This window comes from Mesocricetus auratus, unplaced genomic scaffold (genome assembly GCF_017639785.1).
Source record: "Mesocricetus auratus isolate SY011 unplaced genomic scaffold, BCM_Maur_2.0 Super-Scaffold_100041, whole genome shotgun sequence".
NCBI classification, from domain to species: Eukaryota; Metazoa; Chordata; class Mammalia; order Rodentia; family Cricetidae; genus Mesocricetus; species Mesocricetus auratus.
The window spans coordinates 10,194,491-10,266,579 of NW_024429218.1; the positions used below are offsets into that span (position 1 = coordinate 10,194,491).

The 72,089-nt window shown below is 39.7% G+C and overlaps 1 protein-coding gene across 5 annotated transcripts; it reads left to right on the forward strand.

Moving 5' to 3' along the window:
- The first annotated feature begins 12,338 nt into the window (after nt 1-12,338).
- On the forward strand, nt 12,339-51,054 carry LOC101835002 (THO complex subunit 4-like). 5 transcript variants are annotated; one of them, XR_005872804.1, is made up of 5 exons: nt 12,339-12,829; nt 39,164-39,280; nt 46,184-47,019; nt 48,192-48,284; nt 50,209-50,334. XR_005872804.1 is itself a non-coding variant. In XM_040734848.1 (3 exons), the coding sequence occupies exon 3, from the start codon at nt 46,240-46,242 to the stop codon at nt 46,840-46,842; it is 603 nt and encodes a 200-aa protein (XP_040590782.1). In that variant the 5' UTR covers nt 12,339-12,829; nt 39,164-39,280; nt 46,184-46,239; the 3' UTR covers nt 46,843-51,054. The 5 variants fall into 5 exon arrangements, 2 of the variants coding, with proteins under 2 accessions (XP_040590782.1, XP_040590783.1); XR_005872803.1 differs by having other exon boundaries at nt 46,184-48,284; XR_005872802.1 differs by having other exon boundaries at nt 48,192-50,334.
- Nucleotides 51,055-72,089: the final 21,035 nt, after the last annotated feature.

Here is a 72,089-nt window from a genome sequence, read left to right on the forward strand (position 1 = left end):
TGTAACTCCAGTTCCAGGATATCTGGTGCCCTCTTCTGACTCCTGTGGGCACCAGACCCCCACATAGAGCACGTACATACAGGTAAACATGCACATGCACAAAATAAAAACAAATAAATCTAAAAATTGGGCCAATATCTTCTAACTCAAAATACAGCCTTTGTGTGTGTTTGTTTAGGAAGAAGCTGTCATAGGAGTAGTTGTGGTTGTCTACTGGTTTGGGTATACCCCTTAAAGTTAGCAGGCTCAGGCCTAGGCATATTGATGAAGGTACAACACCAGCCCTCTAATGATGTTGACAGGGGCATTGGGGCTCAGAGAAGGTCCATTTGTCTCACAAAAGAGCAACCCAAGGAAATTTTCTGAAGGAAGACTGCCTGATGATAACATTGCAGTGTGGAGATGGGACTGCCCAGGCATGGCAGTCCTGAAGTGCAGGGTGTTCCTAGGAGTAACTAGCCTAAGAAAGCTCTGTGTGAGGCTAGTTGGGGCCCAGAGTTTTTGTTGTTGTTTTTGCTTCCCAACAAGATTGACTGTATCTCCTAACTTGATACCCTGTATTTGAACTCATTTCTTCTCTAATGCTTTTTGTATTTTTGATGACTTTCTTTATCTCCACGTATCAAAGTCAATGTCATTCTTCTTTCCAATCCTGTTTTTTGGACCATAGATAGTACTTTGTGAATCACACATGTGACATAACATAACATATATGGTTGGTCACATATGTTTATATTCATGTGAAGTGAGAAAAACATAGCTCTGTATGATCAGCTGCTTGAAAATTATTGCCTCCAAGCATTAAGGAATCAGAATCTGGGAGTATGTTTTTCTTCTCAGTGATAAGTATAAGAGTTCCTAAACTTCCTGAAGGATTTCCTATTTTTCCAGACTGCATACACACCTCGTTCTCCCTCATTGACCACCTGTATTCACTGGTTTTTCCAATCTCCATTCCTCATCTCTCTCTTTCACTTCCTCACATTTCTCAAGTATAAGACTGATTTTGAATGTGATTCATGGTCCAGATTTCCAGTGATTGTCTCTGTTACCTGTTCCTTAGCTGGGATAATATGTGGAGCTTATCACCTCTTTACTTGTCCTTTCTACCTTACTGTCTAGTTAATAGGCAAACTAAATGACTTTCTGTTTTACACCAACATTCTGTATGTATGAAACCTAGTTCTTGCCTTCCTCTGGTCCATTTTCAGGGTTTCCTCCCTTCTTTGTTGTCCCCCATTGAGGAAGAGCTTCATTGAGTACTTCCTTCACTGCAGTATGCCCAGATGTGTTCTGTTAAAACAAGCCACAGTAAAGCATTTCATCAGAGCTGGGGAGCTGGTAAGTGTACTTGCTCTACAGGCATGAGCACTCACAATTAGATGGCTGTCACCCATGCAGAAATTAGGGCATGTCTTCACATGTGTCTGGAACACTTCATTGGAGACTGTGAGGATCACTGGAGCCTGGCAGCTGTGAACCTCACTCTGTTCAGTGAGTGACCTTGTGATAGATTAGGACACCCACTGTCCTCCAGTCTTTGCATGTGCACAAGGGCATGCACACTCACAATAAACACAACACACAGTGTTTTATAATTTCTACTTTGCTGTTTACAGATATTTAAGAATGTTTTGTTTTATAAGTGAGGATTGGAAGGGGTGCTGTAAAATGCCACTTCCTGAATATCACATGGCTGCAATCATGGAGTCACAGCAACTATGTTTTACCTGCAGGAGAGCTATGAAAGATGAAGTCAGCCAATATTCCAGCATAGATAGGGTAGATGATCTCTGGGCTCTACCACACACCAAGGAGCTACTAACAATGGATGATTTTCCAGGGTATGGGGCAGTAGTTGTTCCTTGAGAATATGGCCACTATTAGGTTTTCCATGCTCCTCCAATGCATCTTCCCTAACTAATGCATGCATGAATGCACTAGACTCAGCAGGTTATAACCTCCTAAAAGAAGACATTGTGTTGGTATGGGTATGATGGGGTGTATAAAGAAACAGGGCAAACAAAAATTGATATTTTTACAAACCAAAATGAAGTATAAAACACTTTGTGTGTATTTGTTGTAATATGTGCACATGTACCTGTGTGTGGGTGTTTGCCCATGTATACATATAGACAACAGGATTAGGACAAAAAGTAGGTGCTTGGTACTGAACTTGGGTACTCTTATTATATTGGCTGGTATGGTGCTTTATATGAGAATGGTTCCTATAGGCTCATTGATTTGAGTGCTTGGTCCTCAGTTAGTGGAACTGTTTGGGAAGGATTAGGAGGCGTGGTCTTGTTGGAGCAAGGATGAGCTTATTGGAGGAGGTGTGGACTTTGAGGTTTCAAAAGCCCAACCCAGGTTCAGTCTCTCTCTTTCTCTGCCTGCTGCCCGAGCATCAGGATATAAAGCTCTCGGTTACTGCTCCAGCACCATGTCTGCTTCTCAGCAATAGAATAACTAAGACAGTTGCTTTGTTGTCAACTTGACACAAACCAGAGTCATTTGATAATAGGGAACCTCAACTGAGAAAATAATGTCCTAGAGGCATGTCCGTTTGTTATTTGCTTGATTAATTATTGATTTGGAATGGTCCAATTATGATGGGAGTGTCAACCCTGGGCAGGTGGTCTTGGATGCATAAGGAAGCAGGCTGAGCAAGCTGTGAGTTGCAAGCTATTAAGCAGTGTTCCTTCATAGCTTTTGCTTCAGTTCTGGCCCCTAGGTTCTTTCCCTGTTTAAACTTCTGCCCTGACTTCCTCAATGGTCACTTTGTATCTGGAAATGCAACAAACTCTTTCTTTTCCAAGTTACTCTTTGTCATGGTGTTTGATCAAAGCATCAGGAACCCCATATAAGACATTTATTTATGTATGACTAAAAGGTGATTGAAAGCTATATTACTTTAGTAATATGGCATTAATAGTCACTTAGAGCTTGTGACTTTTCCACCCATGGGTTCTTTGCTAGTTTTATCTATGAATCTTGAATACCTTTTGGCTGAGCAGGTTTTGGTCCCAATTAGATAGCTATTGATTGTCTCCAAGATATCAGTGCCACCAGTCCCACATTTGTGTTTCTGACTCTTCCAGCTGGGTGGGACCGTTGATAACTTTTCTTCTTTGGCATTTTGCATAGCACCTTCCAATACTGTGAAAGTTGTGCCCCAAGGAGGCGGGTTCCAAGTGAGTACGGGCTTGAGTGCTCATAATTCTGAAACTTAAATGTTTGGTATCCTTGGCAAGAGGGTCTTACCTTGATGTTCTAGCAGGCAACTATTCTGGGTGCCATGTAGTTGCATACCAGGGACCTGGATTTCCCCCTTAGCTGCTATCCTTCTTTTGGACTCAGAAGATCCCAGGACCCTCCCCACTAGAAAAACCTTAGCCAGCCTGATTATCATAGGGATACAGATGTGATCCTTGTGCTATTTTTAACATTCTTATAAATTCTTGCTGTCATGAGGCTGCTATAGTTTAGGGACCATGACCTCCTGAACCCTTTCCCTCCTTTTGTGGCTATCAAGATACCAGATCTCTTCTGGCTCGGGGACACTGATAAGCTACAAATACCTACCTACCTCTCACTCCTTATCCATTCTTGTCACTTGCAAGCTTCCTGCCAAAGACCACGACCTGCTCCCTACCCCTCTCACTACCTTTGGGACTCACTAGTTTCAAGCATCAAGGGACTCACCACAAGGGACTCTCTAGCCAGAATAACTGTCTTGGAGAACCAGAACACTACATTCCTTCAAGACTCACCAAGATCACTTTAGCTGTCTGTCTGGAACTGCCCCATTGCCCCATTTGGTCTTGATATACAGGGACAGTTCACACTTGCAGCAGAAACTTGTTCCAGTGTCATTGACCAAGCAATTGAAAAGCACCAGACTGCTGCTGACGAGTGACCCTGGGAAAGAAGCTGTAACCCATACATCAGATAGAGAAAACTGACCCCCACCTTTGCTGTGCATTAGCCAGCCCCTGCCCCACATACTATAAACACCTTTGGTGAAAGAGAGCAGCCAACTTGAAAAAAAAGAATGCAGCAACTAACTCCTAATGTGAAAATCCTAGTGCAGAAATAATAAGATGACAAAGAGAAAATTAACTTCTCTCCCCCAAACTACAAATCCCATAGCAATGGTCCCTTCTGAAAATTACCTGGAAGAACTCTCAAAGAATTCAGATGAATGAGCATAATCATGGTCAAATAAGTCAAAGAAGACAAACACAAGGAGATGAACAAAATAAGGAAGTCAATCCAGGATATGAAACTAGAGTTTGATTTTTATAGAACACCCAAACTAAAACAATGGTGGAAATAAAAACTCTACAAGCTAAGATAAAACCTCACTGGTAGACTCGCCAACAGTATTAATCATGTTGAAAACAGAGTCAAGGGAGAAATACAAAGTCGAAGAATCAGATCATCAGTAAAAGTCAATGAGAAAGAATGTTAAATATGAACAGAACATGAGAGAATTTTGAACACCACGAAAAGGCCTAATTTCCAAATTATAGACATAGGCATGAAGGCAACTGCAAGTTTTTTTGCTCTTCCTCCCCAGCCATGGTGGTCTGAATGAGAATGGCCCCCATAAGTAACTATGAAATATAATGAAACAAAATATAATAAGATAAACCAAAAGCTAATACATCAGAATGTTTCTGTTGTGTCCAGAGGACTCCATTTCCTCCTATTCATCTACTGCCTCTGGTTCCTATAGTCTTTACACCCCACACCAATAATAAGTTCATGTTTGGATGCAGTTGGTTTAGCTGTTTGGGAAGGGTTAGGAGATACAGCCTTGTGGGAGGAGGTGTGTCCCTGGGGAGGCTTGAGGTTTCCAAAAACTTGTGCCATTCCCAGTTAGCACTCTCTCTGCTTCATGCCTGTGGATCAAGATGTAAACTCTCAAGCCGGGCATGGTGGCACACGCCTTTAATACCAGCACTCAGGAGGCAGAGGCAGGTGGAACTCTGTGAGTTTGAAGCCAGCCTGGTCTACAAGATCGAGTTCCAGGATAGCCTCCAAAGCCACAGAGAAACCCTGTCTGGAAAAACAAACAAACAAACAAACAAACAAAAAGATGTAAACTCTCAGCTACTGCTCCATGTTAAGCTTCCTTGCCTCCTGTTGACATGCTCCCTTCTGTGGTGATCATGGACTCATGGACTCTAAGCATCTAGAAGCATGAAGCCCAGATTAAATGCTTTTATTTATGAGTTGCCTTGGCCATGATGTCTCTTCACAGCAATAGAAAAGTTCCTAGTATACTAGCTCTCTCTTTCAAGTAAGTTTTCATATAGTTGTTTTTGTGAAATAGTATCTTATATCTAGGCATCAAACTTACTATGGTAGCTTAGAATGACCTTGAACTTCTGATACCCCCGCCTCTCCCTGAGTATTGGGATTACAAGCATGCACTACTGTATCAGTTTATATGGTGGAGGGGACCAGTCAAGCCCGTAACAAATGGAGCTAAAGGACTAAAGGACATCCCTGGGTCTAAAGGACTGGGCATGTAGCTCTGTAGTGCAGCACTTGTTGGTAGAGAGACAGAGAGGGACATAGAGACAGACAGGGAGAGCTCTGTAATCAATATCATAAACAAAAATTAAATAGCCTTAATGTGAACACCTGCAATTAGAACAAATCACTTCCAGAGCAGTATTCTTTTTTTTTTTTTTTTTGGTTTTTCGAGACAGGGTTTCTCTGTATTGTTTTCGAGGCTGTCGGTCCAGCCTGGCCTCGAACTCACAGAGATCCGCCTGCCTCTGCCTCCCGAGTGCTGGGATTAAAGGCGTGTGCCACCATCGCCTGGCTCTGAGCAGTATTCTTAACACAGTAGTCAGACCAACCTAACCACTTGTGCTGTGTTGGGATGAAGTCTGTGCAAAGGGAGATGGTTACTGTTGTAGGGACATGGAGAAAACTAAGTAGTAGCTGAGTCTGTACACAGGGCCTAGATCTGCTGTGGAGTAAGTAGATCCCTCAGAGTGTGGAGGCACCAGCAATGCCAGAGCTTCTTAACCTGTTGGGTTGCAAACCCTTTGGGGGTCATAGGTGTTGCTTAAGACCATCAGAAATATCAGGAATTTACATTATGATTCCTAACAGTAGCAAACTTACAGTTATGAACCAGCAATGAAGATCATTTTATGGTTGGGGTCACCTCAACATGAGGAATTGTATTAAAAGGTCATAGCATTAGGAAAGTTGAGAACCACTGAACCATGCAGACAGATCAAGTATTTGCTTTTCTTAAATTTCATGAAAAGTTGCTTAATTTCAGCCTGTCGGTGGTGGCACACACCTTTAATCCCAGCACTTGGGAGGCAGAGGCAGGTGGATCTTGGTGAGTTAAGGCCAGCTTGTTCCACAGAGTGAATGCCAGGACAGCCAGGGCTGCACAAAGAAACCCTGTCTCCCTGTCTCAGAAAATAAAACAAAACAAACAGACAAACAAACAAAAAGCTTAATTTCTGGTTGTTGACTTCTCAAACACACAAATTATTTAACTCCTTAGTTTAAGTGTAGAGAAGGCACACTGTGTGTGTGAGACATCATCCTCTTCTGAGAGGCCCACTGTGTGTGTGACATGGTCTTTTGGAGATGGCAGTGAGGTCATTATTTCAAGGAGCACCTCCTGTTTTCGTGGTGGGGAATGGAGCTACTCCAGGGAGGTATTGCTGAAAACAGTCTCATGAGAGAAGACAAGCTAGGAGTCAGAGCCAGAAAGCACCAGTTTCCAAGATGAACATTACCTGCTCCACACACATACCAGGCTCTTTCTTTTTGTTGTAAACATTTAATCCCAAATAAACACACAGAGGTTTATATTAATTTTAAACTCTTTGGCCAATGGCTAAGGCTTCTTATTGGCTCTTTCTTAATTATTAACCCATTTCTATCAATCTGTGTATCTGCATGTTGTCTTGGCTTACTGGTGATGCAGGCCCTCTTGCTCCCTTGCAACTCACTCTCTGCGTTCCTCTTCCCAGAATTCTCCTAGTCTGGTAGCCCTGCCAATACTTCCCGCCTGGCTACATACTGCCTGGCCAAAACAGCCTTATTCATAAACCAATAAGAGAAACATATATTCACAGCATACAAAAGGACATCCACCATAATTTTGTTGTCTATCTATCTATCTATCTATCTATCTATCTATCTACCTACCTATCTATCTATTATCTATCTATTTGAGACTAGGCTCTCTACATAGCCCTGCTCATCCTGCAACTCACTCTGTAGACCAGGCTGGCCTTGGACTCAGAAATCTACCTGCCTCTTCCAATGCTGGGACTAAAGGTGTGCACCACCGTGCCCAGCCCATTTCTCATAACTTAGGTTCACACTGAAGGCAATCGATGACACCACACAGAGATAGGGACATATTTGTTTTATTTACAGTAAAGTTGCAAAATCATTCACCTGTGAAGGACTTGCCATTCCTCCTCTCCTTCCTGCTTCCAGTGACAAGGTCAGGTCCTAACAGATGCAAGGCAGGAGCTGGTGACTACTGTGTTGGCACCTGATGAATTATCTATGGACCTGTCAGGCCCTGGCCATATGCATTTTTGGGAGCTAGTCAGGCAGATTTGGTAGAGCTTTAAAAAAACTTAGGGACACATGGAGAGGACATGTAACCAGGAGAGGGGGCTTTCAAAAAATTACTACAGATGGAGGTCAAAGCAATTATTTTCTAAAACTGGAAACAAAGAAGGTAAGTATGCTCTCTTTCTGTCTTTTCCCTCCCTCCCTCTTTTCCCTCCCTACTTCCCCCTTCCTTTCTTCGTTTCCCTTCCTTCCTTCCTTCCTTCCTTCCTTCCTTCCTTCCTTCCTTCCTTTCTTTCTTTCTTTCTCTCTCTGGTTTTTCAAGACAGGGTTTCTCTATGTAGCTCTGGCTGTCTTGGAACTCGCTCTATAGACTAGGCTGGCCTTGAACTCACAGAGATCTGCCTGCCTCTCCCTCCTGAGTACTGGGACTAATGACATGTGCCACCACCACCCAGCTGAATATGCTTTTTCATGTTCACTTGGGCCCAAGGAACCCAACTGGTCTTTACATCCCATTGAACCAATGTCTTAAGATACAGCAATCTTAGCCAGACAGCATTCCCTACCACATGCCAGATTAGGTGGTTATACTTTTAAGATCTAATTCTTAGATGGCCAGTGGTGGTGCACACCTTTAATCCTAGTACTCAGGAGGCAGAGACAGATGGATCTCTGTGAGTTCAAGGCCAGACTGGTCTACAGAGCTAATTTTAGGACAGAGAGAACCTGTCTTAAACAATAACAATAACAAAAACCCACCAATAAAAATCTGATGTATTAACAGAGAAGATAGAGGCCCAATGAGGATAAGATAGGAGAATAAAAGGAGAAATATGGGGTCACGCTTCAGAAAGGATCTTACAGGTGTGTGGGGGGCATGGGGCTAGGGGTATGTGTGCATTAGGAGGGCACTTAGAGTGGGGGAAAAACCAAGTGCTATCATGACTGTTTTATGGCTTCTGTTATCAATAAGGCCCTAACTCCTTCCAAGTTTAAATTTATTTAAATTAATTACTTCCTGGCCCCCATTTTAAAGAAGCCAAGCGGTCTGTGTGTCCATGCCTATGGAGAACAATCTGGGACCGGCAAGAAAGCTGGGAATAATCCTTAGGCCGAGGGCTGGAGAGATGGCTCAGTGGTTAAGAGCACTTGGTGTTCCCAGCACCCACATGGAGGCTCCCAAACATCCTGAGTCTAGTTCCAGGGTATTCAAAGACATCATCTGACATCCTTGGGCACCAGGCATGAGGAGCACAGACATACATGCAGGCAAAACACTCACACACATCAAAAAACATTTCTTTAAAGACATATCCTGAAAGATTTTTTCCATCCAGGCTGGTCCCTGCTTTTCAGTCAGCACCTTCAGAGAGACCGAGAGACCACCTGGCTGACCTTCACCAACATACTTTTCTTAAGGAATCCTGGGCAAGAGACAGGGTTCTTTTCTAGAGGAGTGACTTAGAAGGGAACAGAGAACTTGGTTGTACATCTGAGTGTGAGCTACAAGGAGTCATCTGAGAGATATGACAGTCCAGATGGTAAATGACTTATCTTCTTTGATCAGAAATTGGAGACGAATACCAGCCATGATGCCCAAATGTAATGAATGGAACATTAAAAACAAAAACAGCTATGGGAAGAAGTAGTGGGCGGTAGGGAATGTCTGTAGGAAAAGCAGTTACTATAATGGGGACTAACTTTGTCGAAAGGCATTTTAAGAAAAGGAGGATGGAAGGTCAGAAGGAGGAGGGGACAGGGAGCGGGGGAGGTGTCCTCATGCTTATCCTTCCCAGGGCCCCAGCTTTCCAGGACCTGGATCGCAAGCTCTACCCAGCTCCAGCTGTGGAGTGTACAGAAAAACTAGTTCTTCAAGGCATGAGGCTGGTCCCCAGGGCCCTGACGGAAGTATGTCACAGGAAGGGACAAGCTTGGGTGCTGTGTTTGCTCCTTAACTCCCACAGGTCCAGGGGTGAGACCCTAAAGTGGAGACACATGGAAGACAGAACATTACAAGTGGGCACGGGTTTTTATTCTCAGTGCATGGCATTGGTTTCTGCCCATCAGCAAAAAGCTTTATTGGTACCAAAAAATTACCCCTTTTAAAATGTCTCTTCCCGTGCCAGTGAGATTATACATTTGAATTACTGATTTGTCAGTTTATAGCACACCCCTCCAGAACCATATAAATACAGGCAAAACATTATGCATAGAACTTAAATAATATTAAATGCAAATACAGATTTGGTGCACTGTTAAGATGAACTGCAAACTATGGCAACACACGCTAGGATATACATTGCTTTGCTATCATGTCTGCCATGCAGACTACAACAGTCAATTTTTTTAACCTTTTGTACAAAAATACCAGTGCTCATTCAAAATTCCTATCTGCATGCCAATTAGAAAAGATGGCATAGATCCATTTGTTGGCACACATATATGGCATATTTATATATGGCATATATATATATAGGGGAGAAAACATGAACCAAAGGCCGATTCAGTTGTAGGGAGCTCACTTCCCTTTGCCTCTCCCAAAAAGAAGAAGAAAGGGGATAGCAGACCTAACTGCAGAGCCGAGAAGGTAAAAGTTCTGGCTCTGAGCTGAATGGAGGGGAGGGAGGGTGTCTGGTCTACTGAGGAGGAGGCTGGGATGGCTTCAGAACAGCTGGCATTGTAAGTGCCCACCCCCACTGCTGCCAAAAATCATAAACAATGTATCACCACAGTCACACTAACTATATCTCCTTTCCACATTCTGACATCCCCCACCTAATAACAAGCCCCGTTCAGGAAACTCCTGATTTTCCAGAGTCCCCAAGGAACTTTCCACATCCTCTGTGAACATCCTCCTACCTATGTTCAGACCTAGAAACTCACTGAACTGAGAGGTCTCTTAAAAGGTTCAAGTGGACAGAGGACAGGCAGCCTATATACTTAGGGAAAATAAGCAACTCTTGATTGGCACACCGGGGTGACTACAGCACATACCCAGCCAGCCCCATCCTCCTTGGAGACATCCCACCAAATTCCAGGTGTCCTCACAGGATACCATCAATGTGCCTTCATGCTTTCCCTCCAGGGGCCCAGAACCATGGAACAGAAACAAGTGTCCGTAGACAGAAAGGTTTGGCCCAACATTCTGAATACAAAAACTTCATCCCACAAAAAAACACTTAAAATCTCACACACAGGTTCTCACCCCCTTCCGTTCCCCCATCTCATTCGCTCCATCCATGTATCTGTCTGTCCACCTTCACATCTGTCACTTTCTCTATCTGTGATTCCCACTGTCACTGGCTCTTATGTACAGTCCAAAGCTTGGCATCCAGTGCAGCTACGCCTGTCTGGATCCTGATGATATACCATATTCAGTTGGAAAATGCTTTTCTGTACCCAACAAAAAGCTGATCTGCTAAGAGCACTGAGAGACTTCAGAGGCCCACCTCCATACTGATGAGAACCTCCAATATGGAACCTAGAAGAAGACCACTTCTCCTGCCTTCTGGATACAACCTTGTATAATCTCTTCCAATTCTCATTCTTGACAAAGCCTCCTGGAGGTATCTTTATTGAGGCTACAAAGGGAGGTCTCTGAGGGTATTGGGTAGAGATATGTGGGAAGCTCTGAGTATGAAGACATGCCAAGGAGGCCACAGACACAGCGACAGACAGACAGACAGACAGACAGACAGACAGACAGGACCCCCTGATAGTTTCAGGAAATTCTGTCTGTATTCTTGCAGGTTAGATTCCTAGGGCAGTACAGAGTCTGAGAACTGCTTAGAGAGTCTGTGCAGTATGTGTCATTTCTGGAAGTGAATTCTGGTGGATGCTGGGAGCCCCAAACAAAATTTTGAGGACCTTGTGTTGATTTACACATGAGGTTTGAATGAACAAATCCCCCATATCAACCCTGATACACCCTAGAGTTACAGCAATGCTTATGTGCGAATGGGTTAGTTTACATTCATGTGATATTCTAAAAGCATATATTTAGCATATACATATATATATTCCATGATTATATTAGTTTATCCTGTCCCAAATCATTCATACCAAGGTTCTTTTGAAATTTGAAACCCATAAATTACTCTTTCATTGTTATCAAGTGATAAAGTGATATAAATTAGGAGGAATTTCCAAGATATTAGAAAATATTGAAAATGTGTGTGTGTGTGTGTGTGTGTGTGTGTGTGTGTGTTTGTAATGCAAAGGCATTGGAAAAGCTATTTAGAATGAGATATGTGTCTCTGGCAAAAGCACTTCCTTCTGTGAGCCCAGGTATTTGAGTTCAAGTCCCATTCAAACCATACAAATAGGCAGTTACAGTAGCACAAATATGTATCTATTCCAAGAAGAGTCCAGTCTGACTCCAGTATGTGTGAGTTCAGTATGCGGCATCATCCCATCATTTGATTATTTAATTTAATTATTTAAATTGATGATGATGTTTGCTTCATGACTGGAGTCTGGCCAGTCCTCCCTGGGAGTTAACAATGTGACATCACATAATAACATAAATATCAAAGTATTTATTTAAATGATCATTACCTCATCAATGATCACGAGCTCAGATCCACCTTTTGGGAGTTAAGTACACAGGCCCACAGAGTTATTGAATTATAGAATTATTCACCTCGACGATGACGTCATCGGTTAGGGGTGGGGCGGCCAGGTCAGGGGTTTGGTGAAGGCGTCCTTGGCAGACTCAGCTGCCAGAAGCGCGAGGGATGCTGGGAGATGTAGTCCAACAGACGCCATGGTGCCCACCGAGAGGAAGCAAAAAGACTCGACCCAGCTGAGCGTGGAGGTCGCAGTGGGCCCCTCGCTGCTCCTCCTCCACATCCTCGCCTTGGCTGCGCTCTACTATGACGAGAACAAGCGGCGGAACAAGGGGCGCTGGTGCCATAACTGCCGCGGACGTGGGGGGTGGCGTCGCCTGGGGTGACGTCACAGCGCGCGACGGGAGGCTCTGGTGGAGAAGCCCGTCCCCGGGTCCCATCCTGCAGGGCTGCGGCAGCATCAAGACTGCAGGGATCTATCTGGTCACCCGCGATGATGTTGTCAGAGTGTCAGGGATCATCAGGCGTGGTCGTCGGATCCTGTAACTGTTAAATTATGGAATTTTAAAATCCGTGATGATGACAGCGTCCTTCGTGAGCCGGGTCCTGCCTGTCCTCCTGGGAACTGATGTTGCAAAACTGTCCAACTGTTTAATTAATTATCTAAAGACTTCATGACGTAATCGGTGAGCAGTGAGGTTTGGAGCCCCCTTGTGGGAGTCAAGGGTGACAGAACTTCTCCTCATCTGGTTTTCTAATTATTCAGATCTGTCATTATCTGAGGATGAGCAGAGTCTGCCTCCACTTTCTTGGAGTTAATCTTGTGACATTGTCTCATTATTTAGTTGCTACAAACAACCATGTTTTTCTGTGATGAGTCTGATCAGGTAGGGTTTTTTTTCCTCTACCTTGCTATTATCACTGGTGTTATCTTTCAAGGCAAATGAAGAAGATTTACGTGGGTTTCCTTATTTCTTCATACTCCCATAAGGAAGGGTATCATTTCCTTAGATGCATTAGAAAACCCAGCTATCCTTTCTCTGGAATAGTATAAGCATGTATGTGTATGCAGTCTCCATTTTTTTGAGTACAAGTATGTGATGTCAGGTGTGGAAAATGGGCCTTTTAGCATTATGTAGTAGGTATCCATGACATACACACCAAAGACACCAAGCCCCTTCTTCTTTCTGTCTTGGAAATTTTAGCGTAGTCAAAGTCACCTGGAAGTTTCAGACATCCAACTCTGTCTGTTGCATTTTACAGTTACAGGAGTTTGACAGCACACTTGATCAAATGCCTACTTTAAGAATGACAAGTTTGAATATTTTACTTATGGAAATATAGTGAATTTACTCAATAGGGGCTTAAACAGGGCGTTTGATACATAAATCTTTTAGTTTTAGCAAAATATCAGATATAAAACAAGAACAAATGTAGGACCAAAAAATAACAAAACTTCCAAGCAAAACAAAGAAATCCAAAATGTCAAAGCAAACAAACTTCAAGCTAATTAACTATACAAAAAATTAAGATAAGCATTATTTACAACAGTCAGATTTAGTTGCACTGTCTATACCCTGTGGCCACCTTTGGACCTTTTCATGACAAGTATAGCCAGGCCACTTTGGGGCATTTGAGGTCTAGCAATCATCAAGGATGGATGGTTTGATGCTATAATGAAGAATGTTACTGTTTCTGGTTGTCTGTGGATTCCATCAGCCTCTTCAATTCCCTGAAAGTGTTCTGTGAGAGAAAGAAAGGCAATCAACTCCAAAAACAACCTTCTTCTGTCTATACCTAGAAAAAATCGCTCCCATTCACAGATAGTAAACCAAAGTTAAGAAAGAAATTCCACCCTCTAATGTCATGGATTCTGCAAATTTGAGAAAATGGAGGAACACTTGCCTGTGAAATTTAGTGCCCCTGTTACAGCATCTGGGAATGCACAAAGCTCTCATCATGCCCGGAAGCTTGCTCCAGCTCATGTTGCATCTTCTCTGACCTGGAGGAGGAACAAAGGAATTTAGAACATAGCCCTAGTGGGGACCTGCCATGTCAGCTCACAAGCTCTGACCTCACAAAAAATAGAAGTGTACATTGCTCAACACTGATCTTTTGACAGAAGTAAGTTTTTGTATCCCTAAGGAACAAGGGCTTCAGAGTAGTTTGTCCTTGGATATTTTCAGCCTTTAACAAGTTTCACATATTGATCTGACTACTGTATGTTTATGCTCTATGAGAAAGAACAGAACATTCTCCAACAGTCTGGTGACAATATTATGACAAAAGGAATAGCATATTAAAACAATTGATAATAGCATAAGTGTGAAACACAATATTCTTGGTGATTTACCTACCTCTTTGCATAGGTAGACATAATACATCATTGCAGCTTAGACAACTGGACAAGATCATGGGGCATCCTAATGGCTCATGCTGGGAAGTAACAATACATCCAGGCAATATGCAAGATGGAGCCTATCATGGTGGAGCTACATTTCCTCAGATCTGTGCCTGCAAACACTGGCTCTTCTGGGGGTCTCTCATTTAGTAAAGGAAACAAGTCTTGTTTTCCTTTGGATGAAAACTGGGAATCTACATCCTGGTTCTCTGTCAGAATCTGATATACAGCACACTGAAAGTTCTGAACAATCCTGAAACAGAAACATCTGTCAGGGGCTCCTTCGGTGATGGGGATGAGGCAATATAGCAACAGCTTCAATTCTCTGGTCACTTGCTCTAGCTGAATGTTCAGAATATCCATCTGCTGTTTCACCTCTTTAGAGCAGCTGTTGCATTGCCAGTTTCTGGAAAATTACTAGCCTGGAATACTTGAATTATTTGAGCCATGTCAGGCAGTGAAATCCAATTTCTTCCCCAAAACCCCAATACCTGTACCCCATTACCCAAAATCCCACTAAAGGCAGAATTCCCAGGGGGCCTCCTATCTCTTGCCCAGGACTTACTGTTCTTTCTTCTTTTTTGATGGTTTAAACTGAGGCTGAAGGTCAGTTTTCTTCAGCTTCTCTCTGGTCTCTTTACCCTCTCCATATTCTCTCATATGATGATTCCTCAGTCTTGCCAGAACATTCATTGTTGAGCCTTAAGGGCATTGAAGGACTCTCCAAAGGCAGTTGGTGTTGCTACAACACAGGTGACATCACAGGATTCCATACTCTCCAGGATTCAATGGAATGTTCTGGGGGAAAGCTGCTGACCCCTACAGCCTCTGTTCAGAGGACATCCAGCACTCTTCTCTGTGCTTGCCTGTGAATCTCTGCATGTGCTTCAATAAGTTCCTGGATGAAAGTGCTCTGATGACAGTGAGGTGAGTCAGTCATCTTATTACCAAAGATGACTGGTTCAGACACCCACCCCACCTTTGGTATCAGTCTTAGCTAATGACTTCCTGTGAGTTCATGGGAGGTTTCTTCACACCAGTCTTCTCTCTAACCCTGAAATGCCCCCATCAAGATATTTCTTTCATTACTCTCCCTCTCATTCTGGTGTACAAGACTTCTAACCCAAATCCCCCATGCCTACTTTCCCCAAGAGAGCTCTTTAATTCCTCTTTCCAGAGAAATCTATACATCACTTTTTCAGTGCTCCATGTTACCTAGCCTGTCTGGGACTGTGTGTTGAAGCCTGGTTATCCTATAGTTTATACCTATTATCCAATTATGAGAATATACCATGTTTGTTTATCTGAGCCTGGTCTACCTTACTCAGGATAGTTTTTTTTTCTACTTGTATACATTTGCCTGTAAATTTCATGAATTACCACATTTTCCTTATTCATTCTTCAGTTCTAGGACATCTAGATTATTTCCAGGGTCTGTCTATTATGAATAACACTGCTATGAACCTAGCTGATCAAGTGTTCTTATCAGATGATTGAACATCCTTTGGGTATATGATCAAGATTGGTATAGTTGAATTTGTGGCAGATTGGTCACAATTTTTAGAGAAAATGCCAAATTGATTTCTAAAGCAGTTGTTCAAATTTGCAATACACTTGAAGTTAAAAGTGTTCTGCCTGCTCCACATCCTCTCCAATGTAAGCTGATATTAGTGTTATTGGTCTTAATCATACATCTGACAGGTGTAAGATGCAATCTTGGAGATGTTTTGATTTACATTTCCCTGATTACAAAGAACGTTGAACAATACTTTAATTGTATCTGGTCCATTGGTGATTCTTCTGATGAGCTATCTATGTCTAGATCTGTACTGCATATTTAAATGGACTTTTTGCTATTTTAGTGTCTAGTTCCTTGGGATATATATATTGGAGTTCAGCCCTCTGTCAGATGTGGGGTTGGTGAATGAATTTTCTCATTCTGTAGGCTGCCCTTTTGTCTTGTTGACAGCGTCCTTTGCTTATGGAATCTTGCACATTTATAAGAGTTGCTTTTACTATTTGTGTCCCTGGTGTTCTACTCAGTAAGTTGTTTGCTGTGCCAAGACATTCAAGGCTACTTATCACCTTCTCTTCTATCAGGTTCATAGTAACTGTATTTATTTTGAGGTATTTCATCAACTTGGACATGAGTTTAGTACAGTGGGAAGATATTGTTCTCTCTGCATTCTTCTCTGTGCTGTTATCCAGAGTATACATCACCATATGGCAAAGATTCATTTTTTTCCACTGTGGAAATTTTTATTTCATTGTCAAAATTAAGCTCTTCATGGGTGTTTGGACTTGTATCAATGTCCTTGTTTTGAGTTCATTGATATACTTGTCTGTTTTTTGCCAGTACCAAGTTGTTTTTATTATGAAAGCTCTATAGTAGAGCTTGAAGTTAGGAATGGTGATACCTCTGCATGTTCTATTACTGTACAGTACTGATTCTACTATCCTGGGATTTTTGATTCCTTTTTCAGATGATATTGTGAATTGTTATTTTGATATGTTTGAAACTTTTATTGGAATTTTATGAGAATTGCTTTGTATCTGTATATTGATTTCAGTACAAATACCATATTTACATTTCAACATCTAATGAGATGTCCATGTAGTTTTTTTTCTTTTCAGTTTATTTTCCTTTGTTTCCATTCCTGCATCTTTGGGATGAAGTCTACTTAATTATTGTGGATAACTTTTTTGGATTTATTCTTGGATTCATTTTGCCAGTGTTTTTTCTGTTTTAATTTAAGTTAGAAACAAACTTGTTTTACATGTCAATCACAATTCTCTCTCATTCCTCTCTTCCTCTGTGCCCAACCAACCCCCATCCCAAACCCATGTCTGCTTCCAAGGGAAAGTGAGGCATTCTATGGAATATCTTCAAAGTCTGTCATTATCACTCAAATCACAGCCTGAGTCTTCCCCCATGTGTCTAGGCTGATAGAGTACCCCTCGATGCTGAGTGTGCTCCCAAGTCATTTGTGTACTAGGGATAAATGATGCTCCATTACCAGAGGACTTAACCAAACCTCCAGACTGACACCCATGTTCAGAGGGTCTGGAACAGACTTATGCTGCTTTCTCAGCTATCAGTCTGGGGCCCATGTGTTCCCCTTGTTCAGGTCAGCTGCCTCTGTGGGATTCTCCTGCCTAGTATTGACCTATTTGCATATCACTCCTCCTTCTCTGTGACTGGATTCCAGAGTTCATCTTAGTGTAACTGTGGGTCTGAGCTTCTGCTTCCATCAGCTATTGTATGAAGGCTCTAGGATGGCATATATGGAAGTCATCAATCTCATTATCAGAGAAGGGCATTCAAGGTAGCCTCTAGAGTCTTGCTTAGATTGTTAGATTGGGACAAACTTGTAGATCTCTTGCCCTTTCCCGAAGATAAATTCCTCTTTAAATCTATAATGGATCCATCTATTATGATATCTCTTATCTTTCTCTCTTCTGTTCTTCCCCTGCCTCAAATCTTCCTGCTCTCTCATGTGATCCTGTACCCTCCTCTTGTCCCCTTCTGTTTCTGCTAATTCCCTCTCCCCTCCCCCATGCTCCCAATTAGCTCATGAGATCTTGTGCCTATCCCCTTTTTCTGGGGGAACATGTTCATCTCTCTTAGGGTTCTGCTTGTTTCCAAGCTTCTCTGACAGTGTGGATTGTAGACTGGTAAACCTTTGCTCAGATGTCTAAAACCCATATATGAGCAAGTACATGCCATGTTTGTCTTTTTGTGACTGGGTTACCTCACTGAGGATGGTTTCTTCTAGTTACATTCATTTTCCTGCCAATTTCAAGATTTCATTGTATTTTTCCACTGAGTAGTACTCCACTGTGTAAATGTATGGCATTTTCTCTAAACGTTCTTCAGTTGCAGGCCATCTAGTCTGCTTCTAGATTCTGGCTATTACAAATAGTGCTGCTATGAACATGATTGGACAAATGTCCTTGTTGTATTAATATGCATCTTTTGGGTATATGCCTAAGAATGTAACTGTTGGGTCTTGTGCTAGGCTGATTCCCATTTTCCTGTGGAACCACCATATTGAATTCCAAAGTGGCTGTACCAGAATGCATTCCCACAAGACTGATGGCATGTTTCCCTTTCTTCACATCCTCTCCACCATGTCTTTGGTGTTTTTTTATCTCAGCCATTCTAAGAAGATTGACGTGGTATCTCAGAGTTGTTTTGATTTCCCTTTCCCTGATGGCTAAGGATATTCATCACTGTCTCAATGGTCTATCTGCTATTTTTGACTCCTGAGTTGAGAATTCTCTATTTAGTTATGTACCCCAACTTTTAATAGGATATTTTTGTGTTTTGGAGACTACCTTCTTGAGTACTTAAATTTTGGAGATCATCCCTCTGCCAGATGTGGACCTGGTGAAAACTTTTCCCTTTGTTTGGACAGCTACTTAGTCTTGTTGCCTGTGTCTTTTGCCTTACAGAAGCTTCTCAGTTTCAGGATGTCCCATTAATTAATTGCCAGTCTCAGTGTCTGTGCTACTGGTGTTATGTTCAGGAAGAGGTCGCCTGTAACAATTGCCTCAAGGACATTTCAAAATTTCTCTTCTTAGAAGATCAGTGTGGATGGATTTGTGTTGAAGTTTTTGATCCATTTGGACTTAGTTTTTGTGCATGGTTATATATGTGGGTCTAACTGCAGTCTATTGCATGCCAACATCAAGTTATACAAGTCCCATCTGTTGAAGATGCTTTATTTTTCCATTGTATAGTTTTAGCTTCTTTGTCAACTATCAGGTGTTCATAGGTGTGTGGGTTAATATCTTTGTCTTCAATTCCATTCCATTGGTCTATCTCCTTTTTCCAATAACAAGCTGTTTTTATTACTATAGCTCTACAGTAGAGCTTGAAGTCAGAGATGGTTATGCCTCCTAATGTTCCTTCATTTACAGGTTTGGTTAGGCTATCCAGGATCTTTTGTTTTTCCATATAAAGTGGTGAAATGGTCTTTCAATGTCTGTGAAGAATTGTGCTGGGATTTTGATAGGTATTTTATTGAATTGGTAGATTGCTTTTGGTAATGTTACCATTTTTTCTATTTTGATTCTACCTATCCAAGAGCATGGAATTTATTTCTTTAAGGATTTCGTTAAATCTGTATATTCCTTTTGGTAAGATTGCCATTTTTACTATGATGATCTTACCTCTCCAAGAGCATGGGAAATCTTTCAACTTCTTGTGTCTTCTTTAATTTATTTATGTATAGACTCAAATTTCTTGTGATACGGGTCTTTCACTTGTTTGGTTAGTGTTACCCCAAGTTATTTTATGTTGTTTGTGGCTATTGTAAAGGACAATGTTTCTCTAATTTCTTTCTCAGCCAATTTATCGTGTGTCTGTAGTAGGGCTAATGATATTCTTTAGTTCATCTTGATTCCTGCCACTATTTATCCACTGCAGGCATTTCTGGTAGAATTTTTTGGGTGACTTATGTAAACTATCATATCATCTGCAAATACTGAAAGTTGGACTTCTTCCTTTCTAATTTGTATCACCTTGCTCTCATTTTTTGACATATTGCTCTAACTAGAACATCAAGTACTATAGGAAAGAGGTATCAAGACAGTAGACAGACTTTTCTTATTCCTGATCTTAGAGGAATTGCATTGAGTTTCTGTCCATTAAGTTTGATATTTGCTGTTGACTTGCTGCATATATCTTTTATTATGTTTAGGTATGTTCCTGTTATCCCAGACCTCTCCAAGACCTTTATCATGAAGGGGTGTTGGATTTTGTCAAAGGCTTTTTCTGCATCTAGTGAGATGATCAAGTGATTTTTGTTTCTCAGTTTGTTGATATGGTGGATTACATTGATGGATTTTCATATGTTGAACCATCCCTGCATCCCTGGGATGAAACCTACTTGATCGTGGTGAATGATTGTGTTGATGTGTTCTTGGATCCTATTTGCCAGTATTTTATTGAGTATTTTTGCATCAATGTACATGAGGGATATTGGTCTGAAATTATATTTCTTAGTTGTGCTTTTGTGTGGTGTGGGGGTCAAGGTTATTGAAGCATCGTAGAAAGAGTTTGGCAAAGAGCCTTCTGCTTCTATTGTGTGGAATACTTTGAGAAGAATCGGTATAGGCTGTTCTTTGAATTTCTGGTAGAATTCTGCGCTGAGGCCATCAGGACCTGGGCTTTTTTTTGGTTGGGAGACTTTTGATGACTGCTTCTATTTTCATAGGGTTTATAGGTCTATTTAAATTGCTGATCTGTTCTTGATTTAATTTTGGCAAGTGATGGCTATCCAGGAAGTTGTCCATTTCCTTTAAATTTTTGAATTTTGTGGAGTACAGGTTTTTAAAGTGTGACCTGATGACTCTCTGAATTTCATCAGAGTCCATTGTTATGTCCCCCTTTTCATTTCTGATTTTGTTGATTTGCATGTTCACACTCTACTGTTTTGTAAGTTTGGACAAAGGTTTGTCTATCTTGTTGATTTTCTCAAAGAGCCAACTCTTCATTACATTGATTCTTTGTATTGTTTTACTACTTTCTACTTTATTGATTTCAGCCCTCAGCTTGATTATTTCCTGTCATCTACTCCTCCTGGGGGAGTTTGCTTCTTTGTGTTCTAGAGCTTTCAGCTGCACTGTTAATTCTCTAGTATAAATATTCTCCAGTTTCTTCATGTACACACTTAGTGCTATGAAATTCCCCTGTTGCACTGGTTTCAAAGTGTCCCATAGGTTTGGGTATGTTGTGTCTTCACTATTATTGAATTCTAGGAAGTCTTTAGTTTCTTTTTTATTTCTTCTTTGACACGGGAATGGTGCAATTGTGCATTATTCAACTTCCATGAGTTTGTAGGGGTTCTGCAATTTGTGTTGTTGTTGAATTCTAATTTTATCGCATAGTGGTCTAATAAGATGCATGGATTTATTTGAATTTTTTTACCTGCTGAGGTTTGATATGTTGCCAATTATGTGGTCAATTTTTGAGAAGGTTCCATGTGGTGGTGAGAAGAAGGTATATTCTTTTTTATGTGGATGGAATGTTCTGTAGATGTCTGTTTATTCCAATTGGGTCATAACTTCTATTGGACCCTTTGTTTCTTTGTTGAGTTTCTGTCTGGTGTTCCTGTCTAGTGGTGAGAGTGTGGTGTTGAAATCTCCCACTATAAGTGCGTGGGGCTTTATATGTGATTTAAGTTTTAGTAATGTTTCTTTTACGAACATGGATGCCTTTGTGTTTGGGGCATAGATGTTCAGAATTGAAACTTCATCTTGGTGGATTTCTCCTGTGATGAATATGTAGTAACCTTCTTCATCTCTTTTGATTGATTTCATTTTAAAGTCTAAATTGTTAGATATTAGGATTGCTACCCCCACTTGTTTCTTGGGTCTATTTGATTGGAAAATCTTTTCCCAACCTTTAACTCTCAGGTAATGTCTGTCTTTCAGGGTGAGATGTGCTTTTTGTATGTAGCAGAAGGATGGGTTCTGTCTTCAAATCCATTCTGTTAAAGGGTGTCTTTTTATGGGTGAGTTAAGGCCATTAATAGTGAGGGATATTAATGACCATTGATTGCTCATTCTTCTTTGATTTGGCATGGTTGTTGATGGAATTATGTGTGGAATTCTACCCCTTTTTTTCTTTTTGCTGTTGGTAAAGTGGGATTATCTAATGCCTATGTTTTTCTGGTTGTAGTTAACTTACTTGGGTGGGAGATTTTATTCCAGAACTTTCTGTATGGCTGGGTTAGTGGATATGTATTGCTTGAATCTAGTTTTGTCATGGAATATCTTGTTTTCTCCATCTATAGTGATTGAGAGCTTTTCTGGGTATAGTAGTGTGGGCTGGCATCAATGGTCTCTTAGTGTTGGTAGAATATCTGTCCAGGACCTTCTGGCTTTCAGAGTTTCCATGGAGAAGTCAGGTATAATTCTGATAGGTTTGCCTTTATATGTTACTTGGCATTTTTCCTTAGCTGTTCTCAATATTCTTTCTTTATTCTGTATATTTGGGGTCTTGATTATTATGTGACAAGGGGACTTTTTTGTGGTCCACTCTATTTGGTGTTCTGTAAGCTTCTTGTACCTTCATTGGCATGCCTTTCTTTAGGTTGGGTAAGTATTCTTCTATGATTTTGTTGAATATGTTTTCTGTCCCTTTGACGTGGTTTTCTTCACCTTCTATACCTATTATTCTTAGGTTTGGTCTTTTCATGGTGTCCCATATTTCCTGGATGTTTTGCGTTAGGGATTTGTTGGACTTAAGATTTTCTTTGGTTGATGAATCCATTTCTCCTAGTGTATTTTCAACACCTGAGATTCTCTCTTCGATCTCTTGTATTCTGTTGGTAATGCTTGTGTCTGTAGTACCTTACCATTTGCCCAGCTTTTCTATTTCCAGCCTTTCTTCAGATTGTGTTTTTTAATTGTCTGTATTTCAGTTTTCAACTCTTGCATTGTTTGAATTGTCTCCTGAAATTTTCAGCTTATCTTTTTGTCCATTTATTGCATTTTATGAATTTTTTGGTTTGTTTTTGTTTTTTTCTTCCATTTCTTGCATTTGTTGGTTTGTTTTTTCTTCCATTTCTTTGAGAGATTTTCCTATATCCTCTTTTAGGGCCTGTATCATTTTCGTGAAGTTGTTTTTTAGGTCATTCTGGAGGCTGCTGTTTTGTCTTGCTCTCTGTTTCCTTTACCTTACAGAATATTCTCAGTGTCAGGAGGTCACATTTATTAATTGCTGATCTCAATGTTTGTGCTACTGGTTTTATGGTCAGAAAGCAGTCTCCTTAGCAATTCTTTCAAGGTTACCTCTCCCTTTCTCTTTTAAGAGGTTCAATGTGGCTGGATTAATGTTGAGTTCTTTGATCCATTTGGATTTAACTTTTGTACATGGAGATAGATATGGATTTGTCTCCAATATTCTACATGTTCACATCCAGGTAGGCCAGCACCAATTGGTGTACATGGTTTCTTTTTTCCATTGTGTAACTTTACATTAGTTGCCAAAAATCAGCTGTTTGCAGGTGTGTGGTTTAATATCAGGGGTTTTAATTCGATTTCATTGGTCTACCTGTCTATTTTTGTGCAAATACTAAGCTGTTTTCAGGACTATGACTCTTTAATAGAACTTGAAGTCAGGGATGCTATGAATTGTTCCTTGTTAAGGAATCATGTTGAGTTTTTCCCCATTCAGTTTAATGTTAGCGGTTGATTTGCTTTTATCATGTTAAATAGGCTCTTGTTATTCCTTATATCTCCCGGACTTTTATCATGAAGGGGTGTTGGGTTTTTCAAAGGATTTTTCAGCATCTAGTGAGATGATCATGTGGTATTTCTTTTTCAGTTTGTTGATATGGTGGATTACATTGATGGGTTTTCTTATGATGAACCATCCCTGCATCCCTGTGATGAAGTCTACTTGATCATGTTGTATGATTTTTCTGATGTGTTCCAGAATTCAGTTGTCCAGTATTTTGTTGAGAATTTTTCCATCAATCTTCACGAAGGATACTGATCTGTAATTGTCTTTCTTAGTTGTATCTTTGTGTGTCTTGGTTACTAAGGTAATTGTAGCCTCATACAAAGAGTTTTGCAATGTCCCTTTTGCTTCCATTGTGGAACAACTTGAGGTATATTAATATTAGCCCTTGTTTTAATTTCTGGTAGAATTCTACACTGAAACAATATGACCTTGGAATTATTTTGGTTTGGAGAATTTGGTGACTGCTTCTATTTCATTAGGGGTTATAGGTCTATTTACCTTGCTTATCTGTTCTTGATTTAATTTTGGTAAGTGATATGTATCCAGAAAATTGTATACTTCCTTTAGATTTCCAATTTTTATGTAGTAGAGGTTTTCAAAGTATGACCTGATGATTCTGTGGATTTCCTCAGTATCTATTTTCATGTTCCCTTTTTCATTTCACATTTCGTTAAGCAGCATTCTCTTGATCTAACTTTTATGTAATTTGTATAATGGTTTGTCTACCTTGTTGATTTTCTCTTAGAAATTACTCTTTGCTTTACTGATTCTTTGTCATGTTTTCTGGTTTCTACTTTATTGATTTCAATCCTCAATATGATTATTTCCTGGCATCTTCTCCTTTGGAGTGAGTTTGCTTCTTTTTGTTTTCTGGATTTAAATTTTGCTGTTCATTCTCCAGTTTCTTGATTTGTACAGTTATTGCTATGAACTTTCCTCTGAACACTGCTTTTAAAGTGTCCCATTCTTTTGGGTATGTTGTGTCTTCTTTCTCATTGTATTCTAGGAAGTCTTTAACTTCAATTTTGATTTCTTCCTTGACCCATGTATGGTGCAATTGAGCATTGTTCAATTTCCATGAGTTTGTATGGTTTCTGCCATTTGTGTTGTTTCTGTACTATAATATTAATGCATGGTGGTCTGATAAGATATAGAGGGCTATTCCAATTTTTTGCATATCTAGAGTTTAGCTATGTCCCCAAATATGTGGTGGACTTTAGAGAATGTTCCATGTGTAGCTGAGAAGAAGGTAAATACTTTTTTGTTTGGATGGAATATTCTATGGTTGGTTGGAATGTTTTTAATTCCAGTTGGGTTATAATTTCTGTTAGTTCTTTGTTTCTTTGTTAAGTTTCTGTCTGTTGGTCCTGTATAGAGGTGAGAGTTGAGTGTTGAAATCTTGTACTATAAGTGTGTGAGGTTTTATGTGTGATTTGAACTTTAGTAATGTTTCATTATGTATGTGGGTGCCTTTGTATTTGGGACATTGATGTTCAGAATCAAGACTTCTCCCTGATAAATTTTTCCTCTGATGAATATGAAATGACCTTCTTCATCCCTTTGTTTAAGTTTAATTTGATGTTTAATTTTTTCAATATTAGGATAGCTAAACCAGCTTGTTTCTTGAGTCCATTTGATCAGAAAATCTTTTCCCAACCCTTTTCTTTGAGGTAATGTCTGTCTTTGTCATTGAGATGTGTTTCTGGTATGCAGCAGAAGGATGGATCTGTCTTTGTATGCATTCTGATAGCCTGTGTCTTTTATAGGTAAGTTAAGACCATCGACAATGACGGATGTTAACGATGAGGGGTGTTAATGACAATTCATTGTTGATTATTGCTTTCTTTTGATTTGTGGTTGGTGGTGTTATGGTGGGTAGATTTCCCCTCTTTTTTCTTTTGGTGTTTTGTAAAGTAGGATTATCTATTGACTATGTATTTGTGAGTGTAGTTATCTTTGTTGGGTTGTAATTTTCCTTCTAGTACTTTCTGTAGGGTGGGATATGTGGACATGTATTATGTAAATCTGGTTTTGTAATGGAATATCTTGTTTTCTCCATCTATAATATTGAAAGCTTTGCTGGGTACAGTAGTCTGGGCTAGCATTCATATTCCCTTAGTATATGAAGAACATCTGTTCAGCACCTTCTGGCTTTCACAGTATCCATTGAGAATTTGGGTGCTATGAACATAGTTGAACAGATGTCCTTTTAGTATGAATTTACATCCTTTTGGTATATGCCTAAGCGTTGAATTTCTGGTTCTTGAGGTAGACTGACAAACTGGTATACTAACTGCCAAAGTGGTTGAACAAGTGTGCACTCCCACCAGCAATGAAGGTGTGTTCCCTTTTCTCCACATCATCTCTAGCATAAACTGCAATTGCTTTTATTGCCGTATGGAAAGGTGTGAGATTCTACCCCAGAGTTGTTTTGATTTTCGTTTCCCTGATGGGTAAGGATGCTGAGCAATTTCTTAAGTGTCTTTTATCCATTTTAGATTCCTCTATTGAAAAAGCTTAAGTCCCATTAAAACAAAGACCTCAACATAAACCCAGCCACACTGAACCTCTTGGAAGATAAAGTTTGAAGTACTTTTGAATGAACTGGTACAGCAGACCACTTCCTCAACATTAACACCAGTAGCACAGATGCTGAGATCAAAAAATAATAAAAGGGACCACCTGAAAGTAAGAAGCTTCTGTAAGGCAAATGACATACTCAAGAAGACAAAAGACAGCCCATTGAATGCAAAAGGATCTTTACCAACCTCATATCTGACAGATGGCTGAACTTCCATATATACATAGAAATGAACAAATCACCTGAAAATTCAATTTAAAGTGGGGTACAGAACTAAATAGAGTATTACTTCTTATGGAAGAGAAAATGTACCAACAACAGATGTGGCAGGTCCTTCACAGATTATATTTAGTGAGATTAGGTGTCCCCATGTTGTTTAACAGTTCCAGTTTCTAGGATATGCCCAAGGCTTTTACAATAGGCTCATTTGAAGACTGAACTCCTTTGTATACTGACATCAAAAGTTGTACAATTGCACATACCTTTCAATAGTAAATCTCCCATGTACATTTCTGATTCTATTTCATTTTCCTTGGGCCCATGATATGGGCAGAGAGATTTCTGCCACAGTTGTCAGGCAACACTTATGATGTATCTGTCTGTCACAATCTAATACACCATCCATTTCTAAACCAACCACACCCACTCATGACCTCACAATAATCCTCCTATACTTAGCAAGAAGGAATGAATTTCTACTTTTACTTCTTCTGCCTCACATTTACCTACAATGTCTTCAGTTCAGTACACATGTAAGTAAATGGATCACTATACCATTCCAGTTGATTGATGGAAACATCATATATATTCCATATATGTCATAATGCACTTTTCAAATGGAGGCAAACCCAAGGATATTGTACTATTTTTGGGAAGGTTTGAGGCCTCCTGGTGTTTCACCCATACATTTTGTTACATTATGTGTTCAACATTTTAGCGTTTTTCTCAATATATGTATTTATTTAAATTAGAAACATTCATGCTTCACATGTCAGTCCCAGCTCCCTTTCCCACTCCTTCTCCTTTTTCCCTCCATCAGCCCCCCCCCCCCCGAGCTCCCAGCCCAATACCCATATTGGGGAGATCTCCAGAGTCTGTTATTTCATACAGGGCAGGACCTAGTCCCTTCCTCATGTGTACAGGCTGAGAGAGTGTCTCTCACTGTGGAATGGACTCCCAAAGTTTATTTGTACTCCATGGTGACCACTTATCTACTACCCAAGGCCCTCGTGATTTCTGTGGCCTCCTTACTGAGACTACATTCACGAAGTCTGGATCAGTCCCCTGTTGGCCTCTCAGCCATCAGTCTGGGGTTCAAGAGCTCCCACTGTCCGGTCAGCTGTTTTTGTGGGTTTCAGCAGCAAGATCTTGACCCCTTTGCTCATCACTCCTCCATCTCTGTCACTGGGTTTCAGGAGTTCAGTTCAGTGTTTAACTGTGGGTATCTGTCTCTGCTTCCATCAGTCACTGGATGAAGGTTCTAGGATGGCATATAAGGTAGTCATCAACCTTATCATCAGGGAGGGGCACTTAATGTAGTCTCTCCACTATTGCTAAGTTTGCCAGTTGGTATTATCTTGTAGATCTCTGAAAATCTCACTAGAGTCATCTCTTTCCTTACACCTATAATGGCTTCATCTATTAGGGTATCTCTCATCCTGCTCTCTTCTATTCTTACCTCCACTCAAACTTCCTGCTCCCCCGTGCCTTCTTCTCCACTCCTCTTATCCCCCTCTCTTTTTCCTGGTTCCCTCTCCCTTCCCCCAATGTTCCCAATCTGCTCAGGAGATCTTGCCTCATTCCACTTCTCTGGGAACAAAACCAGTCTTACAGCCCCCTTTGGAGTGGAATAATTACCCAGAACTCCTCCCTCAAATCTGGATGTTTCAAAGTCCCCTTCAGAAGCACTGTAAGTAATCTCAGCACCTTCTGGGGATCAAGGAATGTATGGAGACTCAGATATTCCCATATATGTATCAGTGTCCCATTCATCAGACATTGTTGGTGGTAGGCCTCCCTAAGCTCTTAAGGCTGGGAAGGGTGTTTGTGTGTTACTTTTTTTGCAAATCTAGGCTATTGTGATCTTTTTGTTGTCTACTGAGTGTTCCTTGTGTTGTATTTTACTGTTTCAAACTGCTTGTACTAGAGGATTTATACCTGATCCCTATTTTGTAAGAGGGAGAATGAGTGGTATCTTCCTACTGGGAATGCATATGTATGTGTGTCCATTCTGCAGGAATGGATACCTTTACTGTGATTGAAATGCATGTGCCCAAAAGAATCAGGGTCAGATCAAAATCGGAGTACAGCCACCTTCATAGGGGAGGCATCAGCCAGACCTCCTCCCTCAATTGTGGATGTTGCTAAGTTCTCTCCAGTAGAGTTGGAAGTAACCCGGGATGCTTCAGAAGATGAAGGAATTTCTGGAGATTCAGATGTTGCCATAATAATATAAATGTATCCTTTGACAGAAGTGGTTGGTTTTAGAACTTTCTCAGTTCTTAAGAGAGGGTGAGGTGTTTGTGGGTCATATTTTTGTAACTCTATGCCATTGTGATCTGATTGTGTTCTTCTCTTGCTTCCTCATGGTGTGGTTTCCTGTTTCAATCTGCTTCCCCTAAAGCAGTAATGTCAGGACCCCAGTTTGTAATAGGGAGAATGTGTTATCTGTTCCCCCATGGAAGTTATATATGTGTATGTCCAGTTTGCAGGAATGGATCGTGTTACCTTCCCTTGACTGAACTGCAAGGGCCAAAAACTACCCAGGCCAGAGCAAAATTCGCCTATATACCCCTCTGATAGTAAGGAACCAACCAAAACTCCTCTCTCACTTGTTGGTGGCACTCCAGCCCATCCAGAATAGCTTGAAGTATCCTGTGTCTTTTCTGTGAATGATGGGATATCTAGAGATGTGTTAGTCCCCAGAAAAATATCAATGCTCCTTTCATCTGATGTCTTATATTTGGGGCCTTGTTCATCTGTTAATGGACAGCTGGCACTATTTTGATCACACCTTTTCAGGCTGAAACCATAGTGAACTCTTGATGACTTAATGAGGCCTCCTCATGTTAGTAGAGCCTGTTTCTGCATGCCTTTTAAAAATGCAGTTTTGAGCCTCTCTTTCTAGTGGGAGTACGTTTAAGCTTTCCTCCATGTGAGGGCAAATGTGTAAGTTACTTATGTGCAGGTATGGACAGTGTCAGAGAGTCTTTAAATCTTCAAGAGATCCTTGTGCATACAATGAAGGGGTTCTAGGAATTTGGGCCAATTTTTATCACCAGTATCTGCTTGTGTACTCATGCAGGAATGGGGATCCTCTTCATGAAATATCAAAGTTTTTAATCTCTCAAGTCATGTAAAATTAGTGGTCAGCCCCTTTTGAATGTATTTTGAATTTTGAATATCCCAAGTAGCAGAATGAAATTGTTGAGAAGTATTTTGATCTAGATTTGTAGATTTAAGGCATGTCTCGCTTGTATGAACTATCCTAAGTTTTCTTTCAGGACTAATGAAATGTTTATTGCATCCATGATTATAAGAAAAAGAAATTAAGCTCTGTTCTGGAGAAGGGACACATCAGTGTTTATCTTCCAGATATTTGGAAGATCTCTGCATCCATGAACAAATATAGATATGACCCTAGTCCCTGAAACAGATTTTGAAGTTTTCAAAACCTGCTCAGTTTTCGGGGACTTTTGATTAGATGGGGAATTTACCAGTTCATGTTGATCAGAGGAAGATTGTCTAGTTGGTACTGCATAATTTCCTGTGATCTTTTCCATGTCCAACCTTGGTCCAGGTCCTGAAGACCTTGCAGAAACTCCACTGCAGAGCAGGCCAGAGTGCACATGCTCCTCAAACAGGAGAGACATATCCAAGAATCTTTTTGCCTTCTCTGGTCTAGGCAGAAAATATGATCTAGATCTTTATCTGATGGCTGGATGGAAAGCATACAGACTGGGATCACTTCTCAGTGTGTTTCTCAATATCTCTGGGACCTTCAATCAGAGTGGTCCCTTTCCTTTCTTGGCTTGTCTCAGCTCCTTCGTGGTGCCTGAAGTGTCTGAACTGTCTGTAGATAGTTGAGGGTCTGCATAATAGTACTGGCTGTCTGCACCTCCAGAATTAGGGACTGTGATACACGTGCATTTCTTGGCTGCCTCCTGGTCCAGATGGGAGTTTCTGAACCTCATTCTTGGCAGAGACAGTAGCAGCTGCTTTTGATGTGGCAAATCCCTCTGGGTTATATTGGTTGTCAAATATTCCAGGATTTTGGATGGGGTGTAAAACTCCTCTTTTGCATCTTGGTTGCTGATAGTGGTTCATGATCTGAGAGACCACAATGTGTCATCGAAGGGCCAAAGCCAAGCTGAGTCCTGTAGGCCTCTCTCCACTGGTCTTGGCAGGTAGTTTCTAAGACATTTGAGCAGAGAAAACTGTCTTAAGTTATTTACCTCAGGCAAAGAGTCTTGAAGGATATTTCCCATGGCAACTGGCAGCTGGAAGAGGGTAAGTGATTGTGATGTAGGAGTCTTTACTTCCTAAGACATGTACACACTTCTGGCAGGCCAAGAAGTGATCAAAGTTTGAAAGATGGGCTCCCGATCAGTGTTCTCTGTAGGCAAGGGGAGTACACCAGTGGAGCCTGACCTCCAATGGCAACTGGTTTCAGGAAGAGGTTAACCAATAGTGATTGTGTGAGACTTTTCTTCTCAAGACCTGTGCAAAACTGGAATGGCAGCTGACTTCAGGAAGTGATCAGTGTTCCAGAGTTATGCTCGAGATCAGTGTTCTCTGCTGCATTAGAATGGTGCACTCATGGGTCAGTGTTCTGTTTTGCCATGGGCAGTTCACCAGTGGAGCCTGATGTGGATGTTTAATGGGGGATTCAGCATAGACCACCAATCTCTCAGGATGAAGGCAAATACTTTGGACTCTCTGCTTTAGGGTGAAGCACTCTAGTTACTCTGGGGACCATTGTGAGAGGCCATGACAATTGCTTAGTTAAAGGTAAAGTGACCCCATTCTCCCTAAATCCCTTAAGGACATGGAAGAAAAAACACACCAAACAATACAAGAAATGGAGGAGAAAACAATCCAAAAAATGTAAGAATTTAAGGAAATGGAGGAAAAAACAATCCAAAAAATGCAAGAAATGGAAGAAAAGACAAAAGAAAAACTTCAACAAATGCAAGAAAGAGAGGAAAAGTAAAAGCAAAAATTACAAGAAATAATAGGGATAATAGATTCATCGACCAAAGAAAATCTTAGGTCCAATAAATCCCTAACACAAAATATCCAGGAAATATGGGACACTGTGAAAACACCAAACCTGAGAATAATATATATAGAAGAAGGTGAGAAAATCCACTTCAAAGAGACAGAAAACATATTCAACAAAATCATGGAAGAAAACTTTCCCAACTTAAAGAAAGATATGCCAATGAAAGTAACAGAAGCCTAAAAAACACCAAATAGAGTGGACCACAAAAGGAAATCCCCTCACCACATAATAGTAAAAACCCCGAACATACAGAATAAAAAAAGAACATTAAGAGCAGAAAAGGAAAAAGGCCAAGTAACATACAAAGGAAAAAATAAAAGAATCACACCTGAATTCTCCATGGAAACTCTGAAAGCCAGAAGGTCCTAGATAGATATTCTACCAAAACTAAAGGACTGCAGAAGTCAGACTGATATACCCAGCAAAACTTTCAAACACTATACATGGAGAAACCAATAAATTCCATGACAAAACCAGATTTAAAAATACATATCGACTAACCCAGCCATACAGAAAGTTCAAGAAGGAAAAAGTCAATCTAAGGTAGTTAACTACAAGCAGAAAAACATAGGCAAAGCATAATCCCACTTTACCAACAGCCAAAAGAAAAGAGGTGGAAATCCACATAAATTCCACCACCATTAACTATTCCAAAACAAACAAGAATGAGCAATCAATGGTCATTAATATCACTCAATATTGATTGTCTTAACTTGCCCATAAAGAGACACAGGCTAACAGAATGGATTCAAAGGAAGAACCCATTCTTCTGCTGCATAAAAAAACACTAGTCAGCATCAAAGACAGACATTACGTCAGAGTTAAGGATTGAGAAAAGATTTTCCAATCAAATGGACCCAAGAAACAAGCTGGGGTAGCAATCCTAATATCTAACAAATTAGATTTTAAAATAAAATCAATCAAAAGAGATGAAAGAGGGCACTTCATACTCGTCACAGGAGAAATCCACCAAGATGAAGTTACAATTTTGAACATCTATGCCCCAAATACAAAGGCAACCACATTCATAAAAGAAACATTACTAAAACTCAAATCACATATTAAGCTCCACACACTTATAGTGGGAGACTTCAATACCCCCCCACTCTCAACTCTACACAAGAGTACCAGACAGAAACTTAAGAAGCAAAGGAACTAATAGAAGTTATGACACAATTGGGATTAACAGACATCTATAGAACATTCCACTCAAAGAAAAAAAGAATATTCCATCTTCTCAGTGCCACATGGAATCTTCTCAAAAATCAACCACATACTTGGCAACATATCAAAACTCATCAGGTACAAAAATTGGAATATGTCCACACATCTTATCAGACCACCATGCTATAAAATTAGAATTCAACAACAAAACAAATTGGAGAAACCCTACAAACTAATGGAAGTTGAATAATGCACAATTGCACCATTCCTGTGTCAAAGAAGAAATAATAAAGAAATTAAAGACTTCCTAGAATTCAATGAGAATGAGGACACAACATGCCAAAATTTATGGAATACATTGAAAGGAGTGCTACCAGGGAAGATCATAGCACCAGGGAAGATCATAGCACTAAGTGTGCACATGAAGAAACTGGAGAATAGTTCCACTAGAATATTAACAGCACAGCTGAATGCTCTAGACAAAAAGAAGCAAACTCCCCCAGGAGGAGTAGATGCCTGGAAATAATCAAATTGATGGCTGAAATCAATAAATCAGAAACTAGGAAAACAATACAAAATCAATTTTACAAAGAGTTTTTTCTTTGAGAAAATCAGCAAGATAAACAAACCTTTATCAAAACTTACCAAAAGACAGGGTATGAACATGCAAATTAATAAAATCAGAAATGAAAAGGATAGAATAACAACCAACACTGAGGAAATCCAGTGAATTGTCAGGTCATACTTTGAAAACCTGTACTCCACACAATTTGAAAATCTAAAGGAAATAAACAAATTTCTGGATAGATATCACTTGCCAAAATTAAATCAAGTACAAATAAGCAATTTAAGTAGATCTATAATACCTAAGGAAATAGAAGCAGTCATCAAAAGTATCCCAACTAAAAAAACTAGATGGTCTCAGTGCAGAATTCTACCGGAAATTCAAATAATAGCTTATACCAATTCTTATCAAAATATCCCACGCAATAGAAGCAGAAGGGTCTTTGCCAAACTCTGTCTACGAGGATTCAATAATCTTGATAACCACACAAAGACACAACCAAGAAAGAGAACTTTAGACCAATAGCCCTCATGCACATTGATGCAAAAATACTCGATAAAATACTAGCAAATGGGATCCAAGAACACATCAGAAAACTCATCCACCATGACCAAGTAGGCTTATTCCCAGGCATGCAGGGTTGGTTCAACATACGAAAACCCATCAATGTAATCCACCATATAAACAAGCTGAAAACCAAAAATCACATAATCATCTCACTGGATGCTAAAAAAGCCTCTGACAAAATCCAACACCCCTTCACGATAAAGGTCTTGGAGAGGTCTGGGATAACAGGAACTTACCTCAACATAATAAAAGCTATATAGAGCAAACCAACAGTCAACATCAAACTGAATGGACAGAAACTCAATGCAATTTCTCTAAGATCAGGAAAAAGACAAGGCTGTTCACTGTCCATACCTCTTTAATATTGTATTTGAAGTTATAGCTACAGTAATATGACAATAAAAGGAGATTATGGGAATACAAATTGGAAAGGAAGAGGTCAAACTTTTCTTATTTGCAGATGATATGATAGTTCACATAAGTGACCCAAAAAGCTCTACCAGGGAACTCCTGCAGCAGATAAATACTTTCAGCAAAGTGTCAGGATACAAGATCAACTGAAGACAATCAGTAGCCCTACTTTGTACAGACAATAAAAGGGCTGAGAAAGAAATCAGAGAAACATTGCGATTTACAATATCCACAAACAATATAAAATACCTAGGGGTAACTCTAACAAAGCAAGTGAAAGACCTGTATAGCAAGAACTTTGAGTCTTTAAAGAAAGAAAGTAAAGAAGACACCAGAAGGTGTTAAGGTCTTGCATGCTCTTGAATAGGTAGGATCAACATAGTAAAAATGAAAATCTTAATGAAAGCAATATACAGATTTAACGCAATCCCCATTAAAATCCCAGCACAATTCTTCACAGACCTTGAAAGAACAATTCTCAACTTTATATGGCAAAACAAAAGACCCAGAATAGCCAAGACAATCCTGCTCAACAAAGCAACATCTGGAGGCATCATCATTCCTGACTTCAAGCACTATTATAGAGCTGCAGTCCTGAAAACAGCTTGATATAGGCACAAAAATAGACAGTGTAATAGAACTGAACACTCTGAGATTAATCCACAAACCTATGAACAGCAGATTTTTGACAAAGACGCTAAAATTATACAATAGAAAAAAGATAGCATCTTCAACAAATGGTGCTGGCTTAACTGGATATTGGCATGTAGAAGACTCCTGATATACACATGTCTATTGCCACGCAGAAAACTTAAGTCCAAATGTATCAAAGACTGCAACATAAATACATCCACACTGAACTTGTTAGAAGAGAAATTGGGAGGTACCCTTGAACAAATTGGTATAGGAGACTGTTTCCTGAACATAACACCAGTAGCACAAACACTGAGATTGATAATTAATAAATGGGACTTCCTGAAACTGAGTAGCTTCTGTAAGGCAAAGGACACAGACAGCAAGCCAAAAAGACAACCCACAGATTGGTAAAAGATACTCATTTACCCACATTTGACAGAAGGCTGATCTCCAAAATTTACTAAGAACTCAAGAAGCTATTCTCTAAAACACCAAAGGACCCAATTAAAAAGTGGGGGACTGAACTATATAGAGAACTCACAATAGAGGAGACCAAAATGTCTGAGAGACACTTGAGAAAGTGCTCAACATCCTTAGCCATTAGGGAAATGCAAATCAAAACAACCATGAGAAATCATCAAAACACCAATGACAGCTTATGCTAGAGAGGATGTGGAGAAAGGGGAACACTTGTCCATTGCTGGTGGGAATGCAAACTTGTACAGCCACTTTGGAAATCAGTATGGAGATTCCTCAGAAAAATGAGAATCAGTCTACCACATGACCCAGCAATTCCATTCTTAGGCATATACCCAAAAGATGCCCATTCTTACAACAAGGATGTCTGTTCCACTATGTTCATAGCAGCATTATTTGAAATAGCTAGAACCTGGAAGCAACCTAGATGCCCCCAACTGAAGAGTGGATAGAGAAAATATGGTACATTTACACAGTGGAGTACTACTCAGCAGAAAAACACAACAGAATCTTGAAATTTGCAGGCAAATGGATGGTACTAGAAGAAACCATCCTGAGTGAGGTAACCCAGTCACAAAAAGACAAACATGGTATGTACTCACTCATATATGGATTTTAGACATGAATTAGGGGAGTGTCAGCCTACAATCCCATTGCCAGTGAGTCTGGGAAACAGGGAGGTTCCCAAGAGATATGCATTATACCCTAGAGAATTAGAAAGAGGCAAGATCTCCTGAGCAAATTTGGAACATGGGGGGAGAAGAGAGGGAACCAAGAAAAAGAGAGGGGAATAAGAGGAGGGTAGAAGAAGACATGGGGGAGCAGGAAAGCTGAGTCGGGGTGAGAATAGAGGAGACCAGGGTGAGTGATACCATAATAGTTGGAGTCATTATAGCTTTGAGGAGAGAGCTGACACTAGTAAGATTCCCAGAGATGTACAAGGATAACACCAACTGGAAATCTAAGTAATAGCGGAGAGACTACATTAATAGCCCCTACCTGATGATAAGGTTGGTGACATCCTAGAACTTTCATCCTGTGACTGATGCAAGCTGAGTCAGATACTCACAACACTGAACTGAACTCCTGGAACCCAGTAACAGAGTTGGAGGTGTGATGAGTAAGGTGGTCAAGACCGTGCTGGTAAAACCCACAAAGACAGCTGACTGGACAACGGGGAGCTCTTGAATCCCAGACTGATGACTAAAACACCAACAGGGGACTGATCCCGACTCCATGAATGTAGTGTCAGTGAGGAGGCCATAGAAATCTCTGGGGCTTTGGGTTGTAGACTAGTGTTCACCATGGCATACAAATGAACTTTAGGAGTCCATTCCAAATGGAGTGATGCTCTCTCAGCCTACACACATGGGGAAGGACCTAGGTCCTGCCCTGGATGAAATGACAGACTCTGGAGATCTCCCTAAGGAGGGCCTTACCCTCCCTGGGGAATGCTGTGGGGATTGGGCTGGGGGTTGACAGTTGGGGTGGGGCTGGTGGAGGCAGAAGTGGGGAACCAGGATAGACATTTGAAGCATGCATGTTTCTAATTTAAATTAAAAACATATATAAAATAAAAAAATGAGTGACACACAGTAAGGTCTAAGACTGAGAAGGTCCTTCCCCATCAAGAATGGGTAACCATACTGTATATGTGTACTAAACTTCCCATTGCCCAAGGAGGAGGCAGTGGACAGGAATCCCAGTGAGTTGGGCAGATAGAGGACAGTAAAGACTTTGTGGGTTGACTCTGTCTCAATTGGAAAAAAATGAAAACATGAGAATGAATGAATTATGGGATGATGGACCTGGGATGGAAACAGGAGGGTCACTTTGCAATAATCTGATTAGAGGCCCATTTATGAATATGGTCACTGTCCAGTGCAGTACAAATTTATTTTGTACAGGGGTTCTAGATGGGCAGGAGACCTTAGAGGATGGCTGCAGGCCTCTGCCAGTTTTACAGACTCCAACCAAATTATCACTGCATATATCTTCTCAATAGAGAAAGATATCCTGATCTGGGCCAGGGTTTCCTTAGCGGGAGGGGAATACTGATTGACAATAAAGGGAGGGAAGGGTGGATGATGACTGGTTATAATAGGTAGACGTTCTGGGTTGTCCAAGGTGGATGTAAATTTAAGGTTATGTCCTAAGAGTAGGGTTTCAATACCAGTGGGGATCTCAGTAACATGGGTTGAATCTGCTGATATCCAAGGTGAGGTGGCTATAAAGACTTCTGTATATGTCAGGGGAGCCTACAGGAGCAGTCTTTGATTTTGGCTGTGTGAATTTCTCTTTGAATACTCTCTTGTATACTCTCTTGTATACTTTTTGTATACAAGGAACCAGACATAGATAAGTGTACCTAGAACTTTCACACATTGCCTAAACTTCTCCATTTCCAGAGTTCATTAGCTTAAATTGCTTTATGGACTCAGTAAATGTGTGTTAATTTCAATAATGATAACACAGGTATGGGAGACACAGAAGCAGGTAGAGACAAAGGCTGAACATCTGGAATGATCTCTACTCCATAGAACATGGGAGAAAATGCTCCAAAGGCTTTATATGCAAAGTATGGGGTCTGTGCAGGTTGACTGATCCACTTCCATATGTTCAGGTTGTCCAGGATATGAAGTTTCTCCAGTAACATAACATCCCAGTATGATTACATGTCTACCAATGTCTAGATGTCTTTCTAAAGACCCAGCCAAGTAAAAACATTTTAATCCCCATATTCTGCAAGAGCCACCCTCTTATCTTGATTACCAACTGCCTCAATATGCCCCTAGGGAAACAGATTTTCAAATGCCTCAAGAGCCTACAAAAAACTCAAGTATGCAATGGTGCCAGTGTCCCTGATTTCCTTCAGGAAACTTAATACAAGCTAGTGTCCAATGTCTTTTAGATCCTGAAAGGAACCTAGGACCACTAGTGTCCCCAGAACAATCAATGAAATCAAGTTTCCCAGTGGGTATAAGTCTCCCAACACTGGGAACAAATATAGTGAACCATATTCAACATATGCTGTCATGTTCTTCACTCAGTTTTGGTTCTGAGAGTTCCCTAGGTCCTCTGGTACCATCAAATAAATACGGTGACAAGCAAGTTCACCCTGAATCTCCAAATAAACAGCAGAAGAAATGTACCATGTACTCTAAGGAACAAAATCTCCTCTTCCAAGAACATTTTGATCAGTGCAAGTACCCAAGCTTTGATCAAGGCATGGAGCTGGCACTGATTATTGGCATGACTGAGTATGTGATTAAGGTCTGTGTTTTTGTTGTCTCTCTCTACTGCAGACAGAATATCCAGGGTAGCAGTATAATAAGCAGAATACCACAGTCTCCTTGATTCCTAAATGCTTGGCATAGTTTGGAAAATTTGTGTAAGGTGGACCAATTTGCATCTATAGCTCGACCTGGTTACCATTTAATATGGGTACTGGCAATGTGTCATGTACCCAGACATCATAGACCTTTGTAAAACCCCAGAAATTGTAGCTGAAGATTCCCAAGTTTGTATGTGTCAGATCATAAACCTTGCTCCCTTACTACTTTCTTTTGGATCCCCAGAACTATGGATTTAAATAGGTAGTTTTTAGACACAAGTATTGTATCTAGCATGTTTGCAATAGCACAGCAGTCTCTTGTGACATCTTTTTTGTCTTTCCAGACCTGGTTTAAGAACCAACGTGCTAAGTACAAAGGATGAATCCACAGAATGATAAAGAAGGTCTACAAGTGTCAGCTGGAAATGCTAAAGCCCTTTCTCCATCAAACTATTCCCATGGTAACTTATCTGTCCTTGTCTGTGCCATTGTTGTGTGCATGTCTCCAAAAAAATCTACTGTGGGCTCCATTCCCCAGCTCAATCCCAGCTTCGGGAGGGACACACATGGAGAGGTGAAGGAGGGAGTGGATACCCTCCTAGCTAGCCAGATCAGCCGAACCAACCCTGGAGATCAATGGGGTGACAGATGTCACAGCCAGTTTGCCCTCACATCCTAAAAGTGAAATACTTAACCACCATTAATTTTCCATCTTAGAATTTGGCACACTGTAATTTAATTCAGCATTCTGAAAAGTGTCTTTGAGAGTTTGGTGGTAAACACTTAAAATCCCAACACTGCGCAGGCAAAGACAGGTGAATCAAAATGTGTGGCAGGGAGTCTGGTCTCAATAGAGGGTTCAACTACAACCAAGACTTCATGCTGAGACACTGTCTCAGATAAAAAAGAAAAGAAAAAATGAAATGTTTTTTTTGTGCTGACTTCTTAATGTGTCACCGTAGAGCATGGAAAACCACAGTATACTGTTTCATGGTATCAGATCACATTATTTTCACATTTAGAAAGGTATTATAAAACAGGAATTGTTGGCATTTGGGAAGCAGAGGCAGGTGTATCTTGGAGATTCATGCCAGCATGGTCTACAGTGGGAGTTTAAGGATAGCTGGGATTACACAGAGAAACCATGTCCCCAGAGTGTGGGGAAGGAGGAAAAAAGAGAATGTAGTATAATATAGGATAAAATTGAAAAGCATCTTTTAGAATTATGACAACTCATCAATATTAGAAAAATATCCAGAAACGTCTTTTGTCTCCTTGGTCCAAGCTAAGCACTTTGTCCATGGACATATTGAAAGACCTCAGCATCAAAGCGCCGGGCACTGAACCGAACCCTGTGCCCAAGAACTGGGGCCAGACCACTGGATGCAAATGCAAGAGGTGATTCATTGAGTACACAGGCACCTGCGGATGCTACTGCAACTCGGGTGCAGAGCATACCGGGCTTGCAGGGAGCACAATATTTATAGAGTTTTAATGGTTACATAAGTATCAGCATAGCAACAGGCATTTCATTGGTTTATCTTGGGGGCAGGGGTAGTTCCCACGTACTAAGTTTCCTGGTATTACCTCATGAAAGACCCCGGCATGCTTCAGCAATTATTATCCGGGTCCCATGACTGCTCTGGTGACCATAGATCCTGTTTGACATCCTGCCAGCTGGGCGAGGCACCTGGTCTGGGTTTTTTCATTAGGCAATGTCCTGGCCTTGTTTTTCTTTCCCTAGGGAGTCCTGGGTAGGGGTCTTTCAATATGACCAAACTTATTTTGTTTCTTGTGTTTACTGTGTTTGAGACCTGAACTCACAGTGTTTCTCTGTATTTCCCTGGTATCAACATGTAGAAGAAATGGAACTAGACATCAGAGAGTTCCTCACCTGTTTCTCCAAAATACTAGGATTAAACTTGTGCCCCAAAACAATTGTTCCACCTTATCGTGATATTTTGTTTATGCTCTAACAAATAAAGCTTGTCTGAAAACCAGAGTGTAGATCTAGCCACTAGGTAGCCATAGAGGCCAGGCAGTGGTGCCCACACCTTTAATTTAAGCATTTGAAATGAGGAAATGTTCAAGGCCACCATGAACTACAAGAGATTGAATCATTCTAAAAGAGAAACTGAGCTCACACCTTTAATCCCAGCACTGGGGAGGTGGAGACAGAAGGGGTGTGGCTTGGCAGAGGGAGGTATATAAGTCAGGAAGAGAGCCAGCTCACCCCCTTCAGTCTGAGGATTGCTAGACACAGGTTCTCCCCATTTTGGCCTGAGGATTCAAGAGAGGTAAGAAGTCGCACGTGGGATTGGGTCTTTGATTCTCTGATCTTTCCGCATTAACTCTGATTTCTGACCCTGGGTTTATTAAGACTAATTAGTATTCTGGCTACAAATCCTGTTGTGGTTTAAATTTTGTTCTGTTTCATCCCAGTTATGTAACTGTGGACATTTTACTTACAGTGCTTTGAACTCAGAAATGTTGTCATATGTTTGGAGCAGTCTGGTATCTGTGGGTGAGAACAGCTTGTTTGCTCCTCCTCAGTATTTCTTGTAAAATTACATCTTAAGTGTATTTCCCTTTGGCAAATTTAAGACTTCCAACAAATTTGATCTATAATGAATTATTTAATATATTCTTTTATGGTTTTTTTGGTTCTGATCATTCAGTTCCATTTGTTATCCTGAGATTTGACTGGGAAGTGATTCGAAGTGGCATTCAAGTTACACTCACTGAAAATGCTTTCTAGGTATTTTCAGTATTATGACTCTGCATGACAATGGAGAATCGCTTGAAGAATTCTGTGTCTTTATCTACTTAGTATACTACTGCATTGGAAATCTAGGTACTTTCTAAACGATCTCTTTCCCAAGTGCAGGACTCACTGATCACCCAGACCTGCTTACTTGCGGAGCCAAACAAGGAGCCCTGGAAAAAGGAGGGAGAGGAGACAGTAGCTAAAGATCTGATGAGATGAATTCACTTTTGCCACAGTCGGTTCAATATAAATAATTCTAGAGATATCCACTGACAGAGATCACAGAATTATCCTACTATAACTACTAGAATTTCCACATGAGAATTGACAGTGGTAGGCAAACCAATTTTATATGAATATGCATGTGATTCATACATAGTGGTTTTAGATTCTCCTTCAAGATCCATCCTTCCCTAACCACCAGAAACAGGATAGTTTTCCAGGGCTGGACATGATTTCCCTCTTGTTCAACAGTACTTAAGTCCAAATAGAAGCTGTTGGTTACCACCAATTTGTTTGTGCCACTACAGCACCCTTCATGTTATCATGCAGGGTAGATCATTCTTATGATGAATAATTTTCATACCTGGGTAGGATGTTGGTTCCCGCCCTTAAAAGCTTGCATGCTGCCTTATGATACCAGGAAAGCTAGCCCCAGGGAGGAGGGTTTATATTCTGTTCCACATCAAGTCTACTGGGTGTGACTGAAGCACATGGCTTCTTCAACTGTAGGGTCTCAAATGCTACTCCTGTGAGGGAAAGTGGACAACCACAGTAGACTGAACTGTTTTAGAAATCTCAAGGAGTGCAGTGACCAACATTATCAAAGCAGACTGTTGTGGGTGCTCTGTTAGAAATCTGTGGTTCTTTTGAGGGGCATCATCAGCTAAGATGGAAAATTTTCATTTATGCTCTAACTGCATATCCTTACAGAAACAGAGATGTATTATAGGCATTTTGATAGATGATAATAGTAAGAATACTTATGACATTTTCAGACATCTGTACTGTTATATTTCTCCCTTTCTCTCCTGTGTTTATGTCTGCTCCTTTTCCATTAATCACACACACACACACACACACACACACACACACACACACACATCTGTATTGCATTTCTCCCTTCTTACATCATCGTTTCCTGTTTATTTTTTTCTACTGTCCATTGTTCCTCCACCCCCCACAGGAATCTCCTTTTACTTGTCTGGTATTCCAGTTACTTCAGGTTGTGGACTCCCATTTGATGATTTGGAGCTAGGAACTTTGTCTTTCTTTCTGGGTCTGACTTGTCTCATTCAGTGTGATCTCTTTAGAGTCACCCATTTAGCTGCAAACATGATTTCAATTTTTCTTACAACTGAATAGTATTACATGGTGACACATATTACAATCCCAGTTTTCTGCTCACACGTATGCATGTATACACTCACTGCCTGTGATTTTTGTGCATGCACATATCAAATACTCCCTCCCCTCACCTCCTACATTTCTACTCCACTGTGTTCCTCTCTACTGATTTTGATTGAGATACACCGGATTAACCAGGGACTTTTGTGAGACTGAGGATTTGGAACTGTGTGTTGGAACTTGGGCTCAAGAGAAGACTACAGCCAAAGACAATGTATCTCCTCGTAAAATGCATCCACAGTGAGGATTTGAGAATTGAAGGTGGGGCTCTGTGAGTCTTTCCCTTTCCTAGATTGATTTACTGATTGAGGTCTAGTGTGAGGTCAGTGCAAGTAAATACAGCTGTGGTTAGTTACTGATTGCAACAGCTGTAAGGAGTCTAGAGAATGGCATGTCTTAGCCCTTTCCCATCTAATTTCCTTTATTCCTCCTCTTCCTCAGTGTTCCCAGAGCCTTAGACTGAAGGTATAAATGATGTTAGGCCAGGCAGCATATACCCATAGAGATATTTTGTTTGTATTCAAACAAATGAAGTTTGTATGTATAATATATTAGTTGTAACTTTATTTTTGACAAAAATGCAAGTGTAGAGATATTTTGTTTATAATCTAAACAATAAGCTTGCCTTACCATCAGACTGCAGAGCTAAGCCACTAGATAGGTACACTCCTAGTTAAGATCAAAGTCACTAGTTAGTCACACACCTAAGCCACTAGTTAATCATAGAGACAATGCAGAGGTGGCCATGCAATTAATATCAGCACTAATGAGACAGAGGCAGATGGATCTCTGTTAGATCATGGCCTCCCTGGCCTAGACAAGAATGACTTAATCTAAAAGAGAAAGGGAGCTCAAACCTTTGATCCCTGCAATTAGGGTCAAAAGCCTTTAATCCCAGGATTAGGGAGGTGAGAACAGGATTGATGACTTGTTGGAGAGAGGAATATAAGGCAGGAGGAGACAGGAGCAGTGCAATGTGAGGTTTGGTGGAGATCATTGCAGTCTGAGGATTCATTGAGACAGTATTGCCCATTTTGACTGAGACAGAGGTAAGAGCTAGGGGTTGGCCACTTTGCTTTTCTAATTATCAGGCAAGCTTTGTGTGTTAGATTACAACAAAATATCACTACACATACCTTTCCTATTTTCTGCATCTGGCCTTGGCATTCACCTAGGTGTAGGTGGGGGCAGTGTGTGTTGGATGGTGGTCTAAGCACCTTAGTTAGCATCAGCCACAGAAGACAAACATGTTTTTGAGTTACTACAATGATAAGACCACCATCTACTGGTGACAGCAGTACAGTGCAGGATGAACTCAGCGGTTAGCTACTGGCATGCACTGGTCACTAACATATTGAGACACATATTTTGGGGGGGAGGTTGGAGGCATGGTTTCTCTGTGGTTTTGGAGGCTGGCCTAGAACTAGCTATTGTAAACCAGTGTGGTCTCAAACTCACAGAGATCTGCCTGCCTCTGCATCCTGATTGATGTTATTAAAGTTGTGCACCAAAACTACCTGGCCTTTTTTTATTTCTTTTTTTTTTCTGTTTTTTTGTTTTGGATTTTGAGACAGGGTTACTCTGTATTTCTCTGGAGCCTGTACTGGAATTTGCTCTGTAAAACAGACAGGCTTTGGACTCACAGTAATCAGTCTGCCTGTGCCTCCCCTGTGGTGGGATTTAAGGCATGAGTCTTCTTTTCAGAATCCAAGTTCCTGAAAGGTCTCTCCCCAAGTCACAATTGCAGTATTTACTTTTGGCTTGTCATATTTGTGTTGACCATGAGAAGCTGGCTTCTGAGTTTAGGTGTTATCTTTTCGTGTAAAATGTAGCCCAGGAATCTGGTAGCCAAGTCAAGGTTAATCTGCCAATCTTTTATTTAAAGGATTCATACTAACTGTGGGGATCAGATACTGGGGCACAGGGTCCTTCTAGTTCTAGTTATAGTGTATATTGGCAGCAAGTGTTTGGGGAGTTTGTGCAGAGTAGTTCAAGTATACCTCACAGCTGGTGCTGTATTGAAGGCAGCCCAAGTCAGCAGAAATGACTGGTACATTGTTGTGGGGCCACTTAGATGTAAACAGAAGTTGGGAGAGGGTTGGATTTTAGAAGTGTGCAGGGAAAGATTGTAGAATTGAGTAAGGCAGAGGATTCAAAGTCATTGGATTCTGGGATACCAAGTAACAAAAGATTTAAATGTCAAGCACCAGTTCACAGGTAGAACTTCCAGGCCTGCAATGAAGGGAATCACAGGTTACAAACCTAAGTGTGGAGGAAAGGTCAAGATACTGTGATCCAAAAACTATCCACAGCCACAGGTTCCTGGTCAGGAGTCATAGGAAAGTCACCAGTCAACAGCACAGGACACAAGAAGGAATGGTCTAGGGATGTGAATAATTTCTCTGCTGTTTATAAGAAATCTGGCACTGAATTTATGCTGTGGATGTGTTACCATTATGAACAAAGTCCACATTATATGAACTTGACTATTCTTTACCTTTTACTGATATTCATTGTAAAATATTCTTATAGAATTATCTAGCAGAATATTTGAATTTAAGCGTTGATATTTGCAAAAAGTTCTGTTTGCTACAATAGACAAGACAAAGCTCTTCTTGTATACAGTCATCCATGCTCACTTCCACGTTAAATCACTTTCCTATTCAAACAGTGGTACATAAAAAGTAGGGACTGTGCATTCCCAACCAGGAAATGAAATCAAATCCAATGTTAGTGTTTCTTGAGTTCCATAGGCATAGGTGTAAACACTGACATTTAAAATTGAAATTTTTACCCAACACTAATTTTTCATCTTAGAAATATGCACTCTTAAGTGAATATAGAATTCTGAAAAGTGTTTTGACAGCTTTGTGGCAAACAACTTTAATCCCACCACTGGTGAGGCAAAGACAGCTGGATCTCAGTGAGATATATGGTATCCCTTTGCCATACTGAGTTCTACAATGACCTGGGCTTCGTGATGAGAACATTTCTCTGAAAAAGAAAAAAAATTGGTATTTTTGTACTGAGTACTTCGTGTTGCACTCCTGAGCCTGGAAAAGCACAGGATACTGTTTCATGGTACCAGTTCCCAGTGTTTTCCCAGCTAGAAAAGGAGTTATAAAGCAGGTGGTGTTGACAAGGGTCTGTAATCCAATTTTTAAGTGTACACCCTGATATCTGATTCCAGGTTTATTAACATGAATTAGAATTCTGAAGAACAGGAGGCCCGATTGCGTGTCCGCCATGGCCGACAAAATGGATATGTCTTTGGACGACATCATTAAGCTGAACCAGAGACAGCAAGGCTGTCTTGGTGGAGGCCGGGGCTGCAGCAGGGCTGGTTCCCAGGGCGGCCGCTGCGGTACCATGCAGGCCTCCATGCAGGGAAATCGAGACAGCGGGCCTCTGAGGAACCAGCCCTGTGTCTCTGGCAGCATTGCAGGCAGCATCAGGGACCCGCTGGCTACCTACAGCAGGCCTAAACAACTTCCCAAGAAGTGGCAGCATGACCTCTTCGACAGAAGCTTCTGGGGTGAAACCGGCATGGAGATGGGTGGACAGCTGTTGGTGTCAAACCTTGACTGCGGGGTGTCAGATTCGGATATTCAGGAACTCTTCGCAGAGTTTGGAACACTGAAGAAAGCTGCTGTGCACTATCATCGCTCTGGACGACATTTGGGGACAGCACATGTGCACTTTGAATGGAAGGCAGATGCCCTGGACGCTATGAAACAGTACAATGGTGTCACTTTAGATGGCCGCCCCATGAACATTCAGGTTGTCACGTCACACATTGACACGCCAAGAAGACCTGCACAGAGAATAAACAGTCTTCTGGCTGACTGAAGCACATTGATACTTCAGCTTAGGGGCTCAACTGATACATCTGGGAGGCAACAGGGACAGCCACAGTAGATTGAACTGTTTTGGAAATGTCAAGGACAGCAGTGACCAACAATATTAAAGCAGGATGCTGTGGGTGCTTTGTAAGAATGTCCATGGTCCGGTGAAGATGATCATGAAGTAAGACAGGAAGATATCATTTATACTCTAACTGTATATGCTTATAGACACTAAGATGTATTACGGCCACATTTATAGATGATAATATTTAGAAGCTTAAAGACCTTTTCAGGCATCCTTAATGTTATCTTATTCTCTCTTTTTGTTAGTGTCTGTCTCTTCTCCATTAAACACACACACACAGAGACAGAAAGACAGACACACATATTCCATTTCCTCATTTTTATATCATTGTTTCCTGTTTTTTTTCTCCTGCCCGTTATTCCCCTGCTCCACACAGGAGTCTCCTTTTTCTTTTGTGGATATTCTGGTTACTTCAGGTTGTGTACTCACATCTAAAGTTTGGAGCTAAGAAACTTCCTATAAGAGAGGAGATGCCATCTCTGTTGTTCTGGGTCTGAGTGTATCCACTCAATATGATCTTTTCTTGGTCCATCTATTTAGCTGAAAATCTCATGATTTCAATTTTCTTTAGAGATGAAGAGTATTTCGTAGATTATGTGTGCCTCATTTTCATTATCAGTTTGTCAAGTTGAGGGACATTTAGGATGCTTTCATTTCGCAGCTATTGTGAAGAGAGCAGCAATGAATGTAGCTGAACAAGTACTTTTGGAGAAGTCCTTTGAGAATATGCCAAGGAATGACAGAGCCGGGTTGACTTGCTAAATTTATTTAAGTCGAGGATTTATTTATTTAAGGATTTGTCCATATAGATTTCCAGAGTGGCTAGATTATTGGTCATGGCATTTTTATTTACTATGTCTTTCTTTTTGATGTTGTAGCTACCTTTTATTATTAGCAGTATGATTAACTCCCAGTTCTGTGGAATTTAGGATTCCTCACATGAAGTTAATTATATCCCATATTCTCGTGGGTAAAACCTCAGATTTTCCTGTATAAATTTTAACTCTAATTATTGTCTGCAAAACTGCTTTAGTTGAAATAATTATCTTAGCATGAGAGGATTTTGAAATGCACTTCTGTCTCTATCAATTTTAAGATAAATTTCTTACTTGATATAATAATACTGTTGAGACTGATTTTCCCTTCAAGTTTAAATGACGTTCAATGTTCTCTGATTTAGGATCATTATCTGGATATCTGGTATTTGACATTAATTTAACAGCTCTAAGTATTAATTTTTTCTTTTTTTCATCCCTTATATGAATAAGTGCAAGCCATCTATATGCCCATTGTTCCAGAAAGAGAAACTAAAATAATAAAAGCAGAAATAAATGACTATATCTCCAGTAACCATGTCACAGGTCAGTGAACATACTCACTTTTCTGGAAATATTATATGTTCAGATACTGCAAGTCATTAATTTTTGTTGCTGGAAATATTTTAAATTTTATTATGTAATTTTTTCAAATAAACAAACAACAAAAAATACAAACGCTGCAATTAACCAGACCCAAACTCTGTACAAAAATGTACATTCATTTAGTAAGTATATTCATTGGGAGCCTTTAATCCCAGCACTTGGGAGGCAGAGGTAGGCAGATCTCTGTGTGTTCGAGCCCAGCATGTTCTACAAGAGCTAGTTCCAGGACAGCCTCCAAAGCCACAGAGAAAGCCTGCTTCAAACTCTCCCCCAAAAATAAATAGTCATTAGGAACAGAACCGCTGGAGTATGACAAAAGGAGTTTTACACATTGGTTTTTGAATAAATATTTATCAACTTATCCATTGGAAAAAGAAAAATAACTGTGATAGTATTAGAGGTAGAATAGAATTTGTGTATATATCTGGTTTTATAAGTGGTGTTCATTACCTTTATTCAGTCCTATCTCAACCTCGATATTCAGTCTTTCTTCTTTGCTTTCCTCAGTATTCTGGTGTGCCCTCAGGCATATTGTTTCTCATATATACTTATTATTGACCAGTGTCTGAGTATGAGGAAAATGTGGTTTCCTCTTTCTGACAGAATTTCATATATTCTTTCACTGACATTAAATATGTCATTTCTGAATGAATCCACATTTATAATTATGAGTACTTGCTTAGAAACGACTTAAACATCACAGTATTTATTTTCAGACATTGTACTTGGATTTATCTTATTGGGAAACCAGGTCTCCAATTATGACACTGAGATATCATTTGTGAAAACTTGGCCTTTAATTAGGTTTGTTCCAATCTACATCTTCTAATTCAAATGTGCCTGCTTCAATTAATTTATGTTCTGTCATGTATCTTTTTACCTGTCCTTCTTTGCTTACATTTTGCTATTGGTCTTGCTGGCATCTACTTCCCCACCAGAATCTCCCCCTGTTCTCTATTTCCATGAAAATCAGGCTTAGCTAATGGTCATTTGGCTCTTTATTGAACCAATCAGGCATATTAGGCAGGTGAAGCAAAAATTACACACATGGTCATGCATGCAATGCAAGAAAATATCCTGTAACAGGCCTTCCCTCAATTTTTAGAACTCAACAGAAATGAAATATTCTCCCAAATATCTGAAATTGTTATTTAGCCTAAGTTGTCACAATCCTATTATGTTAGGTAAAGTTTAGATGGTGTCAAATGTCGTTGAAGTTTCTTTTTCTAGCTGCTTGTGAATGACTCAAAAATACATGTAAAAGTATTCCCACGGATTACCTGCTCTTATATGTTAATGTTTAAAGTAACAGTATGCAATGTTATTACACAAAGAATTAAAGTGGAAAAAAGAAAAAAATATTTGCCTGTGAATCTAACCATGAATTATACCTTACATATCTACCACATTGCTATGTAATGGAATGGCAAGAGACATAAATTTCAACCACACAAGCTGAATATGTTAGACTAGAATCATGTGAAATCAAAGAATTCACAGAATTGTTAGAAGAGCAGTACATGGCCATGATCTACAGGAACAGCAATTAAAGCACTTTTCCTCACCATAAGTGTTCCTTCTGTGTCATGTACACTCTGATCCTATGGGACATAATCACAGCATCCAAAACAGATACATAACAATGTCCAGACATTAAATGTGTGTAGTTTTGTGTGTATTGCTTGTGAACCTGTTGTGTCACACTGTTTATACAGAGGTAGAACATCCATTATACAAGGTCACTATATTAAAATCATTGGTCTGATTAAATGCCTTCAACATTTACATCCCTAATTTCCTCAAGTCTACCTATTTACAAGAATGCACTCTACTAGTACAAGGTCAAACAATTCTCTTGTTCCAGGGTCTGTTGATATTCAAGGATGTGTCTGTGGCCTTCTCCCAAGAGGAATGACAATGCCTGAACTCTGCTCAGAGGGCTTTGTACATTGATGTGAGGCTGGAGAATTAAAGCAACCTGGTTACTGTGGGTGAGAACATTTTTCTTGTTGAATTCCTAACTAAACCTTCGTACTTATTAGCACTATTGTTTGTAAATTCTATGTTAAGTTGCCTTCATGCAGCAGACATCCATGGAAATTTTGGAAGAAGAAAAGATCGTTTTCCTGGAATTTCGTTCATTTTTTCCATTTTCCATGTAAAATATGTTGACCATGTCTCATTTTGATTCCATAATACATTCAGAAAATTTGTATCATATAATATTTATACCCATATATTAAAGCTCTGTGTAAATAGTTGTACCTGACATGGTAGACTTCTGAGAAAAATCTCAAGATATGCAAACTTTAAGTTATACTTAATTTGTTGAAGATTCTGACAGGAAATAGCAAATTGAAACCATCCCCACATTCCTGTGCTTTGTGTTCTCTTCATGAGCTGAAAACAAATGAGATTCCCACAGCATACAGAGAGGAGAGAAAGCAGAGTGAGCTTGGGAATGAGTGAGACAACAAACATCTTCTGGTAAAAGAGAAATCAAGAGCTATATTCAACATCATTCTACTTGCAAGGATTACTGATGATTAAATTTAATAACTATTACCAGAGCCTATACCATCTGAATTATGATGAGAATACTAGTACAAAATGGAATTAGATTTACTGTTCTCGACATCAGAGTAGAAAAAAATTACAAATTTTGAGCCTGATGTGGGTAAATGAAAATGGATTAAACTTTAAAAGCATTCTTTGATGTATGTCTTTATTTTGATCCTTCATTTTCTTCATAGATGAGGTTAGATAGGTTTCTTTCTGGAAAACAAATTAAGAGCTTGAGTAAAGACTAGACTCTAATAATCCTAAGAAGTTAAGAAGCATGGCACCATGAGACAATGGAGAATTCAAATCACCCATAGATGACCATGACTGCCCCGGAAAAAATGATCTGAGCCCCTGATATCTAGCAGAATACTGCCTTTCCTTCTCCTGCTTTTGAAGAATCTAATGTGTTTTTCTAGAGAGTAAAATAAACCCTGTGCTCCTTTTAAGTAAGACCTTAATCTTTAAAGAAATTTGCTATTATGAACACTGCACTTCATTTCCTCTCACTTAATAAGTTTAAGTACTTTAAGTACTATGAACCTAAAATTGGATTATACTCTTCGCCAGTTTCAGAGGAATTATTTAAACATAACCACATGCATTCTGCATTTAATGAGTCAATGCATCATTAGAAGTTCACACATCAAACACATTCAGTTAGACAAATCCTTTGCCTAGGGTTCAAATTCCTCACAAAAACAAATCCCACCCTAAATTACATGCAAATATACTTCAATAATATCTCATCGTTTGCTCACTTAAAAAATCTTTATCGTAGAATAAAACCTTAAAATAGAAAGAGGGTGAATGAGTGTAAGGAGAGAAGCTGTTATTGTTATTTCAGCCATTTATGATGGGAATGATGAAAATCATGGATATAGCCCATCATATTGACCAAGATCCTGTCCAGCCACACGGGAAGTCATCCTCCAGCAAGAGACCTAAGGATTGGGGATGGGGACTAGTGACATAAAATAAATACCGTAAGACAGATTTCTGATTAACTAGTAAATTTTATTTTTCGCAGGCTAGCTAAAATTCTCGGTAGATCAGGAAAAAGGCAGGGTGTTGAGAGGGTTGCTTTGAGTGCTAGGTGTATACATAGCAGGGTATTGTTTAACCTCATAGAGCAGGATGTTGACAGGGTAAAGAGTTCAAGAGGGAGAAGAATGGGTATGTCAATGGCCATTGCCTAGGTGATGGTTAGGGTTGGCTGACTTTGGACAATCTTTTTGGGTCATGGAGTTTCTATGTTCTACCTTTGTGGTTTCTCTTCTGAGTAGCCCCAGAAGGCTGCTTTGTTAGGGCTATAGGCCGATTATATAAATCTTTAGACTTTAGAAAGTACAGGTTTGGCTCCAAAAGATCAGGTTACCTGAGATGCTCCCAGCATATTCCTCCCTTTTGTTTTACTAAGAGGAGGAGCCCCGATTTGACAGCAGAGGGGGTACAGAGGCATGGCCCCTATAAATGATGGGGAACTTGTACAGCACTGTAAGGAAATTCTCTTGGGGGAGACCCCAGGAGTAGACCTGCTCCTTGGCACTTTTTATGGGATGGGAGTCTAAGGTGCCTTCCCCAATGCTCTCAAGCTTCTTATCTGGGTGCCTCCCAGATAACTAGTTTTTGGAATGTCCATGGACCAAAAGAGAACACCAAAAAGAGCCCTATGAGGGGTAACTGGAGGGATGGTAACAATGTGGTCAGCTTCAGAGATATTGAGAACTAATTTTGATACCTGGATTCTTGTTTTTTTCTTTCTTTTTTCTAATCCTTCTTGTACCCTGAACATACAATTGCAGACGATGCCTGAATTATGACATAGAAATAACTTTCTTCTTTCAGGGCCATGCAAATACCCCCTTGTTGGAGGAAGAGTAAATTTAATTCTCATCTGTTTTATAAGACCACTTCTGCCAGGGATTGGTGTTTCTCTTCTAAATAGTCTATTTGATTTTGTAAATCCTTGATGTCTCTGTCAATGGATACACTTTGTTTCTATTAGTTAGATTTACCATCCACCAGGGCAGAGATTTCTGTACTGGCTCCAACGATGCTAATTCATAAGAGGACATCAAGTGTAATGGCTGTAATGGGTTCTCTACATATGCAAAGGTCTTGGGAGGTCTCTCAGAAATGAAAGAATTCATCAGGACAGGAATGGGATCGGCATGGGATGGCCTGCACCAATGCACAGAAGCCAACCTTCTGGAAAATTGGAATGGAAATGCAGGGTATAAGACAATCAAGGCAGGCTCCGTAAAAACCATTTGGGGTTACAGCAAAATCATCAAGAGAGCTGAGGACTAAAGTGGTGTTGCAAAGCAAAGCATGGGAAGGGGGAGAGGTAGGATGGGCAGGGGAAGTGATGTATAGGTCACATCCAATGACCTGTTGCAGGGTGAGGTGGAAAATGGATTTATCTGGAGTCCATCAGCTATAGTGAGAGTCATTGGTAGTGGAAAATGCGGCAAGAATAGCCAATGCCTCATAAAAGGGGGGTGGGGAAGACTGATAGCAAAGCCAGCAGTCTACCATCAGTTGGGGGTTGGTTCTATTTGCTGAAAAGATGGTGTGGTTGATTAGATCGAAAGTAACAACTCCTTTATCTGAAACGAAGGTTCATGATCCTCAATGGGGTAAGAGGGGGATGGATAATGTGTCAGGGTGAGGAGGGTTGTGGGATTGCAAAATCTGTTGGTGGGGTTTGGCAAGCTAATGGTGGGGCTAGGGGCAGTAGGTCTCTGGCCTCCTCCCAAGACTGTATTCAGGCCCAATGGTACCTGAGGTCCATGGATATGGAGAATCTCTTTGAGTAATTTAATTGAGAAGGTGAGACCTTCATCATATCTTTCTTTATAAAGTCGAAGGCCCTATGTGTATCCTCCGTCCCAGTTTAGGGCATGATATCCTGAGGTGGTGAAGTGAATCTTTAAGGAATTGCACCAACCTTGTGAGCAGGAGGCAGGCTGACAATCTGGAGGGGGCTGATACATGCAAGTGGAATCATGGGGTTGGAAGCCAAGGAGGGGAGGAATTGTGGTAGGAGCATGTAAAAATATTGTAATCCCATTTGGAAGTGGGATTCCAATATATTTCTCAGTTGACTCGCAGCCCCAAGTCAGAGAGACAGAAGAAATTCAAAGGTCCCCCACATCTATGAAGAAGGCCGGGGGGTTCAGGGCACATGTATAAGGGATAGGTCCTAAGTAGAGCTTGTTTCTGCGGGTGGGAGCATCCAGCATACATAGGGCACTTAAAGGGAATGTTGGACATGTTGGCCTAATCAGAAACTTCCTTGGTGCCTCATTGGGCTCTAGCACTTAGTGCAAGTTCACAAAGGTCTGGGTGGAGGGAATCTGGCCACCAAGGAATGTATGGGCTCTTAGAGGCAGATCAGACTTTTTATCTCCACTCTCTGAGAGACCTACTCAGGTATAATTCCATGGCTGGTGTGGGTTAGGTATTTTTTGGGCAGGACTGGAGGGATGTGAAAACAGAAGGGATAAGGGTAAGGAGGCATTTTATGAACCAAAAAATGCAGCCAGGCTGATGAGGTTGTCTGTCTCCTTGTCATCTTGACATTTGGGGTCATCTCTTTGACGTTAGTCTGGGGAGAGAACAGAAGAGATGGGTCTCCTGACCTGGTATGTTGGGTTTATGGGAGGGCAGAGAAATGCTTAACAAGTCTCTGGGGTAGCCAGCAAGATGTTATATGCACAGATGTTGAGTGCATTTAATTTGGGCTGTTGATAATATTGTAAAATATATTAGGATAATTTTTATAAACATCAAAATTCACTCACCGAAATTAACAAGAACCAAATACTGTACACATTAATATACTTGTAGTAGAAAACCTATTTGATTTATGTCCTTTTTCATAAGTGGTGTTCCTTACCCGTATTCAGTCCTTCTGAAACCCTGATATTCAAACTTTCTTATTTCTTTTCTGCATACATGCCCACATGTATATTTTTTCTCATATGCATATATTATCCACAATTTTATGCATATGAGGGAAAATGTGTTTATTTCTGATACTGTTTGGGTCACTTAATTTCCTACATTCTAAGTCTAACCACTTTCCTGATATATTTACTGCAGTTTTCTCCTCAGCTGAATGCTGTTCCATTTCATATGTAAACCATTTTCTTTATCCATTCATCTGTTGATACATAGTTAGAATGCTTCTAATGCTTAGCTATCATAAATGCAATAGCAGTGCACATAGGTTATATATATATATATATATATATATATATATATATATATTTCTGTATTATAGTGGGGAGCCTTCTGGTATCATTCGAGGAGTGAAAACACTGGTTCATATATTATTTCTCCCTTCAATTTTTAAAGATTATCTCCAGATTGGTTTCCACAATGGCTGGATTACTTTACACCCTCCCACTTCATTAGTGAATAAGGCTTCCTTTTTCTCCTTGTCCTGTCTGCCAATCATTTTCTAGGTTGTTGATGACATCTATTCTATGTGTGGGGGAGGCGAAATTTCAAAGTAATTTTTCTGTGGGTTTCCATGATGACATTTAGGGATCCTAAACAATTTCAAGATCTTTACTGGCCCTTTTTCTTTGTTGATTGGTAATTTTAGTTCTTTGTCATTTATGTAATTCTAGGTAAACCCTATCTGAAGGGTTGCTGGTACATATTCTCTCCTGATAGTTGGGTATCTGTGTGCACTGCTAAAGGTTTCCATACATAAATATTTTGTATTCATGTAGTCCCATCTGTTTTGATTCTGTGCGGTTGGTGTCCTTTCAAATTAATAAGTCTGTGTCCATGTCATTCTCCTGATGATAATTCCCAGTGATTTTTATATTTCTTTGTGTTTCTGGTATTAAAGAATTTTTTCATCCACTTTGAATTGACTTTTATACATATAACATAAGAATCTAATTACAATCTTCCGCTGAATCCAATTTTGCCAGCATCATTTGTTGAAAAGACCACAGTTTTGTACTGTAGCTTTTTGCCTCCTTTGGCAAATATTCTGTATGCATAGCTTTCTAATTTTCTTTCTAGCTCCCCCATCATATTGTCTCATCATCATCTCTTTTTTCGTGATCATAAGAGGCTGTTTTTATGACTACATCCAGAAATACCTGCTTACCAACTTTTTCTTCATTCAGTCTTTCCCAGATTATTTTCTCTGAGGCACAATGTCATACATGAATTAATGAACTGTAATTTAAAAAATATTTCCATTTTAACACATGAACAAAAATTACATTGATTTGATGCCTAATTTCTGTAGATGATGGCATACAATTTAGCATGTTATTAAGTGATGGCTACCGTGTCGTGTAGCAAATGTTTCATCTCCTTGAATCATGGTTATATAGACTACATGTTGAAACCCTTGGGATACTTGTCACATCATCCTGGAAATATGTGCAATAAAGAAACAAAGCTTGATTTTTAATGGTAGGTAATTCTTGGTTGCTAATACTAAATATTTAAGCACACTAAGCACTGTTGAACATGGCTTGAACATGAGGCTTGACCCTAGCATGAAAATGATGTTATTATATATAGATTCACATTGCAGATGTCATTGTTAGAAGTTCTAATGCTGTGAAGAGAGGCTAAAAACCGAGCTCTTTTGAACACTCTTTGATGTTTAATATCATGGTAGTGATGATGCATTAATGTGTTTGTTGACTCCCGGTTTTATTTCTCTCAGGATAATTGCTGTTCACATCACACACTAGGTAAGGATGCTCAGTTGAAAATTCTCAAGCTGAGAGATAAGCTTTTGTTTTGTTTTGTTTTGTTTTGCTTTGTTTTTCAAGACATTGTTTGTCTGTATAGCCCTGAGTCTCCAAATAGTAGAACTTTATGCCAGATTGGCATAAACTCACAGTGAACTTTAAAGGCATGTACCACAATGCCCTGTCAGAGGACAGTATTATTTTTTACTTTTAATTTTCTTTCAGCTCCTAACAGGATCCCAGTGTGAAGATCTTTCTTCTTGGAATCATTATGCAGAATTATGTGAAATGCATCAGGAAATATTGTTTTGTAGTTTTGAATCATTGCTGTGCATATTGCATTGTATTTGATGCTAAGAGATTATTCCTTGTGATTGCTTTACTCTAATCAGTTTCCTGTGAGATGATGGCTTGATTTCCCTATGGTGATATTAAACTGCATTTAAGAGGAGATTTTGGGAATGGTCTCTGACCTTCATTTCTGCATTTATTCATGCCCCATAGCTCAGACTGAATAGATCACCACTATGCATGTCCAGATAAATAGGGAAAGAATCATAAACAATACTATCCTAAAACCTGTTAAACAATATAGAATAAATACCAGAAAGGAACACATACAAAACTACAATATTGATTCAAGAAAAATCACAATTTTTCTCCTGAGCTGTTCTTCTGTGCTCTATTGTATTTGAAAAGCACTGGAAAGTGATGATATATCTCAAAGGATTTAAGAAATATTCTTCAAAATACCTGAAAATATTATTTTGCCTAGTTGGCATAATCCTATTTTATTAGGCCAACTTTAGATTATATAAAATGTGATTGATGTGGCTTTTCTTAGCTGGTAGTGGCTCAGGAATACCTATGAAAGTAATCTCATAGATTACATGTTCTTATATGTTAGTATTTAAAACATCAGTTTGCAGTGTTACGACAACCATAGTTACTGTGAAAATTATTTGCCTGTGACCTCAACCCTGAATTATACCTTCCAGATATACCACCTTGCTTTTCAATGGAATGGTATGGAACCTAGAATTCATGTGAATTTAGCATGTTAGAATACAATCATTAAGCTCAACTAATTCATAGAGTTGGTGGATTGGCACTATTTTACCATGATCTACAGTTGCTGTAAATTAAAGAATATTTGCTCGCCATAATTATTTCTTCAGAGACATGTACACTCTGATCGTGTGGGACATAAACATAGCATCCATAACAGATAGATAACAATGTCCCGACCTTAAATGTATGTTTTTATGGATATATTGCTTGTGAGCCTGTTATGTGATACTGTATCCAAAGAGTTAGAACAATCAGTATATAATGTGACTATATTAAAATCACCTGTTTGATTAACTGATTTCATCCTCTACATCTCTAATTCACTCAAGTCCACTTATATACAGAAAGCACTCTGACTGGTACCACATGTCAATTAAGTCTTTTATTTCAGGGTCTGTTGACATTAGAGGTTGTTAATGTGGCCTTCTCCCAAGAAGAGTGAGAGTGCGTGGACTCTGCTCAGAGAGCTTTGCACATTAATGTGACACTGGAGAATTACAACAGCCTGGTCTCTGTCATTAAGAACATTTTCATTGTAGAATTTCTAACTACTCACTTTTATGTATTGACATTATTGGTAGTAATTTCACAGCAAAATTGCCTTAGGAGCAGCATGAGACGAAGGAAAGTTTGGTAGTATAAAATAATGTTTTCTTGGTATTTTTCTTTCCCTCTTCCATGTTAAAATTGTCATGCATTCCTCATATGTTTTCTATAATGCATTCAGGAACTTAGTATCATATCACATTTAGAGTTTATGTTAAAATCCCATGTCCATAGTTGTACATAACATGGGACCATTATTAAAAAATTAATGTGCAGACTTAAAAACCACACAATGTGATAAAGATTCTGACAGGAAATAGCATCTGGAAAACATCCCCATATTCCTCTGCACTGAGCAGAGTACTTGGTTAGATGTCTGTATTCTTTCTAAAACCCTCAGCATGTGTCATGTGGATTATTGTTTGCAAAGTAGGTATGGTCACCTTCAGGATGAAGTGAGATTCCACTGAAATATAGATAGGAGGGAGTGGAGGCTGGCCTAGGATATGAGCAATGCAACAGTGATGGCTTCTTCTAAAAGAAACAGCAAGAGTGAGAATGTATTTGCCATATCCTATTGCATTTGAAAGGAGTCCTGATCATTTAACCTAGTGAAGCATCATTCTGTCTATTGTAACTATTACAAGAACAGTCTAAAACACTTGAATTATGATGATAATACTAGTTCAAAATGCAATGTGATTTAATGATCTTGACACCAGATTATAATAATTTTACCATTTATTAGTCCAATATGGGTGTGTGAAATAGGATTATTCTTTGTCTTCTTTTATGTCTGCTTCATAATGAATCAATTTTTTCTTTCCAGTAGAGGATAAATAGACATCCTCTGGCAAATACTCGCAGGAGTAGGTATACAGACTAGAATTGAGAATAAACCTATGCACATCTAAGAATCACAGTATGATGTGGATCTCAGACAATAGATACAATGGAAATAACTGCTTTGAAAGCTCTGTCTCAGATGAACCTAGCCTCTGTGTTTGGCAGAATACTCTCCTTCCTTATATTACTTTTAAAGAGCTCTATAAGGCAAAAATAAAACCTGTGATGCATTTAAGAATGATGTTATCTATGTGGAAGGATTTGGCAATAGAGTGGGAGGGTGGGGGGGGAAGGGGAGTGTGGGAGGAGGGGAGGGAGAGGGAACTGGGATTGACATGTAAAACAAGCTATTTAAAATTAAAATAAAAAATGATAATAAAAAAGATGCCTAAAAAAAGAATGATGTTAATCTTTTAAGTAACATGGTCTATTGAATACCACTTTTCATCATCTATCCCTTAATAAGTTTGAGTACTGTGAGCTTGGTATTAGATTAAATTATTCTCCATCAATTTCTGAGAATGATTATTTAAACATGGAGACATGTATGCTAAATTAAATGACTCAATGATCTGAATCCCAAAGCTAATTTTGATTCTTCACTTTCATGATCCTCTTGTGCCATTAGACATTTTAATAAATATGATATATCTGTTATGATTCACAAACATTGCAGACTTTCAGGCTTATTTTGTGATACCACATGTGATTATAGGTAAGAAACCTGTCTAAGTAGTTGCTGCTTGACTTATTTTAAGAGAAAAGATAGAGATACAATCATTTATCAGATGCTACATCTTGGAACAATCCCAAATAATATGATCTTACCCATTTTCCAGAGAATTATTATATATGTGATCCTGCCCATCAAGAGTCTTGTCAATGTAATCAGTTTTGGAAAATTCTTGATGACTCCTCCACATGTGCACTTTATCAAACAAGTGATGCTACAGAAAACTCTAATAACTACAGACACAGTAGACCTGGGGATGCCTCTGTTACCTCCACAAATCCAGATAGACATGGAAGCATGTGCATTGGAGAAGAACCTTGCCAATCTAAAGACTGTGTGAAATCCTTAAATTTGTTTTCAAACTTTAATAGAAATCAGAGTCTCTATGCTTCCAAAAAGTGCCCAGGCAGGGAGAACATGGTGAATGTTTTGATAGTACATATCATCTTTTTCAATAACTAGTCTACATTGATGAGAAACTGTACCAGTGTGGGAAATGTAAGAAATGATTCATCACTGCCTCATACCTCACTGTACATCACAGAATTCATACAGGAGAGAAGCCTTACATGTGTAAGGACTGTGACAAATCCTTTATGATGAAGTCAAGTCTTACAAAACATGGGAGAGTTCATACTGGAGAAAAGCCTTACATATGTAAGGACTGTAACAAGTCCTTTAATGTGAGTTCAAATCTTACAATGCATAAGAGAATTCATATAGGAAAGAAGCCTTACTAATGTAATTACTGTGGCAAATCCTTCACTACAATATAGGGGTAGGATGGGGAGTTGATGAGGCATGTGGGAGGACTGAAGGGAGAGGGGGAGCTGGGATTGGTATGTAAAATAAGATTGTTTTTCATTGAAATAAAATAATGAAATCCACAAGGACTCTTGACTCAGTGGTGCATAAAGTCAGAATTCTGGAGGCAGATGCAAGTGGATCACTGAGAGTTTGGCAGGTTTCATAGTCCAAATTCCAAGACAGCAGAGTTACAGAGAGAAACCCAACCTCATTAAGCAATACAATTTAAAAAATGAAAAGATATTGAGTAAATGTACAATTTCTTTTTGAAGGAAGAAAATGGTATTTATTCCACAAAAAATGAATGCAATAGCTTTCATTAACTGCCAGTAGACCCTCTTGGAGGTAATAGAGCAATGTGGGACCTTCCCTCAGCCATAAGGAAATCATATATGCCCAAGGCTTAAACAATTGCTTATTCATAGTACTTCTGAACAGTTATGAATCTTGCATTACCCACTACTAACTGCGAGAGGAGACTTCTTTCACCCAGGCTGAAAGTAGTGACAAATTGAATATTTAGAGGACATATTAACCAAAATATCAATAACAAAACAGCATTATGTTTTCTCCCTTGGCATATAAATCCCAAGCTTGAATTTGTGACCATGGCATTAATTTCTCTCTATGGGTCAGGTTTCTAAACCAAGCAAGAGACATTGGTTATGCCCATAGAAAGCACCAGAACAAAGAACTTGCCCAATAGGATGGTATTCTACAGTGCAGAGTACAGGGGAAAGTAAGACACTTATCAATTTTCTCTGCCAGCAGCCTACAAAAGGGAGCCAGGAAGGAGAGTCTCCCGGTAAGTTCAACATTGCTCCCCCCTCTCTCTTTCACACTCAGACACATTCATAAATACACTCACAAACTCATTTGAAATGCAGTGTATTTTGTAACACTCTTAGGGTGATCAATCTAGATCACCGGCAATTACCAGTTTTGTCTGGAATGCATCTCTTGCATTCCTGTCCAGTAATTCCTAGACAGAAAAGCAGTACTTGGTACAAAGTGTGCATTTCATATCTTTTCATTGGAATCAGCATGATTTGTCTATGTGTGTTTTGTCTATCTTTGTTCAATGTTTGAAAATTAAATTCCAAATAATTTTGATAATAGTGTGATTTCAATAGGCTTTTTCCTACATTCTTCTCAACATTCCTAATGCTGTGACAATTTGATAATGTTCCTCATGTTTATGTGTCCTCTCCAACAGTAAAATGACTCTTGTTCTACTTTATAACTAATTTTGCAGCTGTCATCATTATACTGCAAATGTCAAATACACAGGATATCCTTTATGTTACCACAAAGAGTTTCTGACACAAGATTTGAATGCTACTGCTCTTATGGAAGGGGACATATTCCAACCTGCAGAGAATCTCTTGAAGCTCAAAAGAGGAAACTTATTAGATGTAAGAAATAACAGTAACTGTCAAGATTAGATATGCTCCCTGTCTCAAGCATATCTAATCTCTCAGGATTGCTACACTGTCAGAGAAACTGACTTGCACACAAGATATTCAGACCAGCCATGAAGAAGGCAGAAGTCAAGCCCAACAATGAAGATAAGATAAGCACCATGGAGGAAGTAATGAATGGCTTGAAAGTCATGTGCTAATTCACTTTGGGCTGCCTACATGATGCAGTGATTTTTAGGCCTCCAGTTTATTTCTGTCATTCTCACAGAATGATCCAGTGATCATTGAGTTCTTTGTGCTTCTATCAGTAACCACAAACACACACACAGACACTGTTGTATGTCACCCAGATAAAAGTCATGGATCCTCATAGCTTTACAGATGACTCAATAAATAAGAGAACTGTCTGCTTTTTTAGAAGACTCAATTTGAATTCCAATTACACTACAGGGGATTCAATATGCAAACTGAAATACAGGGAATCCAATGCCCAGGAGCAGATATATATGCAAAAAAATCACCACTAAAGAAGGAAACAAACATAATTTTTATTGGTTCTCTACTGAGATCATGTTGGTTTTCCACCATGTGTTGGTCATTAGCTCCTTATCTGTGCCAAACAGATGTTTGACATTGTTTCCACCTGCATAGTGTCACTCATCAATGCTGCAATTGCTTAGCACAGTACTTTTCTTTCTTTCAATTACTCATTTTTTGAGAACACGAGACTGATTTCAAAAGTCACTGATTAGTTATAAATGCCATGGCATGGTTTGACCAACTTTACTCACAGATGTAATCATTAGTTATGGTTTCTGTTCTTGATGTTTGCCATTGTAGCATGGGCAGCATGCTAGCTTAAAGGAGCCCTAGTCTGCAGTTGTCTAACAGGCATGTAAATTTTGATTGTTGTTTTGAATAGTTTGTATTTGTTATTGTTGTTTGTTGGTTTTTATTTGCTTTTTTACATTTTTAAATTTGAATTCAGCATATAATTACAATACTTATACTCTTGCTTTCCTTCTGAAAAATTCTCACATATACAGTTCCTGCTGGATTTATAATCCTGCCCTTCTTTTTCACTTATTGATTTTGTACAGCATATCAATATGTATATTGTGATGGCTATTCTTTGCTGTCAATTGGAATATAACTAGAATGAACTATAATCGACATATAGAGGACAAAACTGTAATGTAGACTTTAAGGAAAAAGGCTACATGTATTTGATCTAGATATTTTGGGTGGAAGATACCTTTTTAATGTGGGCCACACCTGGAACTGGAAGCCTATAGAAGGACAAGGAAAGATGAAATGGAGTGTGTTTATCCTTTGATTTCTTGTTCCAAATTTACCAATATGTCTATTACTTCACTGGCATTGGAGCCTGCTTCTTAGCGTTTCCAGCATATACAGAGGCCCAGGTCACATATACAGTCTTGTGGGGAACTGAGCACCTACTAGATTATTGGACGATGCATTCACAATAGACTATTTGGACTGCAGCCAAAATGTCATTCCAATGAAATCACACACACACACACACACACACACACACACACACACATATGCATGTATATGTGTATGTATGTATGTATGTATGCATGTATGTATAAGAACTTAACCAACTTCAAAAATAAGTGAATGACAACAGGAATGTAATGATAAAATTGACCAGATCAAGACGCCAATAAACAGTCTAAGGTTTTATAAGTATGCCTAGGAAGAGAAATCTTCTCTGCTGCAGACACAGAGTTAGAGTTCCAGGACATCAAACTGAAACTCACAATATGTGGTGGGCTGAGCTACAATGAAAATTCAAGGCACAGGTCCAGAGTTTGTCAGTTGCAAAAGGATGAGCATTACATGGTAAAGAGTTGGATTCTATTACTTGGGTATGGGATTGGAGGAAGCCAGTAGTTGTGAAAATTTTGAACCCTCAGATGATCAAGGTTTTATCTCACATGAGGAGTTAGTACTCTCAGTCCCAACCACTGAAATACTGTTATTGTCACTCATCACTGGGAAATTATTTTTGTAGTGTCTTTTAAACCAGTAGTGACTTTCTGTGAAAACATGTCAGGCAAGATAATGTCAGTGTCCCTCAAGCCCATCTATAGTTGCCTCTAGACACCGAGATTCAATGTAAAGCAAGCACCTAGAGCAGAGGTAGAAAATGTAGTCCATGAGAAAGTGTGCTATACTTCTTTATGATTTTGCTAGTTTATTCAAACAGAAGTCTTGTGGAGTGTTGTAGTAATGTATTTTAAGGGTGTGGGATAATTGTGGAAGGAATATAAAACTTGATCAGGCTGAGTTAATTGATCTGGGCCTTCTGAGTAGAGATTCTAGGTTTAATATGGAATCTTACACAGTTACAAAATGAGTGAAAACTTGTTTTCACTAGTTGCCTGAATCATTTATCAAAAGCTGGTCTACTGAAAATTTGTTGTTGGTGCATGATATCTTTTGGCTTAGTGTTAATGAAGGGATTTTAAGGCTCAGAAAAATTTCAGTCCTAAAAGTGTGATTGCTACATGAAACCCAATCATCCATAATGGAAAGCCAAAGAAGACATTCGCTTCACCAGTCCTATAAGACACAATATTGTATCAGGGCCACCAGCACATTTGAAATTATTGTGGCCCTTTTCCTTGAGTTAAGATTTAGTGTTAGAGATCCTCCTGCTCAGGAGGATGAATTCAATTCATGTGGTTTAAGTGGGTTCTTGGGCAGCAAGTAACAGGTAGCAGAATTGAATTACCAGACAGAAGGTGATCATAGTTTTCATAGTAGTCAACTTAGAAATAACAATGTTCATAATGGCCAAACTTGTGATGGTCAGCGGTGACAAAACAAATTTTATATTGATATGACTTGTGTGGTCTTTTCAAGCATGAAATGAATCAGAATCACATGGCACAGCTTTTTGATATTTATTAGCAAAACGAAAAACAAACAAAAAGTCAAAAGAAAGAAAGGCTGCATAGGCTTATGGTATAAGGCATCCTTGAACAGTGAATCAATTTCCAGCCTTGAGCCAGTTTATAGACTCAGAAATTCTTGAATGAATGTGTGGACAGGTTACCTGAAGGAAGGATCCTAATAAGACACCTAAAAGTTTTTAGTTAGCCTTTCTCCAGATCTTTGCCAGAGACACCTACAGCCTTTTACAAGGGTAAGAGTGTATCAGGGGAAGGAAACAATGAGACTTTCAAGGATCTGTTTGATACTGGTTCTTATTTGATACTCTTTCCATGGGAACCCAAGAATCATTGTTACCCTCCAGTTAAAGCCAGGTCTTATGAAACCCAGGAGATTAATATAGTTTTGACTTATTTCTGTCTTTCCAGTGTGATCCAGACTCCTCCTGTGTTTTTTTCCATCCACCATGTCAAGGCCCTTGTTCTTTTATCTGTTCAGCTCTTGTGGGGAGATCATTGATGAGACTGTATAAATGTAGCTTTTGGAATTAATAGTGTTGGTGTTTCTTCTTCATTGCCACACTGACAGCATCTGCAATGAATGAACATCCAGAAATGGAGGGATACCTAAAAGATACTAGTTTTGCTAGTTTTGAGGTGAGTTAATCCACTTAATGTCTGGAACTGTAATGTAGGAAAACAAACACCCTTAATTTATGCCTTTAAACAGTAGGGCACATACCTTTGATGAGGATGGAGAGGATGGTAGAAGATTATATAAGGACAGGAAAATGGAATACTTTTGCTTACTTCCTGTGTTTGGATTAATTTCCTTGCTAGCACATATATTCGTAGGAATAGGAGCCTATTTCTTTGGGATGTAGCATATACAAAGTACATCCGAGACAATCAGCCTTGTGGACAAAGAAACTACTGTATTTATTTGTGGCATTTCTGCTACACCCAACCATTGTTGGATTAGCTGGATATCAAGCTGTGATTAATTTCATATGATATATATATACACATATATGCATATATATGCATATGCATGTATATTTCTTTTTTTTACATTGCAAAATTGAATTTTTATTTCAATATGGGAAGTAACTTTCTGTTAAATAAAATTTTCTTTTCATTTTTATTTTATTATTTTCATTTTAAATAGCTTGCTTCACATGTCAATCCCAGTTCCCTCTCCCTCCCCTCCTCCCTCATCCCCCACCATCCCTCCCAACTTCCCTCCCTATCGCCACTTCCTTACACTTAGGGGTATCCTGGTTCTGTCATTTCATTCAGAGCAGGGTCCAGGCACTCACCAAAGAGTACAGGCTGAGAGAGCACCCCTCTTTGGGTTATGGACACATGAAATCCGTTTGTACACCAGGGATAAACACAGATCCACTGCCCAGTGCCCCATAGGTTGCCCAGGCCTCTTCACTGACTCTCACACTCAGGGGGTCTGGATCAGTCCCATGCTGGCCTCCCAGCTGTAGGTCTGGGGTCCAAGAGCTCTCCCCTGTTCAGATCTCCTGTCTCTGCTGGTGTTGCCAGCCCATTCTTTGACAATTTGCTCATTACTCCTCTCTCTCTGTCACTGGATTCGATGGTTTCTTTTTTTAACTTTTTTATTTTAATTTTAAATAGCTTGTTTTACATGTCAATCCCAGTTCCCTCTCCCTCCCCTCCTCCCGCACCCCCCCATCCTTCCCCAGCCTCCCACCCTATCGCCAATTCCTTCCACATAGGGGATATCTAGAGTCTGTCATTTCACTCAGGGCAGGGTCCAGGCATTCCCCTAAGAGTCCAGGCAGAGAGAGCATCCCTCTTTGTGCTATGGACACACGATGTCTGTTTGTGTTCCAGGGATAGACACTGATCCACTCCTCAGGGCCCCATAGGTTGCCCAGGCCTTCTCGCTGACACTCACATTTGGGGGGTCCAGATCAGTCCCATGCTGGCCTCCCGGCTGTCGGTCTGGGGTCGAAGAGCTCTCCCCTGTTCAGATCAGCTTTCTCTGCTGGTTTTGCCAGCCCATTCTTTGCCAATTTGCTCATCTCTCCTCTCTCTGTCACTGGGTTCCTTGGGTTCAGTCCAGTGTTTAACTGTGGGTGTTTGCCTCTGCTTCCATCAGTTACTGGATGAAGGCTCCAGGATGGTTATAGACATCAAGATCATTATCAGGAATGGGCATTCGAGATGGTCTCTACACTATTGCTTAGCTTGCCAATTGGTGTCATCCCTTTAGATCACTAGAGGTCACACTGGTGCCTGATCTGTCTTCTAACCTATGATTCCCTCTTCCCCCTATTCTACCCCGCCCCACTCAACCTTACTGTTCCCCCATGACCTACTCTCCCTCCTCTTCTCCCTCTCTCTTCTTCCCAGCTCCCACTTCCCCCACAGCCCTTGCCATGTTCCCCATTTGTTCAGAGGATCTTGCCTCATTCCTCTTCTCTTGGGTACTATGCATATCTTTTAGGTTCATTCCTGTTTCCCAGACTCTCTATCAGTGGAAGTGCAGACTGGCACTATCCTGATCCATGTCTAAAATCCATATATGAGTGAGTACATACCATGTTTCTATTTTTGTGACTGGGTTACCTCACTCAGGATGGTTTCCTCTAGTGCCATCCATTTACCTGCGAATTTTAAGATTCCATTGTTTTTTCTCCTGAGTAATACTCCATTCAGGCAAGACACTGTGTGCTGGGTTCTTCAAGTAACAATTAGAGTGGCCTGGCCATATATTTCAGTGTAAAGATACAAGACCTGGACCTTATTGCTGCACATTTTGAACCTCTATGAGATGAGACACCCACATGCAATATTTAACATCCTTGGGTAGCATCCTCTTGCACTATCTCTATCTTTATCTCTCTCACACACAAGCACACACACATACAGAAGCACAAAGATATGCTGAGTATTTTTCTATGAGTTTGTGCATTTGAGCAAGTGTTCCCTGCTAGGCAGTGCAACCGGTGATATTTGGTTGGGCAGGAGGAGTTTCCTGTCTCAGAGCTTCAGGTGTTTCTTGTGATGAGCATTGGGTTCCCACTTTGAGCAATGCAATTTTGCCAATGTGCTCAACTTACTGACATGCATGTATCCCCTTGAGTAGTGTACAAAAATATCATGGTTCCATTCTCAAAAATGTTTAGTCCCATCCACAAAAGGCTATCTGAAAGCATAATATAAATAGTAATGAAGAAGTGGGATGGTTGATGAAAAAATTTGTTGAAATATTGGATGACTTGACCATGTTCTTTCTCATGTCTGGTCTCCCGGAGGTGGCAGCTAGCAATCTGGAAGTCTTGTTGTTTGAGAGACAAACCTTGATTTCCTGCAATGGGCAGAACCCTCTCTTACCACCTAGTATGCCATGGCCCTGGAGACAATTATTGTCCTTACAATATGAAAGCCTTAGGTTTAAGTCAGAAAAGATCTTCTATATTGAATGCAATCAGTCATAATCAATTTGAATACTTCCTTGAGGAAGTTCATGAGGACTTTTCTCACTGGAGACTTATTGTTCTTTTGAACAGTGTGCAGAAGCAGTCTTATATTAGTGTGCCTGCCAAGAGGGTCTAGCCCAAGTATAGGAATTTTCATGTCAACAAGACCTTGTAGTGTACTGGTTCTCAAACATCATAATGTTTAAGCAGATTGGTGATGAAGTCACTCCAGGAGAACTTGAGAAAAATAAAGCAGTCATCTGGAAGAAACCATTTCTCAGTACATTCTGAGATCTGCTGTGGTAAAACAGCAGCATCAACCATCCATCTCACTTGCACATATATGTTCTCCTTCAGAGGCAAGTGGCTATTGTGCAGGGTCTTCCAATTATGGCTAGTCTTAAGCCTCCTCTCAAACTGCTTAGCTGGAGCACTAAGAGACACTGCTAACCACATCTGACATCTTTCTCTACATTCCCCAAGGGATTAGGGTAGATTGCACATGGGCCTGGATTGCTTTTACTTATTTTTAAAAATCAGCTAGAAGTTGAACTGAGAACAGAACAGTGTGCTGGCAAGATTTCTCCAATTGTCTAGGCATGAATTTGTCTAAAATGTAACATTGGACCAACTTCTGAGCTCAGGTGAGATATAGCATGGCTGTAATAGATAGCATGTGGATGTGAGCAAACTGGGAAACTGAATGTAGATACTCTAGGGGAGCCTAGAAAAAACTGTATCTTGGACTCTTATTAATCCTACAGAACACAACCATCCTGAGTTCAACTCTTCAACTGCTAAATGCTCTTAGAAACCAAAAAAAAAACTTTTCACAGGAAGCAAATGCACACCGCACAGAGGATGGAATCTACAGAGTTAATCTCCCATATGGAAGTTACTAAAGGATTTCCAACCAATTAAAAATCTCTGGTTTGGAAGAAGGAGTAGTTGAAAGTTTTGCTTTGTGTCCCAAGCAAGATTACTGGATCTAACTTCTGCTGAGTATTGAGGAAAGGTGGTTACCAGGGAAGGCATGTTAGTTCAAAATTACATCAGCAGGCCCCTCCCTGAAATTCTATTGAGTCCCGGAGAAGATGGAATCCAGTGATGTCTCCTGTGTTGTAGCAACACCAACAACCTTTGGTGAGTTCTTCAGCGTCCTTAAGTTTCAATAATGAGCATGTTGGAAGACTGGGGAATCTCCTTAGGAGAGAATGTGCAGGTTGGAGACAGACCAGAGAGGCAGAAGGCTGACCTTCATTCTCAGTTTAAACTATCATAGAAGAAAAGGTTCTAAGCTACAGTTCTTCCACCTGGTTGTTTTGACAATGAGCAAGCTGTATGTTTTCAAAACCATTTTCTGACATGTACTTGGTCGAAGAACACAATTTTCGGCTCCTTAAAGGGAACATTTACAAATAGATAAAGGGAAAGAGGAGAGAAATAAGGGGGGAAGAAATAAAGGAATAGCCCAAAGAAGGAAAATAACAAACACACAAGATATAATCATGCATGAAAATGAGTAGGAGAGAATAGTAGAGGTGAATAATTGGAAGGGGGAATCACCAGGGAAGTAGGAAAAAGAACAAAAGTCAAATACATGCGGGATGCAAAAAAATAAAATGCAAATTATTCATAAGAAATGCATATAAATACATATATAAATATAGAAATTAATAATTTATAAATAAAATAATAATGTATATCAACTGTGATTAAATATTAATTGTATTGTAATATATTTATATATATAAGCTTAAGTAACAGAAGTTAATGAGAACTAAGCTAATAATATGGCAGTAAAAGTATAAATTTGGTTTTATAGACACATGAGGGGACTATATCTTGTATTACTTTAATATAAAAAGGAGTTTTAATATTCTTTGAAGACTTTCACATATTAAAAACACAGATATACAAAACTCAATTTTCTCAAAATAACAGTGTGCCCTCAATGCCAAGGATAGAGGCCAGAATAACCAAGGCTCAATATGACACCAAATAAATTCAAATTTTCCATGTGCTGCTCACATTCTGTATCAAAGCTCTTAAGAGACTTCACATAGAATAAGTTCAGCTGCTGTCACATTAGAGAAAATTACATACCCTACATCAACCTCAGTCTAACATAATAATTGTTAGACAACATTTCTGAACACATGTAAGAAGGAAAACTTACACAGGGAGGTTAAGTTTGAGTCCTTAAATTTCTTAGTCAAGAATTTTGCTTCTTATGGGAAAGGACATCAATCAACAAAATTCATTGAGAAACTTCAACACAGACTATAGTCTGTGAGATTAGGTACACATGCCATGGGCAACAGTTCCAATTTCTTGGTCAATGTCCAAGTCTTTGGCCCTGGCTGATTGTGAGACTCACTTCCAATGTATGCTGATATTAGCAGTTGTACCAAAGCACATGCTTTGGGATACTAAAATACACAAATTTAACATTGCTTTCCAGCTGCTGCCGCCTTTTTTGGCCAATGATCAAGTGCCAGCTTCTTGAGTCTCCTTTGTGCCCAGGGTTGCCAGAAAACCATGACTTAACAGTGGGTCTTACTTGTTCTCTCAAAAGTATACATAACTTATCAGCCTATGCCCTCTGCTGGTTGGTTAAAATTCTGAGGCTTCCTGTGCTTCAAGTCATCTGGAAGTGTGATCAAGACATACAACTAATATATGAGCTAACATTTTGGGACCTATTTCCCAAGCTTAAATTCTCACCAATCTTGGGATGATATGACAGACTCCAAAATTCCCTCATGGAAGGCCTTACCCTTCCTGGGGAGAGGAGGGGGAATTGAGTGGAGTTGGGGTTTTGGGGGAGGTGGGGGCCGGGAAGGAGGGAAAGGAGATAGAAATGGGAGAAATATGTAAAAATTAAATAAAAATTATTATAAAATAATTCAGAGGATTTTTGAGCAAGTAGAGGATAAAGGTTCAAAATAAAAATAAATCAAGCTTCTTAATTTAACTGTTATATAAACCAAAAGTCACTGATACATGGACAATTAAAACTCTTCCTAATCCACAGGTTTTAAAAAGCATTACAACTTAGCATGGAATCATCTGCTGCTACTTATGTTCACAATGACACAGAATTTTGCACCTAGATGCTACTACACATTCACTAACAAAAACAGAAGCCCAATCTGGAAACCAATTTGAAAGGTTCCCATCATATTGTGTTGATAATGGCCATGTTTTTTGTTTGCAGAATCAATGTCTGACATGTACTTCATCCATGAACTCAAACTTCAGTCCTACTAATGAGGGAAAATAACAAATGAAGACAGAAGAAATAAAGAAACAAAGAAAGAAGAAAGAAGTAAGGATGAAATAAGAAACAATGAAAATCAAGTTGCACCCTATAGAGTCTGTAGATACTTCATGACCTGCATAATAGTATGGGTTGTACATGCACACAAAGTCAGAGAATCTTACCCACCTGCCTTTCTTGCCTGCCTCCTGGTCCACATGTGAGTCTCTGAACCTCAGTCTGGGCATAGACTGTGGCAGTTGTTGTTGATGTGGCAAATCCCTCTGGGCTAATTTGGTTGTCAAATATTCCAGGCTTTTCGTTGGGGTGTAAACCTCATCTTTTGGGTCTTGTTTGCTGAATGTGGTCCATTTTCT

Excerpts from the sequence above, each read along its gene's own strand:
- LOC101835002 (XM_040734848.1), top strand. The coding sequence starts at position 46,240 with ATGGCCGACAAAATGGATATGTCTTTGGACGACATCATTAAGCTGAAC.